Source organism: Ziziphus jujuba, chromosome 9 (genome assembly GCF_031755915.1).
Source record: "Ziziphus jujuba cultivar Dongzao chromosome 9, ASM3175591v1".
Classification (NCBI taxonomy): domain Eukaryota; kingdom Viridiplantae; phylum Streptophyta; class Magnoliopsida; order Rosales; family Rhamnaceae; genus Ziziphus; species Ziziphus jujuba.
Window position 1 is genome coordinate 25,023,361 of NC_083387.1, and position 72,089 is coordinate 25,095,449.

The following is a 72,089-nucleotide window of genomic DNA, read 5'->3' on the forward strand; positions in this document are numbered from 1 at the left end:
ATGACTTACCTATTCTCTTCTTTTTTTTACCCTTATCATATATAAAAAAGTTGTATTTATAAAAAAATGAAATATGAAATTTAATTATAATTGTGCATAGAAAATTGTGTATCAATTAATGAGTTTATCAAAAGTTTTATATAGAAAGCGGATCTGATTCTTTATATTTGAAGAGCCAAGCTCTTTATTTTAGTTTTTTTAATTTACAGAGCCTATTAGAGTATTGAGGAAAAAAAATATGACTCTTTAAAATAGAAAGAAAAAAAAAAGACTTTTAAAAAGTCTGATAGAGATGCTCTTAGAGGACCTAATAAAATTTCTCTTTATCTTTAAAAACACTTTAATTTGAAAAATATGTTCTTTGAAATAAAAACCCTTTGATGATGATTTTTTTTTTTTCATTTTTTTTTTTGTATTAACCTTAGCATAAGAGAATTACCTAAGGTATATGGTGCAGAAGCATATATTTAACATCTAGGATTTCAGATCTGGTATATCTCAACGAGGGCCTAACAGAAATTTGTATTTGTTCTGAAAATGTAGACATGCCTCAAATATTGGTAAAGGCTCAAAAGTTTACCCTTGGGATTGATTTTGGATTATGGATAGGATTTGATATGCCTCTTGCATTATTCAGTACTTCTGGAAAAAAGTAGTTAGGCGGTCCTACATTAAATTGTTTTTTAATTCTTTAAGTCCTGTCTATTTTATGATACCCTACAATAAAGGTAATCATAATAACGACAATAATAAAGTCTTACTATAGATTTTAAATAGTTTTGGAAATCCCATTTGTGCCTATTTCTTTATCTTGTACAAGTATGTAGATAATTAATGTTTTCAGTGAAATTTAAGTTTGGAAACTCATGAGAAAAATCTGAAGTATCTATCCTTATTTTTCAGTTTTCATCCATATTCACTATCCATATGATGTTACCTAAAAACATTCACAAAGAAATTAATAAAAATAAAAAAATAAATATAATTCTAGTACCCTCTAATTTCATAATTTTGCAGTTTAGGCTCTTGCTTTTAAAACCCACCGTATTGAGCACTTTATTTTTTATTTCATGCATATTGATCAATTGGATCTTATTCTAATCTGCTATATAGAATTACCTTCAATACTTTAATATTAATAATAAAAAACATAATTTTTTTTGTACAACAAGCATAAATTATAGGTTCTAAAATAGACAATTTAACGCACATGTTTCAATATTTCATAGTAAACCATTAACATCATACCAATATCATTTTTGGCATCCAATTGGAGTTAAAAAATAGAGAATTTAATATAGTAGGTTTTAAACCGAAGCCCCAACTTCATAGATGATCCAAAACTGGAGGGTGTGTTATAGTGTACCCCAATCAAAAAGGCTTTGTAAAATAAAATAATTATCTTTCAAAGATAAAATAATTATCTTTCAAAAAAAAAAAAAAAGAAAAAGAAAAAAGGCATGTGGAACTTACATTTAGGGATAAACTGTCAGGACCTATTCAAAATTCCTCACCGGAACCCTAAACAAGCCCAGATACTAGAAAAACCCTACCGGACTCTCTGATGGAAAATCCGATAGCATCTACCCTAAGGGTTGGACTGACCACAAAATCTCCTACACAGAAAACACACTTCTAACAATATCTCCTTATTCCTCCCACCTTACTATAATTTATTCCACAAATTTGCAGCACTTCAAAATTAACAGGGAACTAGTGCAATATTATAAATAAATGTTCATTGTAGTATACAACGCCTTATAAAATTTTAAGTATAAGAATCAATACAAAATGAAGTAGAAAGAAATATTACAAGATAGAAATAAAGGAAAGAAAGACTTCTTGGACTTCTAGCCACGAATAAAGACGTCAAGCTCGCTCCGATCGATCACATCTACTAACCTGGGTCTAGGAGAATGAATTTAAAAACGTGAGATGCTAATCATCTTCGTGAGTGACCTAACCTATTATAAAAACGTGAGATACTAATCATCTTCGTGAGTGACCCAATCTATTATACAATAATAATAATAGTATAACACTAAAATAAAATTAATCAATTAATAATAAATAAGTAAATAAATAAATACTAAGCATTTTAAATAATATTTTCTCTCAAATCCCTTACATTTCGCTCAGTTGGAAATGTCCCCTTTTTAAAACATTTCACAAAAACCCAATATCTATTCACACCAAAAATCAAGAAAATAATTAATTAAATAAATTGCAAATATAAATGCAACAAATTAAAGATCTAAACTTATAATGAAAACTAAAAATAATTTCTATTAAATTGTAACACATTGTCATAAATAAAATAAAACAACGCATAATAAAATTTATATCAGAAATAAGTAAGGAAATATTAAATAAATAAAATAAAATAAATTAAGAATGCACATAAAATACAAATGATAATTAGAATCAAGGTTTACATTGGAAACACTTTTAAAATCCCTTATTAAATCTAGAACAAGATGTCAGGACCCGTCCAGAATTCCTTCCCGGAACCCTAGACAAGCCCTGATCCCAGGAAAACCCTACCGGACCCTCCTATGGAAAATCCGGCAGAACCTCCCCTAAGGGATGGACTTACTACAAAATTTCCTGCACTGAAAACGCACTTCTATAATTGTCCCCTTATTCCTCCCACAGTACTACAAGTTGGTTCCACAAATTTCAGCACTTCAAAATAAATACAGTAATCCAGTGCATAATAAATACATAAGTGTCCCATACAGTATACAGAGCTTCATGAAGTACTACTAAGTATAGAATACAGCAAGAGTGAAAGAAATATTACAACTGCAATAAAAGAAGAACAGGGTACTTCACGAACTAAAACAGCGAGGAAGGTCAAGTCCGCTCCAAATGAACACCGACAACCTGGTACCTAGAGGAACGGAATTTAAGAGTGTGAGATGCTAATCATCTCAGTGAGTGACCCTATCTACTATACAATATAATACCACGGTAATAAGTAGATAGATAATAATTACTTGGAAATAATAATTTCTCTCAAAACCCTTACAATTCTCTCAGTTGGAAAAGTTTCCCTTTTAAAACCTTTTCACAAAACCCTTTGTTCGTATTCCCCGAAAATCAAGACATCAAATAAATAAATACCAGAAATAGTAATAATTATATTTTTAATTCCAATATAGTTTCAAAACATTTTATTTTAAAACACAGTTCTGAAAATCATTTGATGCACCCACTATATACCAGTGGCGCCAACAGTACCCAGCGTCCCAAGGTACCGCCAGACAGGAGGTTATAGAAAGAAACCGGCATACGGTCGCGTGGCGTCCCACTGCGCCGCTGCTAACCTGGTGTCCCGGCCATGGAGGGGTGGCCTACCCTCATCCGATGGCAACCACTGCGCGGTACTCACACCCACCTGCACGCTAACCATATCCGTGTGCACAATATCCATATCACATATAAACAGAACACCAGTACGTGCACGGTGCATCTAAAAATCATAAAATCCACATATTTAATTTATATCAAAACTCACATTTTGCATAAACATAGCGGGTATCTTCCATCCGCTTGAACCCGAAAATTCTCCACAATTTATTTATAATCAACACCAAAAATTTCATGATTTTCAAATCCACCAACTCCCAAATATTCACATTTTCTCAATGGCATAAATAATTCTTGAAATATAATAATCAATCACATAATATTCCACGGGCATATTTTATAAAAATTGAAATCACCAACATAAACAAATATTTTTCTTGAAATATTTGAAAATCAAATCATGGGCGTTGGCCGTTGGCTGGGATTTTTTGCAGATTTGTAGATCGTGGGGAGAGCAATCCAACGGGACCGGCGGTGAGGCAAACGGAGGCCGGACGGCGGAGAAATCACGGTTTGAAGAATTCCGGCCCCTCGCCGGAAAAAGCTCCGATCCCGGCGCGTCGGTGGTCCGGTGGCCGTGAAACTTGGTGGGTCGGCCGGACTTGAGGAGGTGGTGATGGCTAGCTGGCACGTGTGGCCGGAAAATGGCCGGAAATGGGCCAATCAATGGTGGCCGGCTGTGGAGGGAAAAAGTCACTGCCGATCTTCGAACGCTCGATCTGGGCGCGTCCGGCGGTCAATCGCCGTGAAACTTTGAGGTTTTGCCGGAAATGGGGAGGGGAATCTTTCTGGCCGGTGCGTGTACGGTAGATCGGCCGGAAAATTTGAAAATCTCCGGTGGCCGGTCAGATTCTCTCTCTTTCTCTCTCTTCCCCGAGAATTTTATCAAATAAAAGCCACCGTGTGACACTGTTCATGCCACGTAGACCAATAAGAAGCTGACACGTGGCGTCACTGTGCACTTAAGCCAGATATAATAAAATAATACGGTATCCGGCGAATTTCAAACGTCCATAACTTTTTAAGCAAACGTCCGATTCAAGCGTGCCGCTAGTCTATGAACTCGTATCGACGAGTACTTTACAACCATACTAAAGTCAAAACAAAATTACATCTCAAGAAAAAGTCAACTCCCAGCACCTTTTAGACTGTTTGCAGTTCAACTTGTTTTGCCCATAACTTTCAAACCATAGCTCCGTTTTCGACGTGCTACTAGTCTACGAACTTGGGACATCATGCACTTCGCCATGGTACCCTGGTCAACTAGAAATTCCAACTGGAGCAAAACGTCAATTTTTGACCCGCTCGGTCAACGGTCAACCTCGATCAACGTGCACGGATTCCGGTGCGATTTGGGATGGGGTGTTACACAAGATGCCATAAGATGAAATAAATAAGATCAAAATTAAACTTATATTAAGGAAATTTGGTATAAAAACAAAAATAAACTCATTATAAAATTTATAAAATTTACTAATTAAATCAATAAAATAATCAAAGAAATATTTAGATCAATTTATATTTATTTGAAATAAGTGGTAAAACATAATACAATCTGTTTTAAAATACCAAATCGGATTAAATAGTAAAATCAAGGTAAAAATGCATTTTTAAATCATCAATTGAAATAATTTATAAAAACACCATTTTACACATTTTAAAATATTTTATTTTGAAAATCATATCGAAAATATCCCAATGCACCATACTATATACCAGTGATGCCCGATGATGCCCAGTGTCCCAAAGCACTACCTGACGGGGAGGTTAAAGAGAGAACGTACATCTAGGCCACCCTCGCATCCCAGCAATGCCGATGCTATAACCCTTAATCCTAGCCATGGAAGGGGGTGGCTATGGCCAATCTCAAATTTGCCTACCCTCGGTCTGATGGCAACCACGGGAGAGTATAAAACTACGTGCTCATAACAATCCACCCACACGCTAATCACATCCACAACTACGGAACACCAATACTGTATGGGTACGTCTAAAACCAATAAAAATCATATATTTCCAAATCTCAAAATCTCATAATTACACATTGGATTTAATATCTCTTTTCAAAGCCATGCAATTTATATTTCCTTTAAACCATCAATCATAAATCCATCACTTTAAATCCATCAAGCTGAATCCATCAATTAAAATATACCAATTTCCAATGGCATAAAATCAAACTCTTAGTATTTAAATACATAAAAATTTTAAAACAATATTTCCTCAAATCCTTGAAATCAATTTAAATTAAACGTATCATGTAAATTCATGCATGATTAAATACCACAATTCATCAATACTATAAAATAACTTCTGCCATTATTTCCAAATTTCCTCAAAAATCAAATATAAGTAAATTCCATAATTCATCAATATATAATAAACTTAAAATAAATAATTTCACTCAAATCCATACAATCAATCCATACCAAAAATAATATTAAATCACATAAATTCATATATTATTAAAATCATGTAATTACCTTTATTATACATCATAAATTCAATAATAAACATAATAATAATTAATAAGAATTTAAAACCACAAATCCTTTAAATTCCCAAATTCATAAAATTCTTGAAATCAAAATATTTCTTAATGTATAAATATTTTTAATTCAATCAATTTGGTCAAAATTTCAAATATGAATTTATTAAATATTTAACACATGAAATATTAAATTTCCAAATATTCAATTACACAATATATATATATATTTTCACACCCGAAAATAATTTTGAAGGTGGATCACTCACCTTGAGCACGCAATTCAATCAAGATCCTCCACAGGATTACTCTCACAACTCACACGTGCTCATAAAATATCAATATTATACAAAATCAAATAAACTAATATTTTATTAATACATGGTACTCGGCGGAGCTAACACAAATGGTATCCAAAATTTGCAAATAATATATCAAAACAAAGCTTACAACACAAGGATTAACAATCGAGTCTCACCTTCCAGAGATCGGAGCCGTGATGGCCAGAATCTCATCGGAAAACTCTTAGAATTCAAGTATTCAAATCTCACAAATCGTTGAGAATTGAAGGAAACTGACCTCAAATTCGGATTTAGGGAGGTCAAACTAGTGGGAAAAGTAGGTGGGATCATCGGGAACTCACTGGAATTGTAACATCCCGTCCCAAAGTACAACGGAAATTTTCCAACTTGACTGAGGTTGACCGTTGATCGTTGACTTTGACAGTTAACCGAATGGATCAAAAGTTGACTTTTTGACTTGGATGAAATTCTAGGTTGACTGAGGTACCGTTACAATTTCAAATGGAGTAAATTTAGTTGTTGAATGTAAAGACCTATTATATGCAAATTCAACATGTGGCAAACATTCTTCCCAAGTCCTTAAATTTCTACTAATTAATGCTCTCAACAATGCAGACAAGGTTCTATTTACTACTTCGGTTTGTCCATCAGTTTGTGGATGACAAGTAGTTGAAAATAAAAGCTTAGTACCTAATTTAGCCCACAATGTTTTCCAAAAATAGCTTAAGAACTTAGCATCCCTATCCGAAACAATAGTTCTTGGCATTCCATGCAATCTCACTATTTCCTTGAAAAATAAATTAGCAATATTGGATGCATCATCAGTTTTGTTACATGCAATAAAATGTGCCATCTTGGAAAACCTATCTACTACAACAAATATTGAATCCTTACCTGTCCTTGACCTAGGCAACCCAAGAATAAAATCCATAGACAAATCTACCCAAGGATAGGTAGGGATCGGCAAAGGCTTATACAATCCATGCAGCTTCAATGTTGATTTTGTTTTTCGGCACTTCAAATATCTTTCACAAATTCTCTCAACATCTCTTCTCATGTTAGGCCAATAAAAATGTTCTTGCAGCAAGGATAAAGTTTTTAAAACACCAAAATGGCCCATTAAACCACCCCCATGTCCTTCCCGAACCAATAATTCCCTAATACTACAATGAGGCACACAAAGTTTGTTTTCCATAAACAAATATCCCGCAAATATGTAAAATTTATTAAATCCATGTTTCAAACAGGTTCTAAAAATTTCTTCAAAGTCACTATCATGCTCATAAAGTTCTTTCAATTGTTCAAATCCAAGCAATCTAGCATCTAAGGTAGAAAAGAGCACATACCTTCGAGATAATGCATCGGCAACCACATTTTCCTTACCTTTTTTGTAGATCACATATGGAAATGTTTCAATAAATTCAATCCACTTAGCATGACTTCGGTTGAGCTTTCCTTGACCCTTGATATTCTTCAAAGACTCATGATCCGTATGAATCACAAACTCCTTTGGCATGAGATAATGCTGCCACGTCTCCAAAGCCCTCACCAAAGCATACATCTCCTTATCATAAGTCGGGTAGTTTAGGGCAGCTCCATTTAATTTTTCACTAAAGTAGGCTATGGGTCTTCCTTCTTGCATTAAGACAGCTCCAATACCTACACCTGAAGCATCACATTCATTTTCAAAAGTCTTAGAAAAATTTGGTAAAACTAACAAAGGTGCATTACACAATTTTTCTTTCAACAAATTAAAAGATTTTTCTTGTACTTCCCCCCATTTGAAACCAACATTCTTCTTGACAACTTCATTCAATGGTGCTGCTATGGTACTAAAATCCTTGACAAATCTTCGGTAAAAGCTTGCCAAGCCATGAAAGCTCCTCACTTGGGTGATAGAAGTAAGAACCGGCCATTCTTGAATTGCTTTCACCTTAGCTTGGTCAACTTTGATTCCTGCAGCACTTACTACAAAACCTAGAAACACAAGCTCTTCTTTGCAAAATTCACATTTTTTAATGTTAGCAAACAATCTTTCCTTTCTAAGAACTTGCAAAACTTGCCTAAGTTGATCCACATGGTCATCCAAATTTCGGCTATATATTAGAATGTCATCAAAATAAACAACCACAAATTTACCAATAAATGGGCGCATTACATGATTCATAAGCCTCATGAAAGTACTAGGTGCATTGGATAATCCAAAAGGCATAACTAACCATTCATACAGCCCATATTTAGTTTTGAATGCGGTTTTCCATTCGTCACCTTCTTTCATCCTAATTTGGTGATAACCACTCCTAAGATCATTTTTTGTAAACATACAAGCACCATGCAACTCATCAAGCATATCATCTAATCTAGGAACGGGATGTCTATATTTGATGGTAATGTTATTTATAGCCCTACAATCAACACACATTCTCCAAGAACCATCCTTTTTAGGTACCAACAAAACAGGAACAGCACATGGACTTAAACTCTCACGAATGTATCCTTTATCAAGCAAATCACTTACCTGTTTTTGCAGCTCCTTTGTTTCTTCGGGATTGCTCCTATAAGCTGGTCTATTTGGTATGGCAGCCCCTGGAATAAATTCAATTTGATTTTCTATCCCTAGAATAGGTGGTAGTCCACTTGGAATCTCATTTGGGAAGACATCTCCAAATTCCTTCAAAAGAGAAATCATTGAACTTGGCAATTCAAGTTCTTCAAAGTTAGTTTGATCATTAAAATAATTTTCTTTGTAAAGCATGACCAGCAAAGGTTTCTTACACTCAATAACCTTATTAATATCCCCTAAACTCAAATAAAAATTGCTACTTAACCTTTCCTTTCTTTCTTTTTCTTTTTTTCCCTTGGATTGGCGCACACCTTCGGATTCCTCTTCCTTCTCCAAGCTCGCGGGTTTGCCACTTCCTTTTCCCTCTCTTTTGGTTTTCCCTTGATCTTTCCACTCAATATGAATCTTAGAAACCTTACCTTGGTCAGCAACCTCAATCTTACCATCTTGAAAGGACGGTGAAGCCGTTGGTGCCATACTTTCTTTTTCCTTGAGCTTTTCGGCTTCTCTCCTTTGTTGCATTTGTAATTGGTCTTTGTAAACCTCTTTAGGAGATAATGGTTCCAGCTTGACCTTCTTCCCTTTAAACCTGAAAACAATACTATTTTCTCGACCAAAATGAATAGCATCTTTATCAAATTGCCATGGTCTACCTAATAGTATATGTCCAGCAATTATGGGTACAATATCACATAAAACTACATCCTCATATCTACCTATATTAAATTTTACTTTGGCTTGTTTGTTTACTTTCATCTCACCACTATCATTAAGCCATTGTAATCTATAAGGTTCTGGATGTTTAATTGTTTTCAAGCCTAATTTATCAACTACAAGATTACTTATCACATTAGTACAACTCCCACTATCTATAATCATGCTACAAATTTTACCTTGTATTTCACAGCGAGTGTGGAAGATGTTTTCTCTTTGTATCTGCTCTTCATCTTTGTAGATAGCAAGTACTCTCCTTGAAACCAAGCTCAACTCGACATTAGATGTATCTACAGGTTCGGCTTCATCTTCATTGCAATCCTCCTCTTGCTCGGTTTCAGCCCCACTTTCTTCATTTGCGGATTCCAGCTCACCATCACCCTTTAATACCATGATTCTTCTATTTGGGCATTGGCTGGCTATGTGTCCCCTTCCTTAGCACTTAAAACAAATTATTTCTCTTGATTTTTGAGGTTTAGGATCAGATTTTATCTCACCTCTAAGTGCTTGGACAGATTCGGTCTTGATCTCCCTTCTTGGCCGATTGGTAGTTTCTTCTCCTAATTTCGGCTTCAACTTGTTTTCATAAGTGGAATTGTTTTTCCAGCCACTTGAACTTGTCCTTCCACTGCTAGAAACTCCTCCAAACCCTGTACTAACACCCCTCCTCTTGAATTAGTTCTCAAGCTTAATGGCTACATGCAACATCTCCTCCAATTCCAAGTATTGTTGTAATTCAAGTTGGTTGGCAATGTCACGGTTCAAACCACCAAGAAATCTCGCCATTGTTGCTTCTCTATCCTCATTCATATTTAGCCTCATCATTAACATCTCCATCTCTTTGTAATAATCCTCCACGGACCTACTTCCTTGACACAAAGATTGAAGCCTTTGATGCAGCAACCTATAGTAATGAGATGGCACAAACCGCTTTCTCATGGCTCCTTTCATTTGTCGCCATGTTGTAATTAAGTCATCACCAACTCTCCTTCGGGTGCTTTGCTCATTTGTCCACCATTGGAGTGCATAATGGCCAAACTCCATTGCTGCCAACTTCACCTTCTTACCTTCCGAATAGTTGTGGTAGTAAAAAATCATCTCCGTTTTTTCTTCCCACTCCAAATAAGCTTCGGGATCACTTTTACCCATAAAAGGTGGGATGTTAACCTTGATATTTCCCAAATCATCATCTGTATCTTCCCTCCTATATCTCCCATGACCAGCTCTATCTTGGACAGCAAAGGTTTCGTCCATACCTTCCTCAAAGTCGCCGTCGAATGGCTCCTCATCAAATTCCTCTCTAGGCCTCTCGCGACCTCCTTGTCCTCGGCCTCGTCCTCCATGGAATTCTTGCCTATTTCTTGTATTCGGCCTTCCTTGTGAGGTTTCTAGCCTTCCCACTCTTTGATTCACATGCTCAACTTGAGCACTAACCCGCTGTATTGATTCCAAAACAGCTCTCATGTCCACTTGGTCTCCACTCCCAGTAGCTCGGTCATCGCCATGGAATGCTACGGACTCTTCCTCATTGATCCTCAAGGGTGGATCCCCTCTTCTTATTCTAGAATCTGCCATGTTAGTAAAATACTGTAAAAATAAAATAAATCCTCACAATATTCACTCCCTCACGTGTTTCACTCAAACAAGGTCTCGACATTTGTGTTTGCACACTAGTTTCGGCTTTTACCCTCTTTTAAGCTCACACACTCTTGCCTTTTTCCACTCAATGAATTATCTCAAAGTTCTAATTAAAACACCCACAAAACAGCAATTAGATCACTAGTATGTTTTAATTAAACTTACCAACAAAGCAGTAGCAAAAAGTAGGCAATACCGAAAGAATCCAACAAATCCTAATTTTTCGGCTTTCTAGACAAGAAAACACAAAATAATGGGAAAACGTTGGAAGTTTTGAAAAATGCACCAGATGGTAGTAGATTATGAGTTCAAGAATAAAATTCCAGAAAAAGAAATTCAAATACGAACAAGAATCAAAGAGAACAAAAACATAGAAACGTGTTGGTTGTGTTATTGTAATTCAAGTTTTGTATCAATTCCTTTATCTAATTTTAATCCAAATAATTTAAGCACCCAAAATCCAAATATCCAGCAGCAAAAATAATTCTCCAGCAACTCAAATATTGAATAAATAATAAAAAATCAGCAGCTCCAACAAATTTCCAGCAAACAAATCAAACTCCAACAAACCGAAATATTTTTTCTTCTTTTTTTTTTTTTTTATTCGGCTTTACTTCTTCTTTTTTTTTTTTTTTTTTTTACTCACAGAACATAAACAACTGCAGTAGCAAGAATAATTACCAAAATCGCAATTCCAACTCCAAAACAAACACCAAACCCGTGACCTCCAAATAAACAAAATGTGCAGTTTTTTTTTTTTTTTTTTCAAATGTTGCTGCAAACTTCTTTTTTTTTTTTTTTTTTGAATATATGAATGCAAATATTTAAGACTAAAACAGCAAAGGAAAATCAACAAAAACCAAAATTATCAAGAACAATGATAAAAGACAACCAACAAATTAGAAAACAAAAATACGGTAAAACTAGGAAACCTAATTCAACTAGGAATGAATTTTTTTTTTTTTTTTAAAGATACAGAATGTGGATAGGATGGATGCAACCTTAACCTAATGCTAAAATTTCAGAATAACACAAAAAAAATTAAAGCAAATAAAGATAGATCAAACCTGAACAAAATTTAGCTCTGATACCAAATGATACGAACCTAGGACGACCTGCTCCTAAACCCGTATTAAAATTAGCCCGGATCTTTAATTAAGTTCAAGTTCTAATGGAATGGACCTCAACCCCTAACCAACCTGTGGTTAGAAACCTTGGTATAATGTAGACGCCACAATAGGGGATGGAAAACCTATTGATAAGTCAAGCTAAAACAACCAATTCTCTAATGGTGTTTTAGGTGTTCTCAAAGAACAAAGAGATAATTAATCTCACAAGTATTTTCTCAATCAAATCAAAGTTGTATTCATATTGAAAAATAAGCCTTTAAATAGGCTTTGAAAGAGACAAAATAAACCCTAAAAACCCTAGGTAAAACCGGCCACACAATGAGGAATTCTATGATGGCCGAAATTCTCACTCCTTTCCTAATCTAATTTGGATTAATTAATTCCTTTATTTTGAATTAGGAATTAATTAATTTACAACGAAAATAATAAGATAATAACTTTTCTAAACTTATTTGTCCAGAAAATATATAAATAAAAACTAAAAAGTAATGGTAGTTTCCTAAAACAAAAAGTAGAATAAAATTAGGAAACTATAATACTAGCTTTTTGACTAATTTGACTTTGACCAATCTTTGACCAAATTGAGCTCCAAATCAGCTTCAATATGCTTTGTAGGATGCCAAATAAGCTTGTTGTGAAGTTCCTCACGTTGCCCTTGCTTGGAAGTATGAGAAAAGGCTAATACAGTAAAATACAGTAAAGCCAGCAAGGAATACAGCAAATCCAGCCTTTCCTTCTCCTTGTGCGCAAACCACCTTGTTGGTCGGCTTTGAAGCTGCTTTGGTTGGTTTCTATGACTCATCCTCCATATGAATTGAACCCATAAGGATGGGGTTCCAATTCATACAACCTGGCCTCCTTATTATCACCAAAAACGTCACCCGGCCCTGTTTTGGCTTCTATTGCTTGTATGAGTAAAACAGGCCTTGGTTCTTTAGATGTGGCCAACCCCTCTTGACTATAACTTATTCCTTGTATGAAGATAGCAAGATTGTCCTTGAACTTCTTGGCTTGAGCCCTAGTGATCGGTCCCACCTTCATTTGTATTGGGTCAGCACCCCAACGGGTTGTCGGGCGAACAGTCTCGGGTGGATTCGCATCACGGTCTTACTTTCCGGTGATTGGACCCGAGGCGGCCGGAATCTCGCTGGAAAGCTTTCGGAATTCGACTCCTCAATTCTCCCAAACCATTGCGAATTGGCAGAAAAGGATGCCGGATTTGGATTCAGGAGGTCGGACACAGTGGACAAGGATCGGCGGTGCGACTGGGTACTCACCGGAACAGTAACTTCCGGCGAGCCGCCGTGGTCACCTGCAACCGTCGCCTGCGGCGGCACGTGCGGTGGCCGTTGACTGAGATTTTTGGCAGTTTTGTAGATCGAGGAGAGAGGATTCCAACGAGATCGGCGATGAGGCAAACGGAGGCCGGACGGCGGAGAAATCGGGGTTTGAAGATTTTCGGCCCCTCGCCGAAAAACGCTCCGATCTCGGGGCGTCGGAGGTCCGGTGGCCGTGAAATTTGATGGGCTGGCCGAAAATGAGGAGGTGGTGAGGGGTGGCTGGCACTTGTGGCCGGAAAACGACCGGAAAGGGGTCAAATGGCGGTGCCCAGCGGTTGAGAGAAAAATCGCCGTTGAGCTTTGGCGCCTTGATCCGGGCGCGTCCGGCGGCCGGCGGTCGTGAGATTTTGGGGTTTGGCCTGAAATAAGGAGAGGCTTCCGTCTGGCCGGCACGTGTAACGAGAATCGGTCGGAAAATTTGAAGATTCCAGCGGCCAGTCGGTTTCTCTCTCTCTCTCTCTCTCTTTCTCTCTCTTCCCCGAGATTTTTGTTAAATAAAAGCCACAGTGGTGACACTGTTCATCCACGTGGACCAATCAGGTGATGACACATGGCATTTCACTGTTCATTGACTCAAAAACATTAAAATATTACGGTATCCGGCAAACTTCACACGTCCATAACTTTTTAACCAGATGTCCATTTTAAGCGTGCCGCTAGTCTGTGAACTCGTATCGACGAGCACTTCACCACGAATAACATGTGCAGTAGCCTAGGAGAAGAGAAGCAACCATGCATGAGTCAAAGCTCATTTCCCCATAAATAAAAAGTCAACTCCGGCACCCCTTGGATAGTTTGGACCTCAACTTGTTTTGCTCATAACTTTCAAACCGTAGCTCCGTTTTCAACGTGCTACTAGTCTATGAACTCGTGCCAATGTGTACTTCGTAACGGTACCTCAGTCAACCTAGAATTCCATCCGGGTCAAAAAGTCAACTTTTGACCCATTCGATCAACGGTCAACGGTCAAAGTCAACAGTCAACCTCGGTCAACGTGCAAAAATTCCGACATGGTTCGGGACGGGGTGTTACAACCTTCCCCCCTTACAAAAATTTCATCCTCGAAATTTCTTACGTCGCTGAAACGTATAAGAACATCAGTCGCGGGTTTGTGCCTCGAGCTTCCACGTCGCTTTCTCGACTAGATTAATTTACCACGAGACTTTGACTTGAGAAAATAGTCTTATTGACCCATACGCATTCTTCATGACTTAGAAATCTACACTGGTCGCTCTTTTCATGACAGGTCTTCGACGTCTTTTCATAGCAACAATAAGTGAATTACGCTGCATGCCGATGTCTGCTTTCCCGAAAATACTAACTTGCATGCCACAAAACCAATTCCTCCAATAATCCTGTAGAACCAATGTAACAAGAACTTGGCTTTCTCTGTCAACCAAAGCGTACGACTCTCTTCTACGAAGATAATTTCAGAAAACTCAATCTCGGACTTTGAATTCAACATCTTTTCCATGCACGTCGGCTTAACTCATTTGTCGGTCTTGAGCAGTCTTCAAACTCTCTTGGATGACCTCCATCTTATTCATAGTCATCTATAGGTGTTTACATCCAATTCAGGTTGGTAGTCATATGGTGCTCCTTATTGATTAACCAATAGTCTTAACCTCGACAAACATCAATATTTCTTTTAACTAAATTCATTAAGGTCATGAATAAAATTTCTCAACATCCAAATACCATTCTTGAAAACCCCAAGTTTCCCCAATTTCAATAAATTCCATGAATCCACACCTCAAGCAATAGGGAATTTAAATCTTAATTCTAGCATCACCACCAATACTATGAACAAATCACTAGATCTTTAACCCATAAAAGTATTCCACACTTCTTAAATTCTAACTATGCCCCAAAAATCATACCTCTTATCATTGTAAATTATCACCAACAATATCAACCACCTTGAATCGATAAAGCACAACCAATACGAACCTTAAATCTCCAAGGAAATAAGATATCAAGATCTTAGCTTCTAGAATGAAATAACCATGCTTAAACATCTAACCATGCCTAAGGAATCATCCTCATCTCATTAACCTCATCAACAACCGAGTAGAACTTTAATCGCTATCCGGATCTTGTTTGATTCTCTAAACGCTGTAGTACCTCCTTGTTGTGAACGATAGTTTAAGCACGAAATCCATGTTACATTTCCCTACTTTTACTTGTCGGTGACTTAAGTACCTTTATTTGAATCCTTCAACTTCCTTTATCGTGCCAAACCATAATGTCATCTAGTGAGCATTCCATACATCTTTGTACCCTTGGGGTGTATCGCATACATTGAATCACGTGCTTCCTTTAGGATCTCCTTTTTGAACTCAACGATACCCTACTTTGGATTCTCAATTGGCAATACTTAACCTTTAAGTCGCTCTGGGAAAAACCATAACATAAAACAAATAATAAAATATATTTTTCAAATATACCTAACTTGCATAGGCAATTGTTAAAACTCCACATTGGAACAATAATAAAAACATGAATAAATGCATAAAATCATATCTTAAAATCCATAGCATAAAATAAAATATGCACGCTCGTAATGGAGGTACGTACGATACCTTCTACATACTACGTGATCCATGATTCCAACTGTCGCCGACACTCTGCTACCAATACAAACCAGGGTGGTTGCCTATATTGGCCGTCCAATCCCCTAGACTCATAGGCAACATGATCATAGGGCTAGCTCTACATGGACCACATTGGTTCGCCGCCTCCATATGGTGCAGTATAATATCAAACAATATAACATACAAATACATGTACGAACACAACCAAAAATACTTGAATAAAATACCCTTAAATTTCAAATACCACTTTGAAAAGTATTTAATTATTTAATAATCGATCGAAAAAATATCTTGACACCTTGAGGTTGATCGACACACATCCATACTCGGCAACAAGTATCAATTATGGGTGGTGACCTTGCTAAATCGTTGATAACCGATACACACCCTTAGGCAATCATCCTTCTTCTCCATGAACGAAACAAATGCCATTCACGATGATATGATTGATCTAGTGAAACCTTTATTCACCAACTCTTGCAGCTAAGCCTTTCAGTCCTTTAACTTTACTGGCGTCACACAGCATGGCGGTACTGAAATAGATCAATGTCCAAAGCCAAATCAATAATGATTCGATATCCTTTTTACGGTCGTAATCCAGATAACTTGTTGGGAAAAACGCTTTCGATTTGCTTCCCACTATGAGCACTCCCGACGCTCACCATCTTCTTTGGCATTAATCACCTGGGCCATAGACCCTTAACAACCATTCTCCGATAGTTCCTTACAATGACGGTAGAAATTAACCTCCGTAAAGGCCTCCTAATGCCTCCATGAAGCACCACTTCAGGTAAGCTGAAACACTTTAACTTTACTCCCTTATGCTAGCGGTCCATAATCATAAGAACTACTCAATCCATATATAAGACCGCATCGGATCCCAAAAGATTCACAGAATTAGATCTGCTCCCAGTACTTGACCTTTAAATAGAAAAGGCAATCCTCGACCATTGTCTAGGCCATAGGAATTCCCCGTTAGGATAGGTGATCCTAATTGACACCCTCGCAGATTAGAGTTATTCAAACTCGGGCAACGAATTTGGTTCGAGATAAACGGAAAGAACGCTTTAAGACGGGTAAAACGAGAGAATAGACACGGATGGGATGCACAACAATGCACAGTCCCTAAGGAATACTAGAACCTAGAGCTCTGATACCAACTGTCAGGACCCGTCCAGAATTCCTCCCCGGAACCCTAGACAAGCCCTGATCTCAGGGAAATACCACCGAACCTTCCAACGAAAAATCCAACAGCACCTCCCCTAAGGGTAGGACTTACCAAAAATTACCTGCACTGAACATGCACTTCTATGTTCATCCCCTTATTCCTCCCACAATACTACAAATTGATTCCACAAATTTCAGCACTTCAAAATAAATAACAGTAAATCAGTGCGTAATTAATAACTACATGTTCAATACAGTATACAGAGCATTATACAAATAAATGTGGAATTAATACCATGATAGATAAAAAGCAATACAAAATAGAGAGGAAAAAGGGAAGAAATACTTCTTGAACTGTCGGCAGCGAACTGAGACGTCGGGCTCGCCCCGGACGATCAACGTCTCTCAACCTGGACCTAGGGGAACGGAATTTAAAAACGTGAAATGCTAATCATCTCAGTGAGTGACCCTATCTACTGTACACCTTTAATATTAATAATACACCAAATAAAGAGATTTAATTAATCAATACCGAACAATTAAATAAATAAATAAATAAACAATTGAGATAACAATTTCTCTCAAAACCCTCACTATTCACTCCGGTGGAAATGTTCCCCTTTTAAAACATTTTCACAAAACCCGATATTCGTACTTCCCGAAAACAAAGGGACCAAATGATTTAATAAACAACAAATAACTAAATAAATACCCCAAATATAAATAAACTACAATAAATTATAATAAATAATTTTGTACTCTTTGGGGTTTGAAATTTCTATCCGAAAAATTTGTATTTGACGCACCACACCATATACCAGTGATGCCCTCCGGTACCCAGCGTCCTGAGCACCGACTAGCGGGGAGATTAAAGAGAGAAACTTGCAAACGGCACTTCGGCGTCCCGACAGTACCGCTGTTGAAACCATCATCCCGGCCAAGGAGGGGGATGTCTGTGTGCACTATATAAGACTTGCATGCCCACGGTCCAATGGCAACTCACGGGAGAAATAATAATACTTGCGCGCTGAACCACATATACATATACCAGAACACCAATACTGTATGAATGCGTCTAAAATAATTATTAAACCAACTGTACCGTTTTCCAAAATTACCGTGGAAAATTTACCAAATTTTCACACTTACCATCCCACATATTTTTGTTCAACAAACAGGTACGAAAACATCGATAACGGATAAAAATAATTTTCCTCGCAACAAGCGGTTCAACAAATAATATACCACGGGCATAATTATGAAAATTAAACCACCAATTTGAACAAATAATTTTCTTAAAAATATTCAAACCAATTATGCCCGAAAATAATATAAAATCCAAACACAACGAATTACTGAAAATACTTGCTCATGTGTAATAAATACAATTAAATCACGATAAAATAATAATCGGGAAATTCTTAGTAACCCAAAATTCCGTTTAGTATCAATGGGTAAATATATATATAAAATAATATTTTTCCCGACTATGTTTAAATTCCACCACATGAACATAATTTCAGATACCAATTTAACAGCAATTAAATATAATTAATTATCCCAAAATATTTATTAAAGGTGGGTCACTCACCTGGAGCACGCAATTAAACCATGATCCACCGTGGGATCAATTCCACGACTCACCGGTGGTCCTAGAACACAATTCACACACAGTCAAATAAATTAATATTTTATTCGGGTAAATAATACCCGGTAACCCGGGGGGTCAAACACAAACGTTATCCAAAATTGACAAATTATATGTCTATGGAAAGCTTGTGAGATGAGGATCACATTATCGACCTCCATTGAGTTCAATTCGACTGGCGGTGGCTGGAATTTGGCCGGAAAGTTTCGGCTGAATTTAAACTTGAGGGATCTCTCAAACGGTGGGGATTTTGGGCAATCTAACCCCGGAAATGGACTCAGAGGGGTCAAAAATGGTGGAATAGAGGTATGGGTCGAGTTGGGTTGGCCGGAAACGGCGAGAATCGCCGGAAAAACTTAACTGGCCACCGCCGACTTCACCGGCCCGATCTGGGCGCGTCCGGCAGCGACTGGCCGGGAAAATTGGAGGTTGAGGTCGCGGGGAGCTGGGCTTCACCGGTGGCCGGTGCGTGTGGCTTTCCGGTGACTGAAATCCGTCCAAACGGTCGGTCAAAGAGAGAGGGGGAGAGAGTCAAAGGAGAGAGAGAGAGAGAATTCTTGCTGTTTTTTTTTTTTTTTTGACCGGCTCCGGGAAGAAGGAGAAGGGAAGAAAAGTAAAAGAAAAGAGAAGAAGGTGTTTTCCCATGTGGGGAAAAGAAAAGAAAAAAAAAGAAAAAATAATAAAATAAAATAAATAAAAATAATTAAATAATATTATTACACAAAATAATAATAAAATAATATGATAATATACATGGTTGACATGTGGCACCTCACTATGGTGACACATGGTCACATTTATTTAGTCACACGTGGCACATCGTTACGCGTTTAAAAATAATATTAAAATAACACCGTATTTAAAAAAAAACTTTACAGGTCCATAACTTTCAAACCACATGTCCAAATCGAACGTGCCGCTAGTCTACGGACTTGTATCGACGAACACTTTACAACCATGCATGAGTCAAAGATCAACTTTGCATGAATAAAAAGTTAACTCCGGCACCCCTTGGGCAGTTTGGACCTCAACTTGTTTTGCTCATAACTTCCAAACCGTAGCTCCGTTTTGAAGTGCTACTAGTCTACGAACTCGTGCCAACGTGTACTTCGTAATGGTTCCTCAGTCAACCTAGAATTCCAATCGGATCAAAAAGTCAACTTTTGACCCCTTCAGTCAACAGTCAACCTCGGTCAACGTGCAAAAATTCCGACATGGTTCGGGACGGGGTATTACAACCTTCCCCCCTTACAAAAATTTCGTCATCGAAATTTCTTACGTCGCTGAAACGTATAAGAATATTGATTGCGGATTTGAGCCTCGAGCTTCCACGTCGCTTCCTTGACTAGATTAATTCACCACGAGACTTTTGATCTGACAGGTATTCGATGTCCTTTCGTAGCAACAACACATGAGTTACGCTGCATACCGATGTCTGCTTTCCCGAAAATACTAACTTGCATGCCACAAAACCAATTCTTCCAATAACCATGTAGAACCAATGTAACAAGAACTTGGCCTTCTCTATCAACCAAGCATACGACCCTCTTCTATGGAGGTAATTTCAAAACTTAATCTCGGACTTTGAGCTTAACATCTTTTCCATGCACATCGGCTGAACTCATGTGTCGATTCCTGAGCGGTCTTCAAACTCTCTCGGATGACTTTCATAGTCATTCGTAGGTGCTTGCATCCAATTCAGGTTGGTAGTCATATGGTGCTCCTCCTTACCTACTTCACTTCAACACTGTGGAGTTCGGCGCTGCCTTCCATATAGGATCTCTTACGAAGACACCTCGATGCTCGCTTGGTAGTTAATATCGTAACGAGTTCTATCGATGCCAATTGCTCAATCCAGCTCCCTTCGACATTGCATAATGCATGGTCTCAGCATAACTTCCAAGTGTGAATTCTGCACCGCGCTTGTCCAATGACCTCACCCACTATCACTACCATCACGCCTAATAGTGACTTTAACTTTCCTCCTCATGCCCCCTAATTGAGGATATTCAACTAGGCCACGAGAACACAATCTGCAAGTCTTGGTCATAGTCGAACGCTAACCATAAGGTGCTTCTGAAGCATGCATCCTTAAACCAACAACCAACTCTCGTAACTCGATCAGCAATTCAAAAGGGTAAGATTAGAACTTAAGTCTAATTTCCTCAAATACTGGTATCACCAAGTTAAGGTTGAGATTAATTCACTTGTCTTCGATCACCCTCCTAGTACTTCCAATTATAAAACTCTTGCTCCTCATTGACCTCGACAAACATCAATCTTTCTTTTAACTAAATTCATCAAGGTCATGAATAAAATTTCTCAACATCCAAATACCATTCTTGAAAACCCTAAGTTCCCCCAATTTCAATAAATTCCATGAATCCAAACCTCAAGCAATAGGGAATTTAAATCTTAATTCTAGCATCACCACCACTATGAACAAATCACTAGATCCTTGACCCATAAAAGTATCCCACACTTCTTAAATTCTAACTACGCCCCAAAAATCATACCCCTTATCATTGTAAATTATCACCAACAATATCAACCACTTTGAATCAATAAAGCACCACCAATACGAACCTCATTAACCTCATCGACCACCAAGTAGAACTTTAGTCGCTATCCGGATCTTGTTTGATTCTCTAAACGCTGTCGTACCTTCTCTTTGTGAATGATAATTTAAGCACGAAATCCATGTTTACATCTCCCCACCCGACACTGAAATGGGCAAGGATTAAAACTACCTCAACGTTTCTACTCCCCACTTTTACTTGTTGGCGACTTAAGTACCTTTATTCGAATCCTTCAACTTCCTTTATCGTGCCAAACCATAATGTCATCTAGTGAGCATTCCATACATCTTTGTACCCTTGGGGTGTATCGCATACATCGAATCACGTGCTTCCTTTAGGATCTCCTTTTTGAACTCAACGATACCCTACTTTGGATTCTCAATTGGCGATATTTAACCCTTAAGTCGCTCTGGGAAAAACCATAACATAAAACAAATAATAAAATATATTTTTCAAATATACCTAACTTGCATAGGCAATTGTTAAAACTCCACATTGGAACAATAATAAAAACATGAATAAATGCATAAAATCATATCTTAAAATCCATAGCGAAAAATGAAATATGCACACTCGTAATGGAGGTATGTACGATACCTTCTACATACTACGTGATCCATGGTTTCAACTGTCGCCGACACTCTGCTACCAATACAAACCAGGGTGGTTGCCTATATTGGCCGTCTGATCCCCTGGACTTGTAGGCAACATGATTATGGGGCTAGCTCTACATGGACCACATTGGTTCGCCGCCTCCATATGGTGCAGTATAATATCAAACAATATAACATACAAATACATGTATGAACATAAACGAAAATACTTGAATAAAACACCTTTAATTTCAAATACCACTTTGAAAAGCATTTAATTTTGATAATCGATCGGAAAAATATTTTGATGCCTTGAAATCGATCGACACACATTCATACTCAGCAACGAGTATCGATTATGGGTGCTGACCTTGCTAAACCGTTGATAGCCGATACACACCCTTAGGCAATCATCCTTCTTCTCCATGAACGAAACAAATGCCATTCACGATGATATGATTGATCTAGTGAAACCTTTATTCACCAACTCTTGCAGCTAAGCCTTTTAGTCCTTTAACTTTACGAGAGTCACACGGCATGGCCGTACTGAAATAGATCAATGTCCAAAGCCAAATCAATAATGATTTGATATCCTTTTTACGGTCGTAATCCAGATAACTTGTTGGAAAAAACGCTTTCGATTTGCTTCCCACTATGAGCACTACCGACGCTCACCATCTTCTTTGGCATTAACCACCTGGGCCACAGACCCTTAACAACCATTCTCCGATAGTTCCTTACAATGACGGTAGAAATTAACCTCCGTAAAGGCCTCCTAACGCCTCCACGAGGCACCACTTCAGGTAAGCTGAAACACTTTAACTTTACTCCCTTATGCTAGCGGTCCATAATCATAAGAACTACTCAATCCATATCTAAGATCGCTTCGGATCCCAAAAGATTCACAGAATTAGATCTGCTCCCAGTACTTGACCTTCAAATAGAAAAGGCAATCCTCGACCATCGTCTAGGCCATAGGAATTCCCCGTTAGGATAGGTGATCCTAATTGACACCCTCGAAGATTAGAGTTATTCAAACTCGGGCAACAAATTTGCATCGAGACAAACGGAAAGGAAGCTTTAAGACGGGTAAAACGAGAGAATAGACACGGATGGGATGCACAACAATGCACAGTCCCTTAGGAATACTAGAACCAGGCTCTTATACCAACTGTCAGGACCCGTCCAGAATTCCTTCCCCGGAACCCTAAACAAGCCCCGATCCCAGGGAAATACCACCAAACCTTCGAACGGAAAATCCGGCAGCACCTCCCCTAAGGTTAGGACTAACCAAAAAAATTTCCTGCACTGAAAACACACTTCTGTATTCATCCCTTTATTCCTCCCACGATACTACAATTTGATTCCACAAATTTACAGCATTTCAAAATAACAGTAAATCAGTGCATAGATAATAACTACACGTCCAATACAATATACAGAGCATTATACAAATAAATGTGGAATTAATACCATGATAGATAAAAAGCAATACAAAATAGAGAGGAAAAAGGGAAGAAATACTTCTTGAACTTTCGGCAGCGAACTGAGACGTCGGACTCGCCCCGGACGATCAACGTCTCTCAACCTGGACCTAGGGGAACGGAATTTAAAAACGTGAAATGCTAATCATCTCAGTGAGTGACCCTATCTACTGTACACCTTTAATATTAATAATACACCAAATAAAGAGATTTACTTAATCAATACCGAACAATTAAATAAATAAATAAATAAACAATTGAGATAACAATTTCTCTCAAAACCCTCACTATTCACTCCGTTGGAAATGTTCCCCTTTTAAAACATTTTCACAAAACCCGATATTCGTACTTCCCGAAAACAAAGGGACCAAATGATTTAATAAACAACAAATAACTAAATAAATACCCCAAATATAAATAAACTACAATAAATTATAATAAATAATTTTGTACTCTTTGGGGTTTGAAATTTCTATCCGAAAAATTTGTATTTGACGCACCACACCATATACCAGTGATGCCCTCCGGTACCCAGCGTCCTGAGCACCGACTAGCGGGGAGATTAAAGAGAGAAACTTGCAAACGGCACTTCGGCGTCCCGACAGTACCGCTGCTGAAACCATCATCCCGGCCAAGGAGGGGGATGTCTGTGTGCACTATATAAGACTTGCATGCCCACGGTCCAATGGCAACTCACGGGAGAAATAATAATACTTGCGCGCTGAACCACATATACATATACCAGAACACCAATACTGTGTGAATGCGTCTAAAATAATTATTAAACCAACTGTACCGTTTTCCAAAATTACCGTGGAAAATTTACCAAATTTTCACACTTACCATCCCACATATTTTTGTTCAACAAACAGGTACGAAAACATCGATAACGGATAAAAATAATTTTCCTCGCAACAAGCGGTTCAACAAATAATATACCACGGGCATAATTATGAAAATTAAACCACCAATTTGAACAAATAATTTTCTTAAAAATATTCAAACCAATTATGCCCGAAAATAATATAAAATCCAAACACAACGAATTACTGAAAATACTTGCTCATGTGTAATAAATACAATTAAATTACGATAAAATAATAATCGGGAAATTCTTAGTAACCCAAAATTCCGTTTAGTATCAATGGGTAAATATATATATAAAATAATATTTTTCCCGACTATGTTTAAATTCCACCACATGAGCATAATTTCAGATACCAATTTAACAGCAATTAAATATAATTAATTATCCCAAAATATTTATTAAAGGTGGGTCACTCACCTGGAGCACGCAATTAAACCATGATCCACCGTGGGATCAATTCCACGACTCACCGGTGGTCCTAGAACACAATTCACACACAGTCAAATAAATTAATATTTTATTCGGGTAAATAATACCCGGTAACCCGGGGGGTCAAACACAAACGTTATCCAAAATTGACAAATTATATGTCTATGGAAAGCTTGTGAGATGAGGATCACATTATCGACCTCCATTGAGTACAATTCGACCGGCGGTGGCTGGAATTTGGCCGGAAAGTTTCGGCCGAATTTAAACTTGAGGGATCTCTTAAACGGTGGGGATTTTGGGCAATCTAACTCCGGAAATGGACTCAGAGGGGTCGAAAAATGGTGGAATAGAGGTATGGGTCGAGTTGGGTTGGCCGGAAACGGCGAGAATCGCCGGAAAAACTTAACCGGCTGCCTCCGACTTCACCGGCCCGATCTGGACGCGTCCGGCAGCGACTGGCCGGGAAAATTGGAGGTTGAGGTCGCGGGGAGCTGGGCTTCACCGGTGGCCGGTGCGTGTGGCTTTCCGGCGACTGAAATCTGTCCAAACGGTCGGTCAAAGAGAGAGGGGGAGAGAGTCAAAGGAGAGAGAGAGAGAGAATTCTTGCTGGTTTTTTTTTTTTTTTGACCGGCTCGGGGAAGAAGGAGACGGGAAGAAAAGGAAAAGAAAAGAGAAGAAGGTGTTTTCCCACGTGGGGAAACGAAAAGAAAAAGAAAAAGAAAAAGAAAAGAAAAGAAAAGAAAATAAAATAAAATAAAAATAATTAAATAATATTATTACACAAAATAATAATAAAATAATATGATATTATACATGGTTGACATGTGGCACCTCACTATGGTGACACATGGTCACATTTATTTAGTCACATGTGGCACATCATTACGCATTTAAAAATAATATTAAAATAACACAGTATTTAAACAAAAACTCTACAGGTCCATAACTTTCAAACCACATGTCCAAATCGGACGTGTCGCTAGTCTACGGACTCGTATCGACAAACACTTTACAACCATGCATGAGTCAAAGCTCAACTTTGCATGAATAAAAAGTCAACTCCGGCACCCCTTGGACAGTTTGGACCTCAACTTATTTTGCTCATAACTTCCAAACCGTAGCTCCGTTTTGAACGTGCTACTAGTCTACGAACTCATACCAATGTGTACTTCGTAATGGTACCTCAGTCAACCTAGAATTCCAATCGGGTCAAAAAGTCAACTTTTGACCCCTTCGATCAACGGTCAATGGTCAAAGTCAACAGTTAACCTCGATCAACGTGCAAAAATTCCGACGTGGTTCGGGATGGGGTGTTACACCAACCACCACCACCACCAACAAATTGGGCCAAAGGAAGCTCCAACGGCAGCTCGGAGTATCCGAGCACCATACCATTATGATCAATTGCGAGAGTTTTAATTTTGTCCATTACTATTTCAGCTTCGCAATATTCCTTTGAACCCCGTTTTCCAAAAGGCCTACAAAATTCCAAAAAGTAATTCTTATTATTATAATTATTACTTTTGAATATCAATATTCCATCTTGATATCTTTATCAAAGCAGCTCCTTCACTCACCCTCTTCAATGCCTCTCCGAGACTTTTACATTCACAAACAAAAGGTGTATCATAGTTCTGCTTGTTCAGGTAATTATTATTTTTACCATTATTACTATTGCATGAGTAGTACTCGTCATCACCATCATCATCTTCCCCAATTAATTCTTGGCATTCGTAGATATAGCCGACGCCGATGGCTTCCAGTATCTGCGCTTCGCCAGAGTTTCCGGCCCTGCATTTCGCCATAACCAGAATCCTTACAGCTTTCTTGATTTCCTTGATCTTGTTGATGAGGGACGCAGTGATCACGTAATTTTTAGAAGACGAAGAATAAGAGATCGGATTAATTACCAAAACAGCGCACGCTTCGGCTCGTTCGGCATGCTTGGCTTGCTTCCTATTTGTGACTTCGACCACGGCCCCCCATGCAGGATTCTAGTGTTGTTGCTCTTGCTGACCATGACTTTAATGGCGGCCTCAATAATATTCGTGCTCTTGGTGGTCGCCATCGTCCATGAGACAGAACCATACTATTATTAGAAGCTTTTAGTTTAAGAATTATATAAATTTTCATGTGAATATAACCTAGTTTTGATTTGTGAGAATTGTATTTTATATAAAGAGAACAAGTCCTGTAGAAGAGTGGTGACACAGTCTGGTCGATCTTTTTTCCAATGTAGATTATGATTGTCATTGAGGTGATATGGCCCATATACAACACCTTGATTTTAGAAATTTTAATTTTTATAAACATTCCCTGCATGTACTTAACAACATCCCAAAAAATAAATAAATAAATAAATAAAATTAATATTTTTATATTTTTACCCTTCAATGTATAATAAAACAATTTTTTAAAAAAATTTATTACTATAAATAAATGAAGTATATAAAAAAAAATTTAAAAAAAAAACCTAACTAAATGGCATCTGATTAAACACTTTACAATAAACTACTAGTCCCTCGCATTTCATTAGTCTCAGTTTAAACACTGTATACTAAACTTCTAGTCAACTTTTATACATTTTACTTAAAATGGCATTTAAAATTATTTTTCATTGATCTGTTAAAAAGTAAAATAATAATAATAATTATTATTATTTATAATTTATTGGCAAAATCGACAATTTAAGAAAAATTTGTTAACTTAGAAGGAAGTGTATCATTGGCTAAGAAAGGTTGCAAGCTGCATTTGGTGCTTGACTTTAAAGCCATAAAACAAAACAAAAGGCAGTAGCTTGTTAGAGTACATGCATACAAGCATCTGGTCGTGACTAGCTACTTGCTGTCCACAAACTACGAGAATTATTTAAATTGAAATTTACTTATATATAATTCAATCCATCATACCCTTGCTTCATTTAGTTTAATACAGATAATGTATATATAATATATGTAACATTAATTAATTATTATCTCCATGCAATGGTGTAGCATTGGGAGTCTCCAAAACTTGTATCGTCTGCTTAGGAGGCGTTACTGCCCTGAAAGCTAACTTACCAGTCTTGATTTTCTCCTTTATCTTGATGATACTCAAGAAAAAAATCCGATAAATAACCACCATTCCTAGCAAAACAGCCAAATCAACCCACTTGGAATAAGCCATTTCCACTTGCCATTTATTAATCAAAATTTCTTCTCCATTTATAGTTGGTGGTCCTCCAATTTCACCATTAAGGAACACTAAACCTTCAAACTCATTTTTGAACAATCCTTGGAAGGCAAACCTATGGAAAGAAATGTAGTAAAGTGGGTATCTCCAAAAATAATTTGGGAGATCTTTTGGCAATCTGAAAAATCCACCAGCTAGCATCATAAATGCTTGAACTCCAGCTCCTGTTATTATTCCCATTAGAAAATTTGGCACAAGACTTGCTATAATCATCATTAGGCTCTCAATCAGCATCATGCAGGCAAATAGCACGCACAGAAAGTATAAGAAATGTTGATACTCTTTTTGAAGTCCAGGAAGATAATAAGATAGTGCTCCAGGTATCACTGAAATGATTATCAAGTATGGCAAGGCTGAAAATGTGTTGCCCATCACAAACGCTGTGACACCATAGTGCCCATTTAGTCTTTCTCTCTCAAATACCTGAATTTTCACAAGAACAAAAAAATAAAAGAAAGAAAGGAATTAATAATTAATCAAATGGTGTATATATTCTAATGGATATATTTGTAAATGAATTAGAAAATGATGATGGCTAACTGCTAGCTATAGAATTTGTGGATATTTACACTTCCATTTGATTTTAAAAAAATTTCACTCTTTTATTTTCGCTTTTTTTTTTTTTCCCCTTCAAGTTTAAACAAATTTTACTATATTTGTCTCTCAAGTTTATAGAGAAATGGTAATTAAAGTCTAACCAAATAGTAATTAAAGCATGACATCGGGGGAACCTACTCGTTTACCAATCTTAATAGTGACATGACAATATTGTTTTATTTGTTTGGAAGTGAGGTTTGATAACAAGGTTTTTTTTTTTTAATTTTTATATCTTAAATTATATATAATTTGTTTACTTTAATGATTTATTAATGTTAATTGATGGTAGTTAGATATATTTATTAACTATAAATATAAGTAAAAAGCATAAATATAAAATAAAATACAATTTAAAATTAAGTTAGTTTTTATCTTTTTATTTTTTCATTCTTTAACATTTGAAATTAATAGATATATTTAACAAAATTTAACAACCATCAATTAACATTAACAAATCATTAAAATTAATAAATAAATTATACACAATTTAAAATAAAAAATAAAAATAAAAATAAACTTATTATGGATCTTAAAGTTCACTTATCAATTTATTGGAACCTTACAACCATTTGGATACCTTTTCTGTAATTGTCAACCATTATTTTGGTATTAATGTACGTAACTTTTGTGTCCAAATTATTCAGTCATACTTTCTATAACATTGAAATGTATTATATAGTTTTTCCAAAAAAGAAAGTGGGTAAGCATCCTTTTCATATCATTACATAAAGGTGGCAATTTAGGTTATGATACGTTGACACGATTCCAAAATGACACGAAATTAACAGGTTTGGATTTATTATAAATGGGTTTAGGTCAAATTCGGATAACCCGTTTAACACAATTAATAAATATGTCAGTCTCGAATTGACCCGCTTAACCTGAAATTTATCCGAATTGATCCATTTAATTAAATGTGTCAATTAATGTGTCAATTCAACCCGACACTATTATGACCCGTTAAAATTATAATTTCAATATATTAAATTTACCATTAATAAAACTTTAACTAATACCTTTTTATTACTAAATGTCAAAGGTATTTAAGGTTGTATTATTAATTTTTTAATAAAAAGTAAAAAATATTAAAACAATATTTATTTACTTAAAAATAAAAATTAATATGCCTAAGAGCGTTGGACATATAGAAAATTAAAAACATAACTATTAATAAAGGTTTTTTTATATTATTTTAGTGAAGTAATATTAGGTTTATTATGTATATATATATATATATATTTATATTTAACTATTATATGAGATTGTTATATTATCATATCATATCTAATATTATTGTAAATTTGTAACTTTAATTATATTATTTTACATATATATTTTAATTTTGGATTAATTAATGACTAAATTATTTTTATGTTATATGAAATAATTAATTTAAACAAGATAATTCATTTAATTGGATAGATTTTGTGTAAATGGATTAATTTCATATAAATGGATCAATTTCGTGTAAATAGATTGTGTTGATCCAAATTGACCCATTTAATAAATGGGTTATATGGGTCATTTTAGGTTATTTATTTATTAAACAGGTTGGGTTAGGGTTGAAAATTTCTAACACGATTAATAAATAGATCGGATCAGAGTTGAGCAATTTCGACACAATTAATAAATGAATTGAGACGAATACAACACATTGACATGAATTGCCACTCACATTACATCACAAGTTTCTTTCTCTATTTCTTTATTTGGACCATCCTTTGCACATCATTACATCATAAGTTTCTTTCTTGATTTCTTTATTTCTCCAACAATTTTTTTCTCTTTCTTCTGTCAAGTAAGATATAATTGATATATTTCACTTTTAGGTTTAAACACTACATTTCTCAGATTTCTTACAGTAGAAAATTTTACTATATTTTTAAAATTTTGAGCAGCCAATCAAAACACAAATTATGTTGATGAAATTTTTTGGAAATAGAAATTAACATACCTATAAAAGTTAGGAATGTAGCAATGAAAGTGATCAGTGAACCTCTTGCCTGAAACAACGATTAAGAAGTATTACTTAATTAATTATATTTGTTGATCTCGTAATTAATTAAATATAATACTAAAAAAATAAAATAAAATCTGTCTTTCATACATACATGAATTGATTCATAATTGGAGCCAGTTTTGTAAAAAATGGTGCCAAGCCCCAAAGCCAAGGTAATGTAGATACCTAGACGCAACCAATAGTACCCCAAATCACGATACATATTTACATAAGATCTCCTTGTCAGAATAATACATTGTGTAAAGAATCTTGCATGGTTTTTCTTCTTCTCCAATATTGCTCCACAATCCTGGTTTAATTTCATGCTAATTAATTTTAGTAATTAATTCGAGGTAGTCATAGACTTTGAAAATTAATGAGCTTTTTATTAATATTTCTAATTACCTGTTTACATAATTCGGCTACTTGTCTCTGTACTTGCTGGTAAGTTTCAGATTCCTTATAAGACTTTATAAGGGCATTGATTGCTTCTTCTGTGGATATGGCCGATCCAACTAACACATCCTCGTCAATAAGCTATGCAAAGAAATAATCAATTTCATAGTATGAGTCAATTTCTATTAAAAGCAACCCCCTCCTTCAATACCAATTCACCCAGAAAAAAAAAAAAGAAGAAAAAAAAAAAGGAGAAAAGGAAAAAGAAAAAGAAAGGACTATTGTTTGGACTGTTATTTCTTTTATATTTTTTCTAACATTCTCTACGCTCTAGTCTTTCAGGGATTCATTTTGAATCCTTACATGTGATTTTTAAAGAGTTGTTTAGTTTTGAACCTAGAATCTCAAGAATCATTAATTCTAATATCAAATTTTATTATCACTTCTTCTAAAATTTCAATATATTAAAAGGTGAATCATCATTTGTTTTTTCTTTTATATTTTTGTCCAAGGATCACAAAATCTTAACCATACAATTAGCCGGCCCTACTACTTTAATGATTTATTATGTGATAGACTTTGCTTTTATTGTAACACCCTGTCCCGAACCATGTCGGAAATTTTTGCACGTTGACCGAGGTTGACTGTTGACTGTTGACTTTGACCGTTGACCGTTGACCAATGGGTCAAAAGTTAACTTTTTGACCCGGTTGGAATTCTAGGTCGACTGAGGTACCGTTACGAAGTACACGTTGGCACGAGTTCGTAGACTGGTAGCAGGTTGAAAACGGAGCTACGGTTTGAAAGTTATGAGCAAAACAAGTTGAGGTCCAAACTGTCCAAGGGGTGCCGGAGTTGACTTTTTGTTCATGCAAGGTTGAGCTTTGACTCATTCATGGTTGTAAAGTGCTCGTTGATACGAGTTCGTAGACTAGCGGCACGTCCGATTTGGACATGTGGTTTGAAAGTTATGGACCTGTAAAATTTTTCAAATACTGTATTATTTTAATATTATTTTTAAAACGAGTAACGATGTGCCACGTGTGACTTAATGAAGGTAACCATGTGTCACCATGGTGAAATGCCACATGTCAGCCATGTTTAAAAATCAAATTATTTTTATTATTATTTAATTATTTTTATGTATTTCATTTTATTTATTTTTTTCTTTTTCTTTCCTTTTTCTTTTCTTTTTCTTTTTCTTTCTTTTCCCCACGTGGGAAAACAGCTTCTCTTCTCTTTTCCTTTCTTCCCTTCTTCTTCCCCGAGCCCGACAGAGACACACACGCAGAAATTTTTTTTTTCTCCCTTTCTCTCTCCTTTGACTCTCTCACCCTCTCTGTTTGACCACCGTCTGGCCGGATTGCAGTCGCCGGAACGCCACACGCGCTGGCCACCGGTGTAGCCCATCCCACCGCGACCTCAGCCACCAAATTTCCCGGCCAGCCGCCGCCGGACGCGCCCAGATCGGGCTGGTAAAGTCCGCGACGGCGACTTTAAATTTTCAGGCGATTCTCGCCGTTTCCGACCAACCCAGCCCGTCCCATACCTCTATCCCACTATTTTCGACCCCTCTGAGTCCATTTCCGGGGTTAGATTGCCCAAAATCCCCACCGTTTGAAAGATCCCTCAAGTTGAAAACCGGCCGAAGCTTCCCAACCAAATTTCGGCCGCCTCCGGCGGAATTGGGGTCGATGGAGACCGGTAATGCGCCCCTCATTCCACGAGCTTCGATTCGGTATATCATTCGCCTATTTTGGTTAACGTTTGTGTTTGACCACCCTGGTACCGGGTATTATTTACCCGATTAAAATATTAATTTATTTGACTGTCTGTGAATTTTGTTCTAGGAGCACCGGTGAGACGTGGAATTGATCCCATGGTGGATCATAGTTTAATTGCGTGCTCCAGGTGAGTGACCCACCTTCAAAAATTATTTTGGGCAATTAATTATATTTAATTGGTATTTAAATTGGTATTTAAATTATGCTCATGTGGTGTGATTTAATTATGGTTTATTGAGGTTTAATTTATTTATTATGCATGAGCAAAGTGTATTTCGGTAGTATTTGTACGTGGTTTTCAGTATTAATTTTTCGGGCATAATTGGGTTAAATATTTTACGAAAATATTTGTTTAAATTTTATAAATTATGCCCGCAGTATTTTTATGGTTGCATCTCGTATTTCGAGAAAATTGTGGTTGTTGTTATCGCTGTTTCGTACCGAGTTATTAAATAAAAATATGTGGGATGGTAAGTGTGAGATTTTAATGTATTTCCCACGGTAATTTTGGAAAACGGTACGGTTGGTTAATAATGTTTATTTTTAGACGCACTCATACAGTATTGGTGTTCTGGTGTATGGTGTATGGACACGTGGTAGCGCGCGGTTATTACTTCACCGGTGAGTTGCCATTGGACCGTGGGCATGCAAGTTTGTTTGTGCACAGCCGCCCTCCTCCTTGGCCGGGTTGATGGTTTTAGCAGCGGTACTGTCGGGACGCCGAAGTGACCGTTGCAGGTTTCTCTCTTTAACCCCCCGCCAGTCGGTGCTCGGGACGCTGGGTATCAGAGGGCATCACCGGCATATGGTGTGGTGCGTCGGTGTAAATTGCAAATAGTGTTTTAAACCCCAAAGGTGTTCAAAATTATTTATTATAATTTATTACATTTTAATTATATTTGGGGTATTTATTTATTTAATTGTTGTTTGTTAAATTATTTAATCCCTTGGTTTTCGGGAGGTATGCACACTGGGTTTTGCGAAAAGGTTTTAAAAAGGGAACATTTCAAACGGAGCGATTGGTGAGAGTTTTGAGGGAAATTATTATTTTCCAACAGTTGTTATTATTTATTTATTAATTGTTGGTATTTATTCAATTCCCTTAATTGTTATTATTATTATTATTTTAATTTATTATCGCTAAAGGTGTTCAGTAGTTAGGGTCACTCACTGAGATGATTAGCATCTCACACTCTTAAATTCCATTCCCTTAGGTGCAAGTGGTGGTAGACGTTCTTCCGGAGCGAACCAAGTTTTCCGCTGCTGTTGTGTTTCGAGAAGTACTTCTGTACTCTTTCATTTCAGTGTATTATTTCTTTTAGCCTTGTTATATTTCTGTTGATTAGCACTTCTTAAAGCTCTGTATACTATTGGGATACTTATGTTTTATTTATGCACTGGACTGTTGTTGTTTTTGAGAAGTGCTGAAATTTGTGGAACAGTTTGTAGTTTGTGGGAGAAATAAGGGGATGAGTATAGAAGTGTGTTTTCAGTGCAGGTAATTTGTGGTAAGTAAATCCCTTAGGGGAGGCTCTGCCGGATTTTCCGTTGGAGGGTCCGGTAGGGTTTCCCTGGGATCAGGGCTTGTCTAGGGTTCCGGGGAAGGAATTCTGGACGGGTCCTGACATTTATTGTGATATATAATTCTGTGGCTGAAAAAATGTGTGTGTGTGTGTGTGTGTGTGTGTGTTTTTTTTTTTTTTTTTTTTTTAGGAGACCCAATATATACAATTAGTTTTGTTAGTTTTCATGTCCAAATGTTAACTAATCTGATCAACTACCTAATGTTGGAGTATTTTCAAAGGCCTCATTATTTATGGTATATTTTTTTATTTCAAAGAGTTAATGTTTAATAAAGGGCTTCAATAGGTTTTTTATGTTGACTTTTTAATATAAAAAATGGGTTTAATTCTTCAAATGTAAAAAGTAAAATACATTCTTTATTTCAACATTATATTATTTTAATTTAACGCATTACCATTTCCTATGCTACTATCATTATAGTTTAAAATAAAATTTAGATAAAAATATGGAGGAAATATAAATAAAACAATAAATACTCATGCATAAAAGAAAAATAAAGAATATTATTGGAGAAACATTTAAAATTTTGCTCTCCATTTTGAAAAATATGTCATTTAATTTAAAGAGTTTTTGGGATGGTCGTATTTGGTGTGCTCCAAAGTACACTACATTTTGGTCCTTGACGATTTTGTGGCTGAAAAATGTGTGTGTGTGTGTGTGTGTGTGTGTGTGTTATTTTATTTTATTTTTTTAGCAGAGGCAGTACATACAATTGGTATTGTTAGTTTTCGGTCCTAATGTTAATTAATCTGATCAACCACCTTGGATGTTATTTGATGTGTACACTACACCTGGTCCTCGTTAGGAAAAAAAAAAAATCCAGATATGCTAAACATTAATATTGTCCACAAACCTAATTTTGAGACCTGATTTTGATATATGTTGTTTCAGAAGCAGTTGCTACCAAAGAATTCAAATTAATATTATATAAAACACTGGTCTAGATAATTTATATATACATAAATATAGAGTTATGTTACGTATGGATAATCTGCATACGAATCAATGAAATTGACGATGGTTTTTGAAGAAACCGTCGTCAATTGTCTTACACACAGATGAGAATTGATGATAGGTTCTTAAAAAACTGTTGTCAATTCTTTTTTGTCCGTATGCAAACCGTCCGCACTGTACACTTTCTATATATATATATATATGTATATAATACCTTTTGAAAATCGTTGTTGATGGTTCTTAGGAAATGATCAGAAGGATTTTGCAGAGTCGTGCAAGGAAAACCGCTTGAAATGAAAAACTACATATACAAAATTCAATTAAAAAAAAAATACTAGTGGTTAGTTATTTTTCTATTATAGCATATAAACTATTTTTCCTTGTAAAATTGGAAAAAATAAAAAATAAAAACAGCTTTTAGTACATAATTATATATCAATAAATATATACCTCATTCGCTAAAGATGCCGATCCAAAGTACACTGTTTTACCATAAGAGAGAAGGCAAAGATTGTGGAAAAGTTGAAAAACCTCACTGCTTGGTTGATGTATAGATGCAATTATAGTCATTCTCTTATCAAGACGCACGATTCTGCTCATAACATAATAAGAAGCTGCACTATCAAGCCCACTTGTTGGTTCATCAAGGAAGAGAAGCTTTGGACGTGTTAGGATTTCAATGCAAATGCTAACTCTCCTCCTTTGCCCACCACTGAGTCCTTTATCTCCCCACCCTCCGATCCTTGTGTTCATGGCATCTTGGAGACCCATTTCTCTTATTGTCATTTCTGCTCTCTCCTTCTTCTCTGATTCCGACATTGAATCTGGCAACCGGCGTTGAGCTGACTAGTACACGGCTTCTCGAACCGTTAAAGTCATCATTTGAGTATCATCTTGTGTTACATATGCCTAAGTTAATCATGTTGATAAAGTTAGCTCTCTATATATATTATAAGTTTCATCATAATCTTTCTTTTGCTCTTTTTACAAAAGAAATTTTGATAATATCATACCGAGGTACCATAGGCCAAAGTCTCTTTATGTCCATTTATTAGAATCTCCCCACTCTGCCTCATATTTGAACTTAATCTCCCTGCAAAATGGAATCATGATCATTAAATTATGCGCCGCTATGTCTTTTGCTTCGATTAAGAACAGGCAAAAACGAATGTTAAAATATATATAGGAATGTTAAAATATATATAAATACATCACTCTCTTACCTTCTACACACTTAAACTTTTAGAAAATGTAATTAGCTTAATTTACGAAGCTAAAGATTTTTGTATTTTCTTGCAATGTATATATATATATTTTTTGGCCATCTGAAAATTTTAATTTTGCCATTTTCCCTTGTGACAAAGATATAATTTTGTTTATTTAAAAAAAATGGAAAATCTTGATTTTGTCGCTAAATAATATTCTTTGCTAAAAAGCAGTAGCAAAAGAATAATTTTGTTGCAGTCACATGAGCTGGTAAAATCTCAAGGTCTTGAGCTCGAAATATCAAGAAAAATATTTTTGGAGCTATATATATATACACACACACACATACAGACCTCCCAAAGCATCAAGAAGAGTGGACTTGCCACAGCCAGAAGGACCCATAATTGCCAAGACTTGCAAAACCTGTTAGACCTTGGAGAATATGTTTGGTTGTGCTCCTTCCATGGTGGCTTGTCACCCAAAGATCCTTCCACGTCAAGTAGGCCCCATTTTCCACTCTACTATTGGTAATTGGGATTACTGTTTCCACCTCTACTCTACTTGATCTTTCAGTTACTACTTTAGGGTTTTCAGGCTTGGTAGCATTCGAGCGGACAAAAGCCATGGTGATGAGATGCTAGATGTATAGCTTAGGAAATGGAAAGAAAATTGGTTGCCTTTGATGCTGAGCCAAAACTCTCCAGCCACACCCTAATATATATACATGTAGACCTGCATATATATAAGCATTTACGCCATGTGCTTAGATATAATTATATCTCTATATTAATAAAACATTTTATATTAGGAATTGTTATAATGATTTTAAAAACAAAAACCAAAAAAAGTGTGAGGGCATCTCCAAAAACTTTCTATTTGTATTATACTCTTTATTTTAAAGAGTCTATCCTTAAAAAAAGACTCGAATCCATTTTTTATATTGACTTTTTTTATATAAAAATTGGTTTGGCTTTTTAAATATATAGAGAGTAAAATCCACTCTTATTTGGAGTTTTAGATGTATTTTATATCATTTTTTGTTTGGTGTTTTAAACAAGTTACTAACATCATAGCACAATTTTTTATAGAAGAAAAATGTTTATTATTTATTTCATGGTGTACAATAAATAATGCTTATAGAAACATCAAAATAAAGAGTATAATTAATAAATAACATTGTTAGTGTAATACCTATGAGTTTTGGAAGGGCAAGATAGGTAAATAATACATTTGGTGAATTGTGATGATCAAAGGGCAAATCAATGAACAATACATTGAGATGAATTATGACAACTAGTGGCGGTTCGGTATGAGGCTGCCAAGACAAGTATGGGTAGGGGACGGGCAATGATATGCTAACTGGTGTCCAATCCCACATCACTCGCGTTTGGCTCAAATATAAAGTAGACACTCTTTTAACAACTAAAGCCTTGCTAGAGTAGTTGGCTTCAGAATTCGAAAAAACTCTAGAATTAAGTGTGCTTCAATGAGAGCAACCCAATATAGATGATCTCCTGAAAAGTTTAAACAAAAAACTCCATACTATTTGGAGGAAGGTGGATAAACTGCAAATAATATCAATGGAGAGAGAGTAAGGCATAACAATTAGAGCAATCCGAATGTCATTCTTCATTTTAAAAAGCCTAATTTTCAAAATAAAGAACACTCTTCAAAATAAAGAGCATTTTAAAGGATTTTAAAAAATAAAGAGTGAGTTTTATTCAGTATACTCCAATGATACTTTTGATAGCTACTCTTTGTTTTGCCTTTCCCTATCAATAATTATGGTGTATCTGTTCTCTCTTTTTTCTTCCCCCCCTTTATCATACATAAAAAAGTTGTATTTATAAAAAAATGAAATATGAAATTTTAATTATAATTGTGCATAGAAAATTGTGTATCAATTAATGAGTTTATCAAAAGTTTTACATAGAAAGTAGATCTGGTTCTCTATATTTGGAGAGCCAAGCTCTTTATTTTAGTTTTTTTTAATTTATAGAGCCTATTAGGGTGTTGAGAAAAAAATATGACTCTTTAAAATAGAAAAAAAAAGTTTTAAATGAGGAAGTGGAGGATATGAAAGAATGACATGCTTCAATAATTTAACATTAATGAGACAAGGACAACCCTCCAACCTATATTTCATAGTATTCAAAATGTTTTAAATGGGGATTTAATTCATAAAATAGCAATTCCGATCTTGATGGATACAGATCAAGTTTTCCAGTAAAGACAGGATCCTCGCCTCACCTAAATTTATGTATCAATTGGATTTTATTCTAATCCAATTTGATCAGATGCATATTGATCAATTGTTTTTTCAGCTTCAATGAAAAGCAAAAGGAACAAGAGAGATTAAAAAGATTGCTGGTTTTATATATTAATCGTTTTGATTTTAGGCAAAAACATTTAATTGAGATCATGAATATATCTACCAAAAGACTCCATATAGTCCTTATATATAGTAATTTACTAAATGCCCCTTCATTGTCTCCTCTATTTACTTCTCTTTTTCTTCGATCAGGGTCAGGATTTTATACATTTAGCAATAGGCACTGTCTCCATGACCAAAAAAAAAGTTATTGTCACTTTACCTTCAAGATCCTGTGTACCTACCATTAGGATCTAATTGTTCTCAAATGCCAGCTAGGCTCTAACACCATATAAGTTTTTTATTTCTTCTTTTTTTTTAATCAATTCTTGTGCACTATCATGAAGTATTTGGTAATCATGCAACAAAATCTATTTTTAACAAGTTTGCCAAATCACTTCAAAAATTCCTAGATCTTTTATATCACTAATATTTTATTTTTGAAATAATAATAATAATAAAAAAAGTAGTCAACATAGATCAATAACCACCCCAATCATAAAAGGACTGTAATAACACATACTAAAGTACCCCTGTTATACAATATTAACTAGGTTTGACCAAGTATAACATATGTGGATCACAAGTTTTCTATGGTTAAGATTTTGAAAAGTTTTAAAGATTAGTATTACATCAGTGTTTAAGCCAGTTTCAGATTTTTATATATTAGTGACCTAAGAACTATATATACATGGGGAAGTGTGCTAAACAATGAAAAATTTTAAAATACCCATCAAGTTCTTGAAATCCTTCAGGGGTCAAGAGAACCCAAACTGGATCGATCCACATCTGACAAACCCACAAATATGGTTAGACCGTTTTCACCCATCATTAGCCACCATTAATGACATGCACTGGCTAACTTGCAAGCCTACACTCCGGTGACCAAGACATAGAAATTTCAGTTGAAACCGCCATCAAACACACCTAGATCTGGCTAGCAGTGTAACACCCCGTCCCGAACCATGTCGGAATTTTTGCACGTTGACCGAGGTTGACTGTTGATCGTTGACCGAAGGGGTCAAAAGTTGACTTTTTGACCCGATTGGAATCCTAGGTTGACTGAGGTACCTTTACAAAGTACACATTGGCACGAGTTCGTAGACTGGTAGCACGTTGAAAACGGAGCTACGGTTTGAAGTTATGGGCAAAACAAGTTGAGGTCCAAACTGTCCAAGGGGTGCCGGAGTTGACTTTTTATTCATGCAAAGTTGAGCTTTGACTCATCCATGGCTGTAAAGTGTTCGTCGATACGAGTCCGTAGACTAGCAGCACGTCCAATTTGGACATGTGGTTTGAAAGTTATGGACCTGTAGAGTTTTTCAAACACCGTATTATTTTAATATTATTTTTGAACGTGTAAGGATGTGCCACGTGTGACTTAATGAAGGTGACCATGTGTCACCATGTTGAGAAGCCACATGTCAACCATGTGTAATATCATATTATTTTATTAATATTTTAAATAATAATATTATTATTTAATTATTTAATTATTTTAATTTTTATTTCATTTTATTTTTCTTTTTCTTTTTCTTTTCTTTTCCCCCACGTGGGAAAAAAGGGGACCCAGCCCCGTTCTTCTTCTTCTTCTTCCTTCTTCTTCTTTTCTTCTTCCTTTCCTTTCCTTTCTCCCTCTCGGCCTCACCGTGTTTTTAAATTCCGGCCACCCATAGTCCACACGCGCCGGCCAGTGATGAGCGGAGGGAGGAGGCGAGCTCGGCCGCCAATTTTCACGGTCACCGGCCGCCGGACGAGCCCCGATCGGGCCGGAGAAGCCGCCGGCCGAAAATTTTTTCTCTCTCCTCTTTTCTTGTGTTTTCTGGCCAGGCCAGTCCAAATTAAACCTCTTCTCCCCCTATTTTGGGTCCTCTGAGTTCAAATATGGCCTCCAATCTCAAAAATTCGAAGCGGTTTGCAAGATACGAGGAATTGAAAACCGGCCAAAGCTTTCTGATCACCTCCTGTGGAATTGGGGTTGATGGAGACCGGGTTTGTAATCCTCGTCGCTCAAGCTTCGATTCAGTATATTATTCGACTATTTTGGATAACGTTTGTGTTTGACCCCCCTAGTACCGGGTATTATTTACCCGATTAAAATATTAATTTATTTGACTGTGTGTGAATTTTGTTCTAGGAGCACGGGTGAGTCATGGAATTGATCCCATGGTGGATCATGGTTTAATCGCGTGCTCCAGGTGAGTGACCCACCTTGAAAACTATTTTGGGCAATTAATTATATTTATATGGTGTTGAAACGATATCTGTAATTTGTGCTCATGTGGCGTATTTTAAATATAATCGGGAAAAATATTATTTTATATATATTTACCCATTGGTGCTAAACGGAAATTTGGGGGTCATTAAGAAATTCCCGATTATTATTTTATTGTGATTAAATGATATTTATTACAAATGAACAAGTATTTTTGAGTAATTAATTGTGTCTGGATTTTATATCATTTTTGGGCAATTAATTATGTTTAATTGGTATTTAAATTATGCTCATGTCGTACAATTTAGTTATGGTTTTATTGTGATTTAATTTATTTATTATGCATGGGCAAAGTATATTTCGGTAATAGTCGTACGTGGTTTTAAGTATTATTTTGGGCATAATTGGTTTAAATATTTTATGAAAATATTTGTTAAATTGGTGGTTTAATTTTATAATTATGCCCACGGTATTTTATCTGTTGAACCTCGTATTACAAGAAAATTATGGTTTATTTGTTATCAATGTTTTCGTACCGGTTTGTTAAATAAAAATATGTGGGATGGTAAGTGTGAAATTTTGATATATTTCCCACGATAATTTTGGAAAACGGTACGGTTGGTTAATAATAATTGTTTTAGACGTACTCATACAGTATTGGTGTTCTGGTGTATGGACACATGGTAGCGCGCAAGTATTATGTCTCCCGTGGTTGCCATTGGACCGTGGGCAGGCAAGTTTGATATTGGCCATAGCCGCCCCTCCGTTGGCCGGGATGACGATTTCAGCAGCGGTACTGTCGGGATGCCGAAGTGCCGTTTGCAAGTTTCTCTCTTTAATCTCCCCGCCAGTCGGTTCTCGGGACGCTGGGTATCGGAGGGCATCACTGGTATATGGTATGGTGCGTCAAATGTAATTTTCATATAAAGTTTCAAACCCCAAAGGTGTTCAAAAATTATTTATTATAATTTATTACATTTTAATTACATATTGGGGTATTTATTTTTTTATTGTTTATCAAATGGTTTGATCCCTTGGTTTCGGGAGGTACGAATATCGGGTTTTGTGAAAATGTTTTAAAAGGGGAACATTTCCTGATACGAACCTAGGACGACCTGCTCCTAAACCCGTATTATATTAGCCCGGATCTTTAATTAAGTTCAAGTTCTAATGGAATGGACCTCAACCCCTAACCAACCTGTGGTTAGAAACCTTGGTATAATGTAGACGCCACAATAGGGGATGGAAAACCTATTGATAAGTCAAGCTAAAACAACCAATTCTCTAATGGTGTTTTAGGTGTTCTCAAAGAACAAAGAGATAATTAATCTCACAAGTATTTTCTCAATCAAATCAAAGTTTTAAAGTTCTATTATTAATGAAAAATAAGCCTTTAAATAGGCTTTGAAAGAAACAAAATAAACCCTAAAAACCCTAGGAAAAACCGGCCACTCAATGAAGAAGTCTACCTTGGCCGAAACTTTCCTTTTCCTAATCTAATTTGGATTAATTAATTCCTTTATTTTAAATTAGGAATTAATTAATTTACAATGAAAATAATAAAATAATAACTTTCCTAATCTTATTTGTCCAGAAAATAAATAAATAGAAACTAAAAATAATGGTAGTTTCCTAAAACAAAAAGTAGAATAAAATTAGGAAACTAAAATACTGGCTTTTTTGATCAAGTTGACTTTGATCAATCTTTGACCTCTTTGAACTTTAAATCAGCTTCTAGATGCTTTGTAGGATGCAAAATAAGCTGAATATGAAGTCCCACACGTTGCCCATGCTTGGAAAAATAAGAAAAGGCTAAAACAGTAAAATACAGTAAAGCCAGCAAGCAATACAGCAAATTCGGCCAAATTGTTGAGGCTGTCCGTACAAGCCCTTTTTGATTGCATTTGAGGCTGCTTTAACTTGATTCCATGACTTCTTAGGCATATGTATTGAACCCATAAAGCATTGGAACCATTTCATGCTTCCCGGACTCCAAAAATGTATCAAAACCGTCACCCGGGTCCGTATCGACTTCCACCACTTGGATGCTTCGAATAAGCTTTGTATCTTCAAGTATGAACAAGCTCTGTTGAGATTGATTAACCTCTGTATAAATACTCCCAGGTTGCCTTTAAATCTCTTAATTTGAGCTCTTTTGATTGGCCTAGTCTTCATCCGTGTCGAGTCAGCACCCCAGCGGGTTATCGGTTGAGCGGGCTCGGGCGGAATCACATCATTCCCCTCCTCTTGAAAAGGATTTGTCCTCAAATCTAGATCATCACCTGCAGCAAAAGGAGTTAAATCATCAACATTAAATGCAGCACTCATGTTATACTCACCCGGTAAATCAAGCTTAAATCATCAACATTAAATGCAGCACTCATGTTATACTCACCCGGTAAATCAAGCTTGTAGGCATTCTTATTATTCTGCTCCAAAACTTGAAAAAGTCCATCCGTAGGCGGCATGAGCTTTGACTTTCTTTGTTTAGGAAACCTTTCCTTTCGTAAGTGCAACCAAACCAATTCTCCTGGGTCAAACACTATTACAACAAAATCTAGAAATACATGCTCATTATGGTAAACATTACACTTTTTAAAGTTAGCAAACAATATTTCCCAAATTTTCAAATTGCCACTAAGTAAAGCTCTCAACAATGCAGATAAAGTTCTATTCAATAAAGACATCTTTAAATAAGTATCCTTAAAATTCATGGTCAGCAATGATTTCTTATTCATAATTACTTTATTAACATCACCAAAGCTAAGATAAAAATTTATATTTTTCCTTTCTTGTCTTCCTTTTCCTTTCTCACTTACGGCCATCTCACCTTCCTCACTCTTGGCTTTTGCACCAAATTTCTCACTCTTGGTTTTATTAAAATTTTTCCACACAACCTGAGTATTAGAAGACTTACCTTGGACAGCAAGCTCACCTTTTCCCTCTTGAATGGATGGTAGTCCACTTGGAATTTCATTTAGGAAGACATCTCCAAATTCCTTCAAAAGATAAATCATTGAACTTGGCAATTCAAGTTCTTCAAAGTTAGTTTGATCATTAAAATAATTTTCTTTGTAAAGCATGACCAGCAAAGGTTTCTTACACTCAATAACCTTATTAATATCTCCTAAACTCAAATAAAAATTCTGGTTTTTCCTCTCTTTTCTTTCTTTCCTTTTTCTTTCCTCGGTTTGGCTCTCATTGGCGGAAATTTCCAGTTTTTTTATGCTCTCGGGTTTGCTCTCTTTTCTCACCTCTCTCTCGGCTTTCTCTTGGTCTTTCCACTCAATATGAACCTTAGAAACCTTACCTTGGTCAGCAACCTCTATCTTACCTTCTTGAATGGATGGTGAAGCCGTTGGTGCCATGCTTGCTTTTTCCTTGAGCTTTTCGGCTTCTCTCCTTTGTTGCATTTGTAATTGGTCCTTGTAAACCTCTTTAGGAGATAATGGTTCCAGCTTGATCTTCTTCCCTTTAAACCTGAAAACAATACCATTTTCTCGACCAAAATGAGTAGCATCTTTATCAAATTGCCATGGTCTACCTAGTAGTATATGTCCGGCAATCATAGGCACAATATCACATAAAACTACATCCTCATATCTACCTATATTAAATTTTACTTTGGCTTGTTTGTTTACTTTCATCTCACCACTATCATTAAGCCATTGTAATCTATAAGGTTCTGGATGTTTAATTGTTTTCAAGCCTAATTTATCAACTACAAGATTACTTATCACATTAGTACAACTCCCACTATCTATAATCATGCTACAAATTTTACCTTGTATTTCGCAGCGAGTGTGGAAGATGTTTTCCCTTTGTATCTGCTCTTCTTCTTTGTAGACAGTAAGTACTCTCCTTGAAACCAAGCTCAACTCGACATTAGATGTATCCACAGGTTCGGATTCATCTTCATTGCGATCCCCCTCTTGCTCGGTTTCAGCCCCACTTTCTTCACTTGCGGATTCCAGCTCACCATCACCCTTTAATACCATGATTCTTCTATTTGGGCATTGGCTGGCTATGTGTCCTCTTCCTTGGCACTTAAAACAAATTATTTCTCTGGATTTTTGAGGTTTAGGATCAGATTTTACCTCACCTCTAAGTGCTTGGACAGATTCGGTCTTGACCTCCCTTCTTGGCCGATTGGTAGATTCTTCTCCTAATTTCGGCCTCAACTTGTTTTCATAAGTGGAATTGTTTTTCCAGCCACTTGAACTTGTCCTTCCACTGCTAGAAACTCCTCCAAACCGTGTACTAACACTCCTCCTCTTGAATTGGTTCTCAAGTTTAATGGCTACATGCAACATCTCCTCCAATTCCAAGTATTGTTGTAATTCAAGTTGGTTGGCAATGTCACGGTTTAACCCTCCAAGGAATCTTGCCATTGTTGCCTCTCTATCCTCCCTCATGTTTAACCTCATCATTAGCATCTCCATCTCTTTGTAATAATCCTCCACGGACCTACTCCCTTGAGACAAAGATTGAAGCCTTTGATGCAGCAACCTTTGGTAATGGGATGGCACAAACCGCTTCCTCATGACTCCTTTCATTTGTCGCCATGTTGTAATTAAGTCTTCACCAACCCTCCTTCGGGTGCTTTGCTCATTTATCCACCATTGGAGTGCATAATGGCCAAACTCCATTGCTGCCATCTTCACCTTCTTACCTTTCGAATAGTTGTGGCAGTCAAAAATCATCTCCATTTTCTCTTCCCACTCCAAATAAGCTTCAGGATCACTTTTACCCATAAAAGGTGGGATATTAACCTTGATATTTCCCAAATCTTCATCTGTATCCTCCCTCCTATATCTCCCATGGCCAGCTCTATCTTGGACAGCAAAGGTTTCGTCCATACCTTCCTCAAAGTCACCGTCCAATGGCTCCTCATCAAATTCCTCTCTCGGCCTCTCGCGACCTCCTCGTCCTCGGCCTCGTCCTCCATGGAATTCTTGCCTATTTCTTGTATTCGGCCTTCCTTGTGAGGCTTCTAATCTTCCCACTCTTTGATTTACATGCTCAAATTGAGCACTCATCCGCTGTATTGATTCCAAAATAGTTCTCAAGTCCACTTGGTCTCCACTTCCGGTAGCTCGATCATCGCCATGAAATGCTACGGACTCTTCCTCATTGATCCTCAAGGGTGGATCCCCTCTTCTTATTCTAGAATCTGCCATGTTAGTAAAATACTGCAAAAATAAAATAAATCCTCACAATATTCACTCCCTCACGTGTTTCACTCAAACAAGGTCTCGACACTCGTGTTTGCACACTAGTTTCGGCTTTTACCCTCTTTTAAGCTCACACACTCTTGCCTTTTTCCACTCAATGAATTATCTCAAAGTTCTAATTAAAACACCCACAAAACAGCAATTAGATCACTAGTATGTTTTAATTAAACTTATCAACAAAACAGTAGCAAAAAGTAGGCAATACCGAAAGAATCCAACAAATCCTAATTTTTTTTCGGCTTTCTAGACAAGAAAACACAAAATAATGGGAAAACGTTGGAATTTTTGAAAACTGCACCAGATGGTAGTAGATTATGAGTTCAAGAATAAAATTCCAGGAAAAGAAATTCAATTACGATCAAGAATCAAAGAGAACAAAATTATAGAAAAGTGTTGGTTGTTGTTCTTGTAATTCAAGTTTTGTATCAATTCCTTTATCTAATTTTAATCCAAATAATTTAAGCACCCAAAATCCAAATATCCAGCAGCAAATATAATTCTCCAGCAACTCAAATATTGAATAAATAATAAAAAAACCAGCAGCTCCAACAAATTTCCACCAAACAAATCAAACTCCAACAAACCGAAATATTTTTTTTTCTTCTTTTTTTTTTTTTTTAATTCGGCTTTACCTTCTTTTTTTTTTTTTTTTTTTTCACTCACAGAACATAAACAACTGCAGTAGCAAGAATAATTACCAAAATTGCAATTCCAACTCCAAAACAAACACCAAACCCGTGACCTCCAAATAAACAAAATGTGCAGTTTTTTTTTTTTTTTTAAATGTTGCCGCAAACTTTTTTTTTTTTTTTTGAATATATGAATGCAAATATTTAAGACTAAAACAGAAAAGAAAAATCAACAAAAACCAAATTAACAAGAACAATGATAAAAGACAACCAACAAACTAGGAAACAAAAATATGATAAAAACTAGGAAATCCTAATTCAACTAGGAATGAATTTTTTTTTTCTTTTTTTTTTTTTTTAAGATGCAGAACGTGGATAGGATGGATGCAACCTTAACCTAATGCTAAAATTGCAGCATAACACAAAAACAAATAAAGCAAATAAAGATAGATCAAACCTGAACAAAATTTAGCTCTGATACCAAATGATACGAACCTAGGACGACCTGCTCCTAAACCCGTATTATATTAGCCCGGATCTTTAATTAAGTTCAAGTTCTAATGGAATGGACCTCAACCCCTAACCAACCTGTGGTTAGAAACCTTGGTATAATGTAGACGCCACAATAGGGGATGGAAAACCTATTGATAAGTCAAGCTAAAACAACCAATTCTCTAATGGTGTTTTAGGTGTTCTCAAAGAACAAAGAGATAATTAATCTCACAAGTATTTTCTCAATCAAATCAAAGTTTTAAAGTTCTATTATTAATGAAAAATAAGCCTTTAAATAGGCTTTGAAAGAAACAAAATAAACCCTAAAAACCCTAGGAAAAACCGGCCACTCAATGAAGAAGTCTACCTTGGCCGAAACTTTCCTTTTCCTAATCTAATTTGGATTAATTAATTCCTTTATTTTAAATTAGGAATTAATTAATTTACAATGAAAATAATAAAATAATAACTTTCCTAATCTTATTTGTCCAGAAAATAAATAAATAGAAACTAAAAATAATGGTAGTTTCCTAAAACAAAAAGTAGAATAAAATTAGGAAACTAAAATACTAGCTTTTTTGATCAAGTTGACTTTGATCAATCTTTGACCTCTTTGAACTTTAAATCAGCTTCTAGATGCTTTGTAGGATGCCAAATAAGCTGAATATGAAGTCCCACACGTTGCCCATGCTTGGAAAAATAAGAAAAGGCTAAAACAGTAAAATACAGTAAAGCCAGCAAGCAATACAGCAAATTCGGCCAAATTGTTGAGGCTGTCCGTACAAGCCCTTTTTGATTGCATTTGAGGCTGCTTTAACTTGATTCCATGACCTCTTAGGCATATGTATTGAACCCATAAAGCATTGGAACCATTTCATGCTTCCCGGACTCCAAAAATGTATCAAAACCGTCACCCGGGTCCGTATCGACTTCCACCACTTGGATGCTTCGAATAAGCTTTGTATCTTCAAGTATGAACAAGCTCTGTTGAGATTGATTAACCTCTGTATAAATACTCCCAGGTTGCCTTTAAATCTCTTAATTTGAGCTCTTTTGATTGGCCTAGTCTTCATCCGTGTCGAGTCAGCACCCCAGCGGGTTATCGGTTGAGCGGGCTTGGGCGGAATCACATCATTTCCAACGGAGTGAATAGTGAGGGCTTTGAGAGAAAGTACTACTTCAAATGTTTATTTATTTATTTGTTCGGTATTGATTTATTAAATCCCTTTATTTGGTATACTATTAATATTAAAGGTGTACAGTAGATAGGGTCACTCACTGAGATGATTAGCATATCACACTCTTAAATTCCGTTCCCCTATGTCCAGGTTGGAGACGTTGATTGTCCGGGGCGAGCCCAACGTCTCAGTTCGTTGCCGAAGATTCAAGAAGTATTTCTTCCCTTTTTTCTCTCTATCCTGTATTGCTTATTATCTGTCATTGTATAAATTCCACATTTATCTGTATAATGCTCTGTATACTGTATTGGACGTGTAGTTGTTATTTATGCACTGGGTTGCTGCTGTTGTTATTTGGAGTGCTGTAAATTTGTGGAATCAATTTGTAGTATTGTGGGAGGAATAAGGGGATGAATATAGAAGTGTGTTTTCAGTGCAGGTAATTTTTGGTTAGTCCTACCCTTAGGGGAGGTGCTGCCGGATTTTCCGTTGGAAGGTTCGGTGGTATTTCCCTGGGATCAGGGCTTGTCTAGGGTTCCGGGGAGGAATCTTGGACGGGTCCTGACAGTTGGTATCAGAGCGCTAGGTTCTAGTATTCGTAAGGGACTATGCATTGTTGTGCATCCCATCCGTGTCTAATCTCTCGTTTTATCCATCTTAAAGCGTTCTTTCCCTTTATCTCGAGGTAAATTCGTTGCCCGAGTTTGAATGACTCTAATCTGCGAGGGTGCCAATTAGAATCACCTATCCTAACGAGGAATTCCTATGGCCTAGTCGATGGTCGAGGATTGCCTTTCTTTTCGAAGGTCAAGTAATGGGGGCAGATCGAATTCTGTGAATCTTTTTGGGAATCGAAGTGGTCCTAAATATGGATCGAGGGGTTATGCAACTTATGTTTATGGACCGCTAGCATAAGGGAGTAAAGTTAAAGTGTTTCAGCTTACCTGAAATGGTGTTTCATGGAGGAGTTAGGAAGTCTTTACGGAGGTTAATTTCTGCCGTCATTGTAAGGAGCTATCGGAGAATGGTTGTTAATGGTCTGTGGCCCAGGTGGTTGATGCCAAAGAAGATGGTGAGCGTTGGAACCGCTAATAGTGGGAAGCAATTTGAAAGTATTTTCCCAGCAAGTTATCTGGATTACGACCGTAAAAAGGATATCGAATCATTATTGATTTGACTTTGGACATCGATCTATTTCAGTACCGCCATGCCGTGCGACTCCAGTAAAGTTAAAGGACTGAAAGGTTCAGCTACAAGATTTGGTGGATAAAGGTTTCACTAAGTCAAGCTTATCATCGTGAATGGTATCCGTTTCGTTCATGGAGAAGAAGGATGATTGTCTAAAGGTGTGTATCGGCTATCAACGGTTTAGCAAGGTCATCACCCATAATCGATACTCGTTGCCGAGTATGAATGTGTGCCGATCGATTTCAAGGTGTCAAAATATTTTTTCGATCGATTATCAAAACTAAATGCTTTTCAAAGTGGTATTTGAAATTAAGGGTGTTTTATTCAAGTATTTTTTCGTTTATGTCCGTACATGTATTTGTATGTTATATTGTTTGATATTATACTGCATGTACTGCACCATACGGAGGCGGCGAATCAATGTGGTCCATGTAGAGCTAGCCCCATAATCATGTTGCCTACGAGTCCAGGGGATTGGACGGCCAATATAGGCAACCACCCTGGGTGGTATTGGTAGCAGAGTGTCGGCGACAGTTGGAATCATGGATCACGTAGCATGTTAGAAGGTGTCGTACGTACCTCCATTACGAGCGTGCATATTCCATTTTACGCTATGAATTTTAAGATATGATTTTATGTATTTATTCATGTTTTTATTATTGTTCCAATATGGAGTTTTAACAATTGCCTATGCAAGTTAGGTATATTTGAAAAATATATTTTATTGTTTGTTTTATGTTATGGTTTTTCCAAAAGCGACTTAAGGGTTAAGTATCTCCAATTGAGAATCCAAAGTAGGATATCGTTGAGTTCAAGAAGGAGATCCTAAGGGGAGCATGTGATTCGATGTATGCGATACACCCCAAGGATACAAAGATGTATGGAATGCTCACTAGATGACATTGTGGTTTGGCACGATAAAGTAAGTTGAAGGATTCGAATAAAGGTACTTAAGTCACCGACGAGTAAAAGTGGAGAATAGGAACGTTGAGGTAGTTTCAATCCTTGCCCATTTCCATGTCGGGTGGGGAGATGTAAACATGGATTTCGTGCTTAAACTATCATTCACAACGAGAAGGTACGACAGCGTTTAGAGAATCAAACAAGATCCGGATAGCGACTAAAGTTCTACTTGGTGGTTGATGAGGTTAATGAGATGAGGATGACTCCTTAGGCGTGGTTAGATGTTTAAGCATGGTTATTTTCATTCTAGAAGCTAAGATCTTGATATCTTATTTCCTTGGAGAATTAAGGTTCGTATTGATGGTGTTTTATCTATTTGAGGTGGTTGATATTGTTGGTGATAATTTACAAGGATAAGGAGTATGATTTTTGGGACGTAGTTAGAATTTAAGAAGTGTGGGATACTTTTATGGGTCAAGGATCTAGTGATTTGTTCATAGTATTGGTGGTGATGCTAGAATTAAGATTTAAATTCCTTATTGCTTGAGGTGTGGATTCATGGAATTTATTTGGAATTGGGGGAACTTAGGGTTTTCAAGAATGGTCTTTGGATGTTGAGAAATTTTATTCATGACCTTGATGAATTTAGTTAAAAGAAAGATGGATGTTTGTCGAGGTTAAGACTATTGGTTAATCAATGAGGAGCAAGGGTTTTATAATTGTAAGTACTAGGAGGGTAATCGAAGACAAGTGAATTAATCTCAACCTTAACTTGGTGATACCAGCATTTGAGGAAATTAGACTTAAGTTCTAATCTTACCCTTTTGAATTGCTGATCGAGTTACGGGAGTTGGTTGTTGGTTTAAGGATGCATGCTTCAGAAGCACTTTATGGTTAGCGTTCGACTATGACCAAGACTTGCAGATTGTGTTCTCGTGGCCTAGTTTGGATATCCTTAATTAGTGGGCATGAGGAGGAAAGTTGCACAAGAGAAAAGTTAAAGCCACTATTAGGCGTGATGGTAGTGCAGTGAGAGTGGATGAGGTCTCTATTATACTTGCTAAGTTAAGCTGCTCAGGTTCGGAAGAAGAGCTATACAGTTGTGTGTATGCAGATACACTTGGAGCGGGACTTAACTACTGCATCGCCTTCCACCACCGGCCAATGGACAAGCAAAGTGTAGAGTTCACACTTGGAAGTTATGTTGAGACCGTGCATTATGCAATGTCGAAAGGAGCTGGATTGAGCAATTTCCACCGATAGGATTCGTTACGATATTAACTACCAAGCAAGCATCGAGACGTCTTCGCATGAGATTCCATATGGAAGACAGCGCCGAAGTCCACAGTGTTGAAGTGAAGTAGGTGAAGAGGAGCACCGTACGACGACCAACCTGAATTGGATGCAAACACCTACAGATGACTATGAATAAGATGGAGGTCATCCAAGAGAGTTTGAAAGCCGCTCAAGATCGACAAATGAGTTAAGCCGACGTGCGTGGAAAAGATGTTGAGTTCAAAGTCCAAGATTGAGTTTTGAAATTATCTCCGTAGAAGAGGATCGTACGCTTTGGCTAACAAGAAAGCCAAGTTCTTGTTACATTGGTTCTACAGGGTTATTGGAAGAATTGGTTTTGTGGCATGCAAGTTAGTATTTTCGGGAAAGCAGACATCGGCATGCAGCGTCATTCACGTGTTGTTGCTATCAAAAGACATCGAAGACCTGTCATGTAAGGAGCGACCAAGAAAGATTTTAAGTCATGAAGAATGCGTATGGGTCAATAAGACTATTTTCTCAGATCAAAAGTCTCGTGGTGAATTAATCTAGTCGAGGAAGCGACATGGAAGCTCGAGGCACAAATCCGCGACTGTTGTTCTTATACGTTTCAGCAATGTAAGAAATTTCGAGGACGAAATTTTTGTAAGGGGGGAAGGTTGTAACACCCCGTCCCGAACCATGTCAGAATTTTTGCACGTTGACCGAGGTTGACTGTTGACCGTTGACCGAAGGGGTCAAAAGTTGACTTTTTGACCCGATTGGAATCCTAGGTTGACTGAGGTACCTTTACGAAGTACACGTTGGCACGAGTTTGTAGATTGGTAGCACGTTGAAAACGGAGCTACGGTTTGAAAGTTATGAGCAAAACAAGTTGAGGTCCAAACTGTCCAAGGGTGCCGGAGTTGACTTTTTATTCATGCAAAGTTGAGCTTTGACTCATACATGGTTGTAAAGTGTTCGTCGATACGAGTCCGTAGACTAGCGGCACGTCCGATTTGGACATGTGGTTTGAAAGTTATGGACCTGTAGAGTTTTTCAAACATCGTATTATTTTAATATTATTTTTGAACGTGTAACGATGTGCCACGTGTAACTTAATGAAGGTGACCATGTGTCACCATGTTGAGAAGCCACATGTCAACCATGTGTAATATCATATTATTTTATTATTATTTTAAATAATAATATTATTGTTTAATTATTTAATTATTTTTATTTTTATTTCATTTTATTTTTCTTTTTCTTTTTCTTTTCTTTTCCCCCACGTGGGAAAAAAGGGGACCCAGCCCCGTTCTTCTTTTTCTTCTTCTTCTTCTTCCTTCTTCTTCTTTTCTTCTTCCTTTCCTTTCTTTTCTCCCTCTCGGCCTCATCGTGTTTTTAAATTCCGGCCACCCATTGTCCACACGCACCGGCCAGTGATGAGCGGAGGGAGGAGGCGAGCTTGGCCGCCAATTTTCACGGTCACCGGCCGCCGGACGCGCCCCGATCGGGCCGGAGAAGCCGCCGGCCGGAAAAAATTTCTCTCTCCTCTTTTCTTGTGTTTTCCGGCCAGCCCAGTCCAAATTAAACCTCCTCTCCCCCTATTTTGGGTCCTCTGAGTTCAAATATGGCCTCCAATCTCAAAAATTCGAAGCGGTTTGCGAGATATGAGGAATTGAAAACCAGCCGAAGCTTTCCGGTCACCTCCGGTGGAATTGGGGTCGATGGAGACCGGGTTTGTAATCCTGGTCGCTCAAGCTTCGATTCGGTATATTATTCGACTATTTTGGATAACGTTTGTGTTTGACCCCTCGGGTACCGGGTATTATTTACCCGATTAAAATATTAATTTATTTGACTGTGTGTGAATTTAATTCTAGGAGCACGGGTGAGTCATGGAATTGATCCCATGTGGATCATGGTTTAATTGCGTGCTCCAGGTGAGTGACCCACCTTGAAAACTATTTTGGGCAATTAATTATATTTATATGGTGTTGAATCGATATCTGTAATTTGTGCTCATGTGGCGTATTTTAAATATAATCGGGAAAAATATTATTTTATATATATTTACCCATTGGTGCTAAACGGAAATTTGGGGGTCATTAAGAAATTCCCGATTATTATTTTATTGTGATTAAATGATATTTATTACACATGAGCAAGTATTTTCAGTAATTAATTGTGTCTGGATTTTATATCATTTTTGGGCAATTAATTATGTTTAATTGTTATTTAAATTATGCTCATGTGGTACAATTTAGTTATGGTTTTATTGTGATTTAATTTATTTATTATGCATGAGCAAAGTATATTTCGGTAATAGTCGTACGTGGTTTTAAGTATTATTTTGGGCATAATTGGTTTAAATATTTTATGAAAATATTTGTTAAATTGGTGGTTTAATTTTATAATTATGCCCACGGTATTTTATCTGTTGAACCTCGTATTACGAGAAAATTATGGTTTATTTGTTATCGATGTTTTCGTACCGATTTGTTAAATAAAAATATGTGGAAATATGTGGGATGGTAAGTGTGAAATTTTGATATATTTCCCACGATAATTTTGGAAAACGGTACGGTTGGTTAATAATAATTGTTTTAGACGCACTCATACAGTATTGGTGTTCTGGTGTATGGACACGTGGTAGCGCGCAAGTATTATGTGGTTTAGCGCGCAAGTATTATGTCTCCCGTGGTTGTCATTGGACCGTGGGCAAGCAAGTTTGATATTGGCCACAGTCGCCCCTCCCTTGGCCGGGATGACGGTTTCAGCAGCAGTACTGTCGGAACGCCGAAATTCCGTTTGCAAGTTTCTCTCTTTAATCTCCCCGCCAGTCGGTGCTCGGGACGCTGGGTATCGGAGGGCATCACTGGTATATGGTGTGGTGCGTCAAGTGTAATTTTCAGATAAAGTTTCAAACCCCAAAGGTGTTCAAAAATTATTTATTATAATTTATTACATTTTAATTACATATTGGGGTATTTATTTATTTATTGTTTATCAAATGGTTTGATCCCTTGGTTTTCGGGAGGTACGAATATCGGGTTTTGTGAAAATGTTTTAAAAGGGGAACATTTCCAACGGAGTGAATAGTGAGGGTTTTGAGAGAAAGTACTACTTCAAATGTTTATTTATTTATTTATTTATTTGTTCGGTATTGATTTATTAAATCCCTTTATTTGGTATACTATTAATATTAAAGGTGTACAGTAGATAAGATCACTCACTGAGATGATTAGCATCTCACACTCTTAAATTCCGTTCCCCTAGGTCCAGGTTGGAGACGTTGATTGTCCGGGGCGAGCCCAACGTCTCAGTTCGTTGCCGAAGGTTCAAGAAGTATTTCTTCCCTTTTTCCTTTCTATCCTGTATTGCTTCTTATCTGTCATTGTATAAATTCCACATTTATCTGTATAATGCTCTGTATACTGTATTGGACGTGTAGTTGTTATTTATGCACTGGGTTGCTGCTGTTGTTATTTGGAGTGCTGTAAATTTGTGGAATCAATTTGTAGTATTGTGGGAGGAATAAGGGGATGAATATAGAAGTGTGTTTTCAGTGCAGGTAATTTTTGGTTAGTCCTACCCTTAGGGGAGGTGCTGTCGGATTTTCCGTTGGAAGGTTCGGTGGTATTTCCCTGGGATCAGGGCTTGTCTAGGGTTCCGGGGAGGAATCTTGAACGGGTCCTAACAAGCAGAGCCTGCAGCAATGGTCTAAGGGCATTGCCAGAAAACCAAGCTTTTTTGGTCATGTCAAACCAACCCATACATTTCTTCGCCCTAATTTGAAACTTTAAACTCATTTTCATCCTCCATTTGTCAAAATTCTTTATGGTTTGAAAGATCCATAAACATCAAGTTTGGCCAAAACTTTCCTTGTACTTTTCAGCTCTCAAAGATGTTTTTGGACCAGTTGAGCTTACCATCTTGTAACCCATTCCACAAGTTTTCCATTGACATATAATTTATGAATTTTGGATATCGTTTGAATATAATTTCATTTTTGGGTCAGTTAATTAAATAATGGATAAAATTGAACTTTGTTTGGACAATCTATGACCAATTTAGAGTTGATTTGTAATTAGATGTTAATAGGAACAATTGAAAAGTTTAGTTTTATAAAATTGACCTTCGAGTGAAAAACCTCTACGTCGAATACTAGGTCCTAAAGGTTCATGGTATAATTAGACCACTCAATATTCAATTTAGATAATTTTATGGTTGTATAAATTATTTTAAAAATATTTTATACACACTAATATTTTTTGTTTAATTTTTGAAGCATAATAAATATTTTATATTATAAGCATCCGTTCTTTATCTGGAGACGACCTTACGAAGGAGCAGGAGTGATCACCAATAATATCTGTGAGTAATTTATATTTTTAAATAATTTCGAGCATGTTAGTACAATAGACATGGTTTGATTTAAATGTTTATTATATGCATATTTGAATATCTACTTTTACAAATGTGTGTTATCATTTCAAGTGAATTTTAAAATTTTAAATAGTTTTAAATTCTAATAAGTTCATAGTAAACTTATCAATCATGGTATTTAAATTAATGTTTTAATCCTTTTTGAAAAGTAACTTATTTTAAGAAATTGAATTAGAAATTATATGTATATATTTATGAATACTATATAGTTGCTTTTAAATTAAAGTACCATAAAATACTAGTGTCTCTGTTCAGTATTAAATTATTGAATGTAGCTTTGCCACGATATAGTACGCCAAGGATCGTGAGTTAGATTTATCCCATTGGTTTATTATTGTCATAATATCTTCCGTGTATTAAAGGTCATAAGTTATGTTTTTCCCATAGTTTTTATATTGTCACAATGCCTTTAGAACATTAGGGGTCTCAGATTTCTTTTTTCTTCTCTATCGTTTTGTGGTGTTTCCGGACACTGTGCATCATTGAAGTGCTAGGAGGGCTCTTAGGGCCTATCAAGAACCTTATATATCGAAGGAAAGAAGGTTTTTCTTTAATAATGATAATAAATTTTGAAAAAAAAAAAAGAAACAAAAGAAGGTGAAAAGGATTTGGGGTAGAAGAGAAATTTAAAAAAATGAGGAGTGTATAGAGTCTTTCTGGCAAGTAGAACTTACTCATAAAAAATTAATAGATGAGGAGAAGGTCAATTGGATATCCATCAACATGAAATTTTAACAGCTTTTTTAAAAATAAAATAGATATAATTTAATAAAAACGGGAAAAAAAAAAGAGAAAGAAAAAGAGTAAAACAAATCTCAACTCCTAAATTTTTGTTGAAGTTTCGTTTTTGTTAAGTTATTGATTTTTTCCCCAAAATTGTTGTCGGAGTTGGGAAGAAAACTCACAAGAAAAATAAAAAGAGAAGAAGATAAAAGATGTAGAGAATCTTAATTAATTAGAACAATTTCCTAATTATAAGTTTTTTTAAAAATTGAATAAAGAAAATAAAAAAATAAAACAAAACAAAATAAAGGAATAAACCATAACCATTAATAATTTGCCGAATGACATATATTATCAGATTATGTAAATACATGGTAAAAAAATAGAATAATAAATAAAATATAAATCTAGGTCGCCTACAGCAGATGTGGATGTGAGGGTATAGCAATGCGTCAATTTCACTAGTTATATGATCAAGAGTTTGAGAGATGAAAGTTAAACATTTTGTTGACCTATGAGACCATATAGAAACATTTTGTTGCCCTTTTTTTACTTGGGGCACGGGATTCGAATTTGATAGGATCATTGTAAAGAAAGAAAAATAAATAAAAGCAACAAATATGTTTCATAGAGGACATATCAATATTATCAAGAATTTAAAACGGGAAGACAAATTGTTAGTTAGAATGTACTCTTTATTGGAGGCCTTAAATTGTGTACTCTATCTTACACTGTTTTGATAGAGAAGAAAAGTGAAGGAGAGGAAAATAGATGACTCTAAATAATATCAATGTTAAATGTTCAAGTTGTTAGCCTACCAAAAGTTTAAGTTGATAGTAAATGGGACTAATATGTATAATAAAACAACGGTCTTCCTCAAGCTTACTAATTCCAAATGTTAAATTTTAGAACGCACAAGTGAATTCAATTAATCTATAGAAAAGTAACATAGAAATACGCGCTATATAGCTTTAACATATTCTTGCCCTCACATGTAGATTTGCACATTAACTACCGACTTATTTGAATAATTCCCAAGGTAACATGACAAACAACGAAATCTTCGACATAATATATTAAATTTCCTTTTTAGTTTTTTTTTTTTTTTTTTACTTTTGTCTTTATAACAATTCTTAGTTTAATTTACCGGTAAAAAAAAAAAAAGTATTAATTTAAAGAAAAATGGATATATATCTTAAATCCATAACTTTATGAGCGTAAATGAAAGAGGTAAACATATTGAGAGCATGCTTCAAGAGCTCTTTTAATATATTATTCTCTTTATTTAAAAAGGTAAATTCATAAAAAAAAAAATTCTAATGAACTCTCTACTTGGCCTTTTTAATACAAATAGTTAGTTTGACTATGAAAATATAAAAAGTCAACTTAACTTTTAGCTCATTATTATATTGATTAATTTAATTTAGTATATATTCCAATATCAATAATATAATAGTTAAAGGATAGTATATATATATAAAGAAGAATTACAAGTAAAATAATAAATGTTTATAGATAAAAATAAAACACTAATATATAAATAAAAACTATTATTTAAGAACCTTGTAAATTTTCATTTTATATTTAAAAAAAATGGTTTGCATTATGAAAAATATGCTTTTTATTTTGAAAAGTTCCTTGGAAATACTTTAAGCCAACCTCTTTAGGATTCAAAATCTTTTTATCTCTTATAAGACTTTCATAGACAAAGTCAAATTATCTCTAAAAAGGTTCAGCCGTGGAATTTTAGGTGTCTTTAGGCCAACTTTATAGCTACATATTGAACAACACAATTCATAAAATATCGTTTTTAGAATTCATACGAAATATTATATGCATATAATCATATATAAAAAGAAAAACCATGTGTACTATATATGTATACATACCCAGTGGGTCCGATTCTTGAGACTGGTAAATCATCAGGAGTTGATTTCTATATGATTTATCAAAATAAAATGGAGATCTTAGAACAAAAATGTTGGGAAAATGTGAAAGATGGTCAAAAAGACTTAAAAAAATTATTTTAAAAAAAAAGTAAGATTCTGAAATGAGATTTATTTGTTATATATATAATATATCCAAGAAATAAATGTTAATCACACCAAAATTAAAACCTTACAAGAAAGGGGGGGTGGAAAGATAACTATGGTTGTAATTTTTAAAAAACAAATTACAATATCATTTAAAAATGTTAATTGGTAATAAAAATGGCTCATCTCTTATAGTGTTGTTTTTACTTGAAATTTAATATTTGAATTTTTTAAAACTATTTTAAATATTTTAAATATATATTTTGAAAGCCCTAATCAGAAGTGGAATTTTGTGTCATTGCACAGGCCAATGGTGAGGGCCGGTAATGTCCATAAATTTCTTTAGGAGTGGTTACTGAATTAATGCTTTTTTCTATTTTTTGGTGCAAGTTATTGAGTTGATGTTGGTAGGCCGACACATTTTGTATTTTGTTTCTTGCTTGGCGAGAAAGACCCTCTATATATATATATATATATATATATATATAGAAATTCTATGGTGAAAACGGTCCGCATGAGGACCGTAGTATTAGTGACGGTTTTTCATAATATTAACGATGGTTTTTTAGAAAATCGTCACCAATACTATGAAAAACTATCATCAATACTGTGGTCCGCATGAGAACCATCCGCACCATAAACGGACTGTGTATATATATATATATATATAAGTAACTTTTTATGCCTGGAGCTTACTTTCAAGCCACAAGAGACGGGTGATATCTCTCCAAATATTAATCGTCACTTTATTTAACACCTCAGGTATGAATGATCAATATGCTTTGAATGTTGGCCACTACTTTTGCTGACAATCTTAATCGGTTTGTAATATGTAGTAATGGTGGCTTGTACTTGACATTGATTTTTGAATTTTAGATTTTTTTTCTCTTTAATTTGCTTATTTTAAAAGTTTATCAACGTTTTAATTTGCTTATTTTAAAAGTTTATCAACGTTAGTTTATTGTAGTTAATTTTATTTTCCTTAACTACAAAGTTAAAACAAATGAAAAAATATCAAACACAATTTAAAATATTTTTGAATTTTGTGTTTTTCCTTTTTTGTTTTTTTTATTTCAAAGTAATTGTTATTTGGTAAACATTTAAAATAAGTAAATTATGGTTAAAAGAAATCAGAAGCCAACATATTACCAATCTGACACCTTAATTATTTGAATCAAATTATATTAATATGATAACATATTTCATTATTTAATTCTATATAAAAGTATAACTTCTAGCAAATAGCAATAGAAGCCGCCCTTGGACTGGTACACGTTTCCCACTTGCAATCCATTAAATTTGATACAGTAGGTAGGTGACAGTGTGGCACTTCATCTTTGTTATCGCTATATCTTCAAATTCAAAATTCAAATATATTTACAAAAAAAAAACCTTCAAATTCAAATATGTTATTTAACATTATAGATTATCATTATCGCTGTACATTCATATGGAATTTTATTTGGATATTTAGAATGATTAATTTTTTTATATTAGATTTTAAATTTAAAAAATGAACAACAAATTAGTATTTATTATATAAATAATGAATTCTATAAACAAATAACATTATCACTAATAATAATAAACATAATAAAATTCTTTTTTATACGTATGTTATTTGGAAAGTTGCACTGAACCTTTTTTTTTTTTTTTTGGAAATAAAGTTGCACTGATCCTTATGTGATTTTTTTTTTTTTTTTGGCTCTTTCTTTCCTGCATTCATACATTGTATCCTTTGAGAGTTTGAAAATGTAATATGCGAAAATTGATATCTAGCGACACTTATTTAGCGATGCTACAAAACAAACTCGTCTAAAAAAACAAAAACGCAATTCTGAGGTTAATGCATCAGTAAAAATTCAATAAATATACGACACATCCAAAAACTGTAGATCTCAAAAGGTCACTAAAAACAAAAAACACGCGACACGTCCGTTAAGGGTCGCTGAATGTGGGGCTGACCAGAATCGCCATTACTACTGCATGTATATTTTATCTGAATTGTACTATACGTTTAAATGCTACTCATGAAAAATAAATACCAACCACTAATCTATGTTTACAAGGTTGTTGTTCAATTATATAATTTTTCTTGTATAGCTTATTTTCGCAAATCTCTTAAATAGTATTATTTTATTTCAACTACAAATAACCAGTAAAAATATTAGAGCAATATAACTGAGCTAGTTTTTTTATTTTTTATTTTTTATTTTTTTATTTTTTTAATAGAGGTAACAGGCGACGCACAATCTAAATTGTGCGTCACCTATTACCTTCCCTTTACTTTTTATTTTTTTTTAAGTTCTTTTAAACAATCTAATTTTATTTCAACAATAAATAACCAGTAAAAATATTAGAATAATAAAACTGAATTTTTTTTTTTAATATATAGTTAACAGGCGACGAACTATTTTAGATTGTGCGTCGTCTGTTCACTCCTACTTTTTTTTTTTTTTTTAGTTCTTTTAATCAATCTAATTTTATTTCAACAACGAATAAACAGTAAAAATATTAGAGTAACATAACCAAGCTGTTTTTTTATTTATTTTTTATTATATATGTTACAGGTGACGCACTAATTAGATTGTGCGTCGCCTGGTCTCTTTTCTTTACTTTCTAATTTTTTTTAGTTTTTTTAAACAATCTAATTTTATTTCAACAACAAATAACCAGTAAAAATATTAGACCGACAAAAATGAGCGCTTTTTTTTATATATATAGTTAACAGGTGACACACTATATAGATTGTGCGTCGCCTATTCTCTCTCCTCCTTTTTTTTTTTTAGTTCTTTTAATTAATCTAATTTTAATTCAACAACAAATAACCCATAAAAATATTAAAGCAACATACCTGAGCTTTTTTTTTTTTTTTTTGTTATATTTGTAACAGGCAATGCACCAATAAGATTGTGCATCACCTGTTCTCTCTTCACTTTTTTTTTTTTTAAATCTTTTAATCAATCTAATTTTATTTCAATAATAAATAACCAATAAAAATATTAATGCACCAAAACTGAGCTTTTTATATATATATATATATATATAGTTAACAGGCGACGCACCAATAAGATTGTGCGTCGCCTGTTCTCTCTTCACTTCCTTTTTTTTTTCAGATTTTTTAATCAATCTAATTTTATTTTAATAATAAATAGCTAGTAAAAATATTAGTGCGCCAAAAATGAGCTATTTTTTTTTATATATATATAGTTAACAGGCGACACACTATTTAGATTGTGCGTCACCTGTTCTCTCCTCACCTTCTTTTTTTTTTTAGTTCTTTTAATAAATATAATTTTATTTCAACAATAAATAACCAGTAAAAATATTAGAGTGCCAAAATTGAGCCTTTTTTTTTCTTTTTTATATAGTTAATAGGCGACGCACCATTCTTCAACCATTGTGTTGCCTTTTCTTTTTTTTTTTCCATTTTTTTTGTTTAAACATTTAGAAACCCATAAAAAAAATAAAATCAAAATAGGGCCATGACGAAAATTGAACACCCAGGACCTCCTACACTCTTAAGAAATTAACACACCACCAGGCCAAATGACTTGTAATACTAATAGAACAAAAACTAGTTAATATAGTGTTAGGCGATGCATTATTTAAGAAATGCGTCGCCACATAGATAAATAGGTGGCTCATTCTTCAACAAATGCATCGTCATTTTTTTTTTCAATTTTTTTGTTTAAACATTTAGAAACCCATAAAAAACAATAAAATCAAAATAGGGTCATAACAAGAATTGAACCCAAGACCTCCTACACTCTCAAAAAATCACCACACCACCAGGTTAAATGACTTGTATGTACTAATACAACAAAAACTAGCTAATATAGTGTTAGGCGACTCATTATTTAAAGAACATGTCGCCAAATAGATGAATAGGCGATGTATTCCTCAACAATGCGTTGTCTTTTCTTTTTCTTTTTTTTCAATTTTTTGTTTAAACATTTATAAACCCATAAAAAAAATAAAATCAAAATAGGGTCATAACAAGAATTGAACCTAGGACCTTCTACACTCTCAAAAAATCACCACACCACCAGGCCAAATGACTTGTATATACTAGTACAACAAAAACTAACTAATATAGTGTTAGGCGATGCATTATTTAAAGAATGCTTCGCCAAATAGATGAAATTCTTCAACAAATGCATCGTCATTTCTTTTTTCTTTTCTTTTTCAATTTTTTTCTTTAAACATTTAGAAACCCATAAAAAAAATAAAATCAAAATAGATCCATGACAAGAATTGAACCCAGGACCTCCTACACTCTTAAAAACTCACCACACCACCAGGCTAAATGACTTGTATATACTAATACAACAAAAACTAGCTAATATAGTGTTAGGCGATGCATTATTTAAAGAATGCGCCGCCAAATAGATGAACAGGCAACGCATTCCTCAACAAATGTGTCGCCTTTTCTTTCTTTCTTTTTTTCAATTTTTTTGTTTAAACATTTAGAAACCCATAAGAAAATAAAATCAAAATAAGGTCATGACAAAAATTGAACCCAAGACCTCTTACACTCTTAAGAAACCACCATGCCACCAGGCTAAATGGCTTGTATGTACTAATACAACAAAAACTAGCTAATATAGTGTTAGGCGAATGCATCGCCAAATAGATGAACAGGCGACACGTTCTTCAACAAATGCGTTGCCTTTTCTTTCTTTTCTTTCAATTTTTTTGTTTAAACATTTAGAAACCCATTAAAAAAAATCAAAATAGGGCCATGACAAGAATTGAACCCAGAACCTTCTACACTCTCAAGAAATCACCACACCACCAGACCAAATGACTTGTATGTACTAATACAACAAAAACTAACTAATATAGTATTAGGCAACGCATTATTTAAAGAATGCGTCGCCAAATAGATGAACAGGCGATGCATTCCTCAACAAATGCGTCGTCTTTTCTTTTCTTTTTTTTCAATTTTTTTGTTTAAACATTTAGAAACCCATAAAAAAAATAAAATCAAAATAAAGCCATAACAACAATTGAACCTAGAATCTCCTACACCCTCAAGAAATCACCACACCACCAAGCCAAATCACTTGAATGTAATAATACAACAAGAACTAGCTAATATAGTTTTAGGCGATGTAGTCTTTTAAGAAAGAGTCGCTAAATAGACGAAAAGATAACACATTTGTCGACAACTGCATCGCCATTTCACCCAACCAATTTTTAACTTTTTTTTCAATTTGAAAGTTGCTTTTAGTAATTTTTTAATTTTGCAAATATGCTTTTTTTTTTTTTTGTAGATGTGCAATCAACAAAACTAATTAAAGATTAAAAAAAAATGGAATAGGCAACACGTTTTAATTGAATTGCGTCGCCTGTTCCTTCAATTATTTTTTATTTTTAAAAAAAAAGTAATTTAATAGACTTTCAATTTTTAAAAACAAGTAAACTATCATTGACCACAAACACATGAAAGTTAAGCTCATTTAACATACTTATGTAGATAAATTGGTCAATAAATGCTTGTTGAATTAGAATTCTATATTCGATACCCTATCTCAAATTTGGTCTTGAGATATTTTATGTCTCGTCTATACACATATATGTGAATAACTCATAAGAGCATTGGCAAAACTATTTTCAATTTTTAGATCAATGGAATTTATGTTCATTGGATTGCTACATGAATATATTTGTAGATGAACAATTAAAAAATTATTTAAAGATCATAAAGAAATATAAAAAATGAAACAGGCGACGCTTTTCGACCATAATGCGTTGCTTGATCCCAAAATTCAAGAATAGACAACCCTTCTTGAAGAGAATGCGTCGTCTATTCTCTCAATTAAAAAAAACAAAAATTTTGAAAAACATGCAAGTTTTATAAAGAATAAAGGTGTACTTGAAAAACAGAAAAACAAACAGCAATCTTCAATATTTTGCTTCGCATTTTTAAGAAATATTTTCAGCTTTTATTTGTAGATGAAAAATAAAAAATTAATCAAATAAAAAAAATGCAATTGGGAGAAAATGTGCCTTTTTGCCATTTTTGAAAATTTTTGGCGCATTTTAAAATTTTTACGCACTCCTTTGAATTTCTTTTTCTTTTCTAAAACTACATCAAGTACATTACCTAATAGATATTAGATTTGGAAGCAATCTACGAGACACGTGAAGAGTGAGATATTTTGAGTTTCATTTTTCATTTGCCTACGTTGTCATCAGCCGGGAAGCTGGATTTTTCTGTGTCGCCCACGTGATTTTCTAGGTTTCTTCTTTCTTTGTCTCCATCATTTAGGTGAGTTTCTTTTTTCCTTGTGGTTGGCAGACATGAGGTGGGTTTTTTTTTTTTTTTAATTTTAATTGCAGGTACGTGTAACACCCCGTCCCAAATCGCACCGGAATCCGTGCACGTTGACCGAGGTTGATCGTTGACCGAGCGGGTCAAAAGTTGACTTTTTGTCCCAGTTGGAATTTCTAGTTGACCAGGGTACCGTGGCAAAGTGCATGATGCCCCGAGTTCGTAGACTAGTAGCACGTCGAAAACGGAGCTACGGTTTGAAAGTTATGGGCAAAACAAGTTGAAGTGCAAACAGTCCAAAAGGTGCCGGGAGTTGACTTTTTCTTGTGGTGTAATTTTGTTTTGACTCTTGTATGGTTGTAAAGTACTCGTCGATACGAGTTCATAGACTAGCGGCACGCTTGAATCGGACGTTTGGTTAAAAAGTTATGGACGTTTGAATTTCGCCGGATACCGTAATATTTTATTATATCTGGCTTAAGTGCACAGTGACGCCATGTGTCATCACCTGATTGGTCCACGTGGAATGAACAGTGTCACACGGTGGCTTTTATTTGACAAAAATCTCGGGGAAGAGAGAGAAAGAGAGAGAGAGAGGAGAGAGAGACCAACCGGCCGCCGGAATTTTTAAATTTTCCGGCCGATTCACCTTACGGGCCAGACGGACGCCCCTCCCCATTTCCGACAAAACCCCAAAGTTTCACGGCCTTTGGCTGCCGGACGCGCCCGGATCAAGGCGGTGAAGATCGGTGGTGATTTTTCCCTCCACCGCCGACCACAGTCGATTGACCCCTTTCCGGACATTTTCAGGCCACACGCGCCAGCCACCCCTCACCACCTCCTCAAGTCCGGCCTATCCACCAAATTTCACGGCCACCGGACCTCCGACGCCCGGGATAGGAGCGTTTTCCGGCGAGTGGCCAAAATTCTTCAAACCCCGATTTCTCTGCCGTCCGGCCTCCGTTTGCCTCACTGCCGGTCCCGTTGGATTCCTCTCCCCTCGATCTACAAATCTGCAAAAAATCTCAGCCAACGGCCACCGCACGCGCCGCCGCCGGCGACGGCTGCCGGTGAACGCGACAACTCGCTGGAAGTTACTGTTCCGGCGAGTACCCAGTCTCACCGCCGGCCCCTGTCCACTGTGTTCGACCTCCTGAACCCGAATCCGGCATCCGTTTCCACCAATGCGTAATGGTTTGGGAGAATTGCGGAGTCGAAAGCCAAAACCTTTCCGGCGAGATTCCGACCACCTCGGGTCCGATCACCGGAAAGTAAGACCGAATCCGTGATTCTTATCACTCGAGCTTCGATTCAGTATATAACTCGTAACTTTTAGTTGTCGTTGTGTTTGCTCCCCGGGTACCCATTTGGGAATTACCCGAATAAAATATTAATATATTTGGTTGGTATAGTGTGGATGTTTTAGGTGCGCATACGAGTAGTGAAGTTGATTCTGCGGAGGATCTTAGCTGATTTACGGGCTTAATGTGAGTGACCCACCTTCAAAAAATATTTTGGGCAATTAATTATGTTTAATTGGTAATTAAATTATGCTCATGCGGTACAATTTAGTTATGGTTTTATTGTGATTTAATTTATTTATTATGCATGAGCAAAGTATATTTCGATAATAGTCGTACGTGGTTTTAAGCATTATTTTGGGCATAATTGGTTTAAATATTTTAAGAAAATTATTTGTTCAATTGGTGGTTTAATTTTATAATTATGCCCACGGTATTTTATCTGTTGAACCTCGTATTACGAGAGAATTATGGTTTATTTGTTATCGATGTTTTCGTACCGGTTTGTTAAATAAAAATATGTGGGATGGTAAGTGTGAAAATTTAATATATTTCCCACGGTAATTTTGGAAAATGGTACGGTTGGTTTAATAATTATTTTAAACGCACTCATACAGTATTGGTGTTCTAGTGTATGTACACGTGGTTTAGCGCGCAAGTATTATGTCTCCCGTGGTTGCCATTGGACCGTGGGCAAGCAAGTTTGATATTGGCCACAGCCGCCCCTCCCTTGGCCGGGATGACGGTTTCAGCAGCGGTACTGTCGGGACGCCGAAGTGCCGTTTGCAAGTTTCTCTCTTTAATCTCCCCGCCAGTCGTGCTCGGGACGCTGGGTATCGGAGGGCATCACTGGTATATGGTGTGGTGCATCAAGGGTAGTTTTCAGATAAAGTTTCAAACCCCAAAGGTGTTCAAAAATTATTTATTATAATTTATTACATTTTAATTATATATTGGGGTATTTATTTAATTACTGTTTATCAAATGGTTTAATCCCTTGGTTTTCGAGAAGTACGTATATCGGGTTTTGTGAAATTGTTTTAAAAATGGAACATTTCAAACGGAGTGATTGGTGAGAGTTTTGAGGGAAATTATTATTTCCAACTGTTATTATTTATTTATTAATTGTTGGTATTTATTCAATTCCCTTAATTGTTATATTATTATTATTATTATCATTAAAAGTGTACAGTAGTTAGGGTCACTCATTAAGATGATTAGCATCTCACGTTTTTAAGTTTTGTTCCCTTAGGTGCAAGAGGTGGTAGACGTTCGTCCGGAGCGAACCAATTTCCGCTGCTATCGTGTTTCGAGAAGTACCTTTGTACTCATTCATTTCAGTGTATTATTTCTTTCATCTTGTTGTATTTCTGTTGATTAGCACTTCATAAAGCTCTGTATACTATTGGGACACTTATGTTTTATTTATGCACTGGGCTGCTATTATTGCTGTGAAGTGCTGTAATTTGTGGAACAACTTGTAGTTTTGCGGGAGGAATAAGGGGGTGATTATAGAAGTGTGTTTTCAGTGCAGGTAATTTTTGGTAAGTCCTACCCTTAGGGGAGGTGCTGCCGGATTTTCCGTTGGAAGGTTCGGTGGTATTTCCCTAGGATCAGGGCTTGTCTAGGGTTCCGGGGAGGAATTCTGGACGGGTCCTGACATTAGGTTCGTTGGGTTTTATTAATCTTACTTTTGTAGAAATTTTGTTTGTGATATTGCTTGACATTGTTTTGCTAAGTTCATCAAGTATTTTATGTTGAAGACAACTTGATTCAAGATGGTCTATTGTTTTAACTTCACCACAACATCGTACTTTTACTGAAGAAGATTTTTTTGGGGATACTACAATGGCTCACAATCCATTTGTCATATAGTTGCCAAGTATCGATGAAAATAATAATGAGGATGAATGTGAGAGTGACTATGTTTGTAATAACTGTGAGGGGAGAAATGTGCCTCGTCAAATTTTAAGAACAATGGTAATATTCTTTAAATTTTCATTTACTAAATTAGACATTAATAATGATTAATATTTTATTTATTTTGCATAAGTGTTAATAACTTTTTTAATTTTTCCATATACAGTATGAGGGTGTAATATTGTCAACAAGAGGACGTCAACTTCCATCTCAATGAGTATGCATTCATGGAAGTTTAATTAATCTTAAATTTGTTATGAAAAATACAATAGCTTACAAATTATGTAAAAATATATCAATGAGAAGATATTTAATTTATTTGATAGTTAATTTGTTATGATAAAATATTTATTTTAAATTTTTGTATTCTAATTATTTTGGTTGAAGCTAGTTTTCGTTTTTTTGTATTTTAATTATTTTTATATTTTACTATTTTAATCACTTTTCACAAAATTTAAAAAAATTAAAAAAAAAAAAGAAGGGGCAACGCATTAATAAATGATGCGTCGCTAAAAGTGTCGATGCATCGCTAAATAAGTGACTCTATTTTGACGACTCCGTGCGATACGTCGTTGTTTATTTTGTGCGATGCATTTATTGTGTCATTTATCAATGCGATTCTAGTAGTGATGGCTTTCATATTAGAAATTACAAACGTTATATCTTTTGAGAGTTTGAAAATGGCTTTCATATTAGAAATCACAAAATATTTTTTATATTTAAAAATTTTGTGAATGGATACAATTGATGATAAGCACAACTGAAAACCATATTTTTCAGTAAATTGAAATGATAAAGTATCGATCAATGAGGAAAAATAACCAATCAGTCAATTATATAACCAAAAAGCCTTTTTGAGATTTTTAAAGCCGATCAAATCAGTCAGTTTTGGTTTTCAAACCACAAAGCGGTTTTCAGTCGATTTTTTAAATTTTCATTCGGTTATTTATAAAAGATATATACATATATCTATATATATAGACAGGGAGAGAGAGTAGTTCTATAATGTAGAACGTATCAAAAGTTGATTTTTTTTTAGAAAGATTCAGTTTTCTTATGTACGTTATGTTATATACACAGCAAAGCTAATCTTTTTTTTCAAAAAACATCAGTTTTTTATGCGGTTCGCATGCAGACGATCCGCATCGTAGAATATCCATATATATATATATATATATATGTATATATTTTGATTTTTTTTATTAAGATCATAATATATTATAAACTCTAAAGATATGAAATTCATCTAAATCTAGTCATCAATAGCTTTACCACTAAATTAAATCTATAAATACAGATATTAAAAATTTAATATAAAAAAACTGTATCAAATCAAACATAAATATATATATATATATATAAATTAAAAATTTAATACAAAAAAGTAAATTCTTCTAAAGGTTGCAATTAAATTGTCAATGTGACACTAATATGCTCTATGAATCAATTGAATTATTAAATGATATGAAAAACTACTATGCTCAATCAGTCAAGTTAATTTTAAATAATATGTAAAATTAAATTATTAGATTTTTTTCTCTTTAATTTGTTTATTTAAAATTTTATCAACGTTAATTTATTGTAGTTAATTTTACTTTACTTAACTACAAATTTAAAAACAATGGAGAAAAGAAAAAGAAAAAAATATAAAATTCAAAATAGTTTTGAATTTTGTATTTTTCTTCTTTTTTTTCTTTCTTTGAGATGATTATTATTTGGTGAACATTTAAAATAAGAAATTATGGTTAAAAAAAAATCAAAAGCCAACATATTACCAATCTGAGACCTTAATTATTTGAATAAAAAAATATTATTATGATAAAATATTTCGCTATTTAATTCAATATAAAAGTATAATCTCTAGCAAATAGCAATACGAGCCGCCCTTGGACTGGTGTACGTTTTCCACTTGCAAGCCATTTAGTTTGATAGAGTATGCCATCTTTTGTTATTGCTAAACCTTCAAACTCACTTTTCAATTTTTCTTTTTTTAAGAAAAATGTTATTTATCGTTATAGATTGTCATTATTAGTGGAGCTATATATTCATATGGAATTTTATTTGACTATTTAAAATAATTAATTTTTTCATATTAAATTTTAAATTTAAAAAATAACAACAAATTAAAATTTGTTATATTAATAACGAATAACATTATGTGATAATGATAATAAATAGTAAAAAAATTTTATATGTATATTCTTTGGAAAGTTGAACCCACACCTTGTGTCTTTTTTTTTTTTTTTTTTTTTTTTGGGCCTGAATTTAGACACTATATCTTTTGAGAGTTTTAAGATAGCTTTCATACTAGAAATTACAAAATATTCTTTATATTTAAGAATTTTACAAATCGACAATTGATGATAAGCCCAACTAAAATCCATATTGAAATGACAAATTATCTATGTCAGGACCCGTCCAGAATTCCTTTCCCGGAACCCTAGACAAGCCCTGATCCCAAGGAAATACCACCGAACCTTCCAACGGAAAATCCGGCAGCACCTCCCCTAAGGGTAGGACTAACAAAAAAAAAAAAAAATTACCTGCACTGAAAACACACTTCAAAAATTCATCCCCTTATTCCTCCCACATTACTACAAATTGGTTCCACAAATTTCAGCACTTCAAAATAACCACAGTAGCAACCCAGTGCATAAATAACAACTACACGTCCAATACAGTATACAGAGCATTATACGGATAAATGTGAAATTTATACAATGACAGATAAGAAGCAATACAAGTTCGAGAGGAAAAAAGGAAGAAAAACTTCTTGAACCTTCGGCAACGAACTGAGACGTTGGGCTCATCCCGGACAATCAACGTCTCCAACCTGGACCTAGGAGAACGGAATTTAAGAGTGTGAGATGCTAATCATCTCAGTGAGTGACCCTATCTACTGTACACCTTTAATATAAATAATATACCAAATAAAGGGATTTAATAAATCAATACCGAACAATTAAATAAATATATAAATAAACAATTGAAGTAATACTTTCTCTCAAAACCCTCACTATTCACTCCGTTGGAAATGTTCCCCTTTTAAAACATTTTCACAAAACCTGATATTCGTACTTCCCGAAAACCAAGGAACCAAAAAATTTAACAAACAACAAATAAATAAATACCCCAAATATAAATATAAATAAACTGCAATAATTTATAATAAATAATTTTGTACTCTTTGAGGTTTGGAACTTTATTTGAAAATTACACTTGACGCACCACACCATATACCAGTGATGCCCTCCGATAT

General features: G+C 35.2%; 1 pseudogene; it reads right to left on the bottom strand.

The window, feature by feature from the left end:
- Positions 1-27,873: 27,873 nt before the first annotated feature.
- On the bottom strand, positions 27,874-37,285 carry LOC125424229 (ABC transporter G family member 1-like; annotated as a pseudogene).
- Positions 37,286-72,089: the final 34,804 nt, after the last annotated feature.